The sequence below is a fragment of the Prionailurus viverrinus genome, chromosome D4 (genome assembly GCF_022837055.1).
Source record: "Prionailurus viverrinus isolate Anna chromosome D4, UM_Priviv_1.0, whole genome shotgun sequence".
Lineage (NCBI taxonomy): Eukaryota > Metazoa > Chordata > Mammalia > Carnivora > Felidae > Prionailurus > Prionailurus viverrinus.
Genome location: NC_062573.1, coordinates 92667056 through 92735781, shown reverse-complemented (window position 1 = coordinate 92735781; position 68726 = coordinate 92667056). Strand labels below are relative to the sequence as shown.

The window sequence follows — 68726 nt, the reverse complement described above, 5'->3', positions numbered from 1 at the left end:
CCGTCACCCCCTCCGTGGCGCTGGGCTTATCTCGGCATCCCCTTGCTGTGCGCTCCGCGGGGACGGACGGGGTCTGCCTTGCTCTGTTGCTCAGTGCCTGGCACGCAGCTGGCGTCTCCTAAATAGTCCCTGATGAGGCAGAGGGGAGCCCCCGAGGCCAGAAGTGCAGGGAAAGGGGCTTCCTGGGGCCCCACAGCCTGAGTCTCACAGCCTGTCCCTGGGAGAGGTGGGAACCCACCGGAGGACGTGAGGCGTCGGGGGGCATTAGCTCATACGGGGTCTCCTCCCGTCCCCAGGGGCAGGGGGAGCTCTTCCAACGGGAATACGCCCAGCGTTGACTGTCCGAGTTTCGGCAAAAATAACAAAAATCCCTTAACTATCTCGTCTTCCGACGGCCGCTCTCCTGACAGTTTTGAAATGCGCTTGGACAGGAGCGCCGGGGCCCTTCCCGGGGCCGAGAACGTCAGGAGCTGACGGATCGAAATGAAAAACCGCCCAAGAAGAGGGCCCCGACTGAGAAATTCTCCCGATAAGCATTTCAATGCGTCCCCAAATTGATTTCAGATACCAAGATCCCTGATAAAGTGGAAATTTACAGTCTCACTGCTAAAATTCCTTCTCTATCATCGACTCAACAGATGGTGTTTCTTCGGGCTACCTTTAATAGCCCTAGAAATTAAATTAGTGAAAAATGGAGAGCTTCCATAATATTAAAAGTCAACTGTGGCTTCAGGAACCCGGTGAATTTCCACCCACAGAAGCAATCCTGTATGAAAAGAAGTTGGAAATGAGTTTCTGCTGTAAAATGGAATTGCTGATCTGTCCCCCACTCGGCCCCTTGGGCCAAACCCGGGGGCCGGGACGCATCAGGCGGGTCCCCTCCATGAGACGAGAGGCCGCGTGAGCCAGAGGGTGACCCAGTGACCCCTAGCGTGCACGTGGGGCCGCTCACGCCCCGCTGCAGGCAGAGGAAAGGGTCATCAACGGTCCTGCGGCCACACGGTGCGTCGGGCACACACAGACTGGGACGGCTCAGCGAGGTCCCCAGCGTGGGAGACCAGGGCAGCGGCTCAGGCTCCGTCCGTGCCCGACTGTCCCCACGTCACAAGTCGGGAGGGACACACCCAGACCCAAGCCTGTGTTTCTCGGGCCCCAGACTCAGGTGCCTTTGCCCAGGGGTGGTGACCAGGGCCTCTTCCGGCTGGAGGCCGACGTCGGCCTCCGCCAAGCAGGGGCCGGGGGTCCCTGGCCTCTTTCCTCTCTCCCCCCGCTGCCACTTTGGACACGGAAACCTCACCCGACACCACCATCCACTCTCTGACGTCTTGCCACACGGTCACGCCAAGCCACCCGCTGCTCGGAAACCCCTCCCCTGAAGCACGTGCCCACTGGCCATCACCGGGAGCCACGCAGACCCCACAGCGACCAAGTCTCAGCCCAGGCCTCCCTGGAGCGGAGTCTCAGAAGTGTTTCAAGCCGTGTTGACCGTGAATTAGCACGCGCCCTTGCCGTGGCTTCAGCATGGCCGCACTGCCTGCGCGTCAGGGCTCGGTCTGAGAGCCGCGGGAACGGAGAGTGCGTCCTCGTTCCCTGTCACGCGGACTCGGACCCACCACATTCTCCTTCCTGTTTCGTTTGTGGCTGGCGTGCCAGTTCCGGGGGGCTCCTGCTTAGGGCCTTCCAGCTAATTCAGCTCTGAAACCGGGCCGGGAGACCCCCCCGCAGCCGCAGCCCCTCCCTGGGGGGCTCGCTTCCCGCCCGAGAAGCCCAGGTCCACGGTCACACACACAGGGAGTGGGGAGCCCGGGACGGGAAGAGGTACGACTTGCCACGCGCAGAGGCTTCCGCCGACGCCGCCTTTGGGGAGAGACGACGCCCCGGACCCCTTCTGGCGGGGGCACCCGTCTGCTGGCACCTTTGGCCCCAGGGCGGGGCCACCTGAGCTGTGCTCCCCGCTGGCCTCCCCTTGACCTGCTGGCCTCGGTGGCACAGAGCCCAGGTTCTGCCGCGCGTCCCTGCGACCTGCAGGGATGGCAGCCGGTCCCCGAGGCCCCCACGTGGAGACCCCAACCCCCAACCCCACGAGGGGTCTCGCCGGCCCCGGGGCGTAGGAGCCCCTTCTGCTCGCCAAGGGTGGGGACAGCTGCTCTCGGCCTCCGGGCACAGAAGGGGGGCTTCTGGGGTCACGGTGACACCGCACTCACGCGCTGAGACCCGGGAAGAGACTGGGGGGAGTTGAACTCGGAACAGCTTATTTCTGGAACTCCCTCCCAAGCCGCTTCTAAATGCCACCTGTTTCTTCCAAGGGCTCCTGCCACCAAGCAGCGTGGAGCAGACACACAGCCGCAAGCTGAGATCTTCCCTCGCCCACCTCCCTGACACTCCCCGGTGGAAGCTGGCTCCTCTCCCAGAACATTTTCATGCATTTCTGCGGGAATAATGAGGACAGGTACATTCTTCATCTGGACGAGCTGTCTCCTTACCTCTCCACCAGCAGAAGGTGCCGGAGCGCCCCTGTTCCCTGGCGTGCTCACGCCACACAGACACCCCCCGCGGCCGGGGTGCCCTTGGAGGTCAGGGACCAGACGACTTCCGGTCAGGCTCTCCGGCCCCCAGGCCCCCCGCCGTGGAGCCGCCTGGGCTCACGACGGCCCGCCAGCCGCTCTCAGCTGCCTCTTCTCCGAGAGCACTGCTCCGGTCCCCAGGCACCAGACAGGGTAGGGCCTGTGGTGGGAACCTGCATCCGGTGTCCTGAGGGTGTGATCGCCGGCACGCCCAGCTTCTCACAGTCCAGTCCCCTGGTCTACAAAATGCGAAACAAAATAGCTCCCAGGTCGCAGGACCGTCGTGCTGATGAGTGGGATCGTGTGTGGGAGGCCCTTTCAGAACTTGGGGTGCATCTGAGCCCGGGAGAGGAGCTCGGGGTTCTCTCGGCTTTGCTTTTCCATGTGTTGGCTCTGTCCCTGGGCTGGCTGCCTCATGGTCACAGTATGGCTGCCAGGAGCCACCCCTTGTCCTCATGCCGCCTCCTTCTGGGAAGCACATGACGTCCTACAATGGTCAAACGTGAGTTCTGAAGGTCATCCTGATGGGCCAGGTCTGTTATCAGGAGGAGGGGGTCACGCCAGCTCAAGCCCTTGGGCCACCCCAGTCCTCGCGTGGGGGCCGCACGCTGCGTGGAGGGGGCGGGAGGAACAGGGAGAGGTTCCTTCCTCTCGAGCTCCTCTCCGGCCCTCTGTTGTTCTTGGCCACGCCACGTCCCACCGATGATCCAGGCTTGATTCCTGAGCCACCTTCATGACCCTGGTTCTCTGTCCTCTCCTCTTTCCAGCCCACGGCCGAGGAGGTGAGCACGTGGCCCAAACCCGGTGTGGGGCTGGGAGCCTCCCCTCGGACCAAGGGCCACAGCCTTCCCCAGAGAGCAGGCTCCCGGCGACTTTTCTCCTTGGCAGCTAAGACGGCTTCTCCCCAAAGCAACAGAAGTATTCTTGCACCTCTCTTTGTCCACGATGAACAGGGAGGGGCCCTCATGGCCACCGCTCGCCTTTCCCTTTGTCCCCAAACGTTTGCTAGGGGGCCGTCGCGCGGGTGATGGTAATTCTTGGCTGAGAGCGAATCTGATTCTTCTGAAAGCTCCCCCCTCCCCCCCCCCCCCCCCCCCGGCACCAACACGTGCAAATAACGCCACTGAGTAGCCCGATGAGACCGGGGGAGTGCGGGGCATCCTCCCTCCCTCCCTGCCCGGGGTCTGGGTTCGCTGCCGCGGCCTCGGGCCCCGGGGAGGCGATGCCACGCGAGGATTACTGTGGGGACCTCCCCCGTGCCTCCATCAGCAACAGTCACATGGCCCTGTCGCCCCGATCTATCTGATCTGTAGTCCTTGCGCGGGTGGACGGGTGGGGGCGGTGGAGGGGCTCCCAGTCAGCAAGTCACACCTGTGTGAGGCGGGGGGTCTAAGAGCCACCTGGCCGGCCCAGACCCAGACAGCAGGGGGCTCAGGGGCACCGCGGGATGGAGGACCGGGTTATCACCTTCGGAAAATCCGGCCGCTGAAGCCAGGCCGTCACCCAGAGCCGCTCTTTCCGAACTTACGGGCACACGCAAATTCCCTGGTTGCCCTTCCGATGGCCCGCGGGCCACCCGCCAAGCAGCAGGGACGCAGGGCCTCATCTGGAAAATGGCGACGGTCCCGTCACACCCATTCACGACGAGAATGCAGGTGAAAGCCCGCCCGCCCCTGCGCCTCCGCGGTAACAGTAAGAAGGAACCGGGTCCCGGCAGGCCGGGCTGGAGGACGAGGGGCCGACCGTGAACAGCCACACGGGAACCCAGCCCCTCTGGGGCCGCTCTGCCCGGGCACAGTGCCTCGGTTTCTTCCCCAGCAAGAGGGCATCACCCCCCTCTCGGGCTGCGCACACTGAGACTCGGGGCCTTGGGCGGGGCCCGCGTCCTCTGGCCGCCCGGCCTCTCCATCCCGAGCGCTTCTGCACCCCGGGAAGGGGCCCTCGCTCCCCAGGAAGGTGCGGATTTGTCTGGGGACATCGAGTGTCCCGTGTGGTCGGATCACGTGAGGCTGGAGGCGGGTGGGGTGGCTTTGTCTGGATAAGTAGGTTCTACTTGGAACAAGAAGAGCCCTGGGGCCCCTGACGGAGGCACCGTCAGGCCCACCCTGGCTCAGGGGGCGCCTCTGAGCCGGATCCCTTATCCAACCACCTCTTGGGTGAACCGTCGTGCGTTCATGCATTCGGTATGCTTCCACCGGTGTCCCGAGGGTCAGCCCGGCAGCAGGAGACTGCGGTCAGCTGTGATAGAACTGGTGAGGCCCCCGCCCCTGTTCCTGTCAGAAGAGACAGCCTGTCACCAAGCGGCCAGCGTGACCCAGCGTGGCTCGAGGACAACCTGGACCGGGCGGGAGAAGGGTGGGTCCTCCCTGAGGAGTGGATCTAGCCACGCGGGTTCTGGCTGCCCGTGCTGTGCGCAGAGGGGCAGCACGTGCAAAGGCCCTGAGGTGGAGGCCGGCAGGACGGGTGTGAGGAAAAGAGAAGAAGGGCAGAGCGCCGGGGAAACACGCGGGCTCCGGCCGACTCCCGAGTGGGTTTCCCGGAAAGACGCAAGGGCTGCCCCGGGGGTCTCTTTGAGGACCAGGGGTTTGATCGCTAGGCCCCACGCCCACGTGCTCCCGGGAGCAGGGATCCTGCCTCCTGGCTCTCCCCAGGGCCCTGCACGCAGCCCAGCGCCTGGAGCACGGGGCGGGGGGGCGCCACGGAAGTCGCGTGGAAACGAGCAGGTCAGTGCGTCCCCCCGGTTGGGGGGTGAGCACTGGGAACAACCCGCCCTCCCAGCTGTGCCCGGGCTCCTGTGGCCAAAGGGAAAGGGCTTCCTCTGTCCGCGTGGCTGGCCTGTCCTGAGGAGAGGGGTGCGGGCCGGGTGCCCCTCTCCTTCCGCCGGATTCTGCCACGTGACCACGGTGGGCGTCATGACCTCGGCCTCTGCCTCTGGCCTCCATGGGCGGGCTCCATGGGCCTCACTCGGGGCCGGGTGACAGGGACTGTGCTAGCCTGGGCGTGAGGCACGACACCCCGACGTTCGGACGGAAACGCGCCAGGCCCCGGCAGAGGCTTGTGCCGGCCCCGCTGGCTGTCCCTGGGGCCCGCAAGCTCACCCTAGTGCCCAGGGGACACTGCTGCTCCCACAGAGGTGAGGTGCCGGCAGGAGGGACTGTCTGCTGGATCCTCACCCGCCCCACCCCACCCGTCTCTGGCATCCCACGGCTCTGGGGGTCTTTCACCGCAAGACCGTGCGATCGGTCAGACGCGGAGCCCCGGAGACGCGAACCGGTGCCCCGAATGCCGGCCCTCTCCGCCGCGGCCTTCCTGGGGTGCCCCCCTGCCCAATCCCACTGCGCGCCCCCCACCCCGAGTAGCCTCGGCCGAGCGGGTCTGGGAGCCCGGGCAGCAGGGCCATGCAGACCGGGTGCGGAGACGGGCGAGCCTCTGATGCGTCGTCAGACAAATGGGAGGCTCGGTCCCCCACCCCTCCCTCCTTCGCCCCCGAACAGATGAGCTGCCTCTCGGAGGTCTGCGGGAGATCCGTCTCCCTCTGAGCTGTGGGGCCGCCGCGCTCCCAGCACACGCATCCACCGTCAGCTACCTGCGCGCGGACACCCCCTCCTCCTAAATTTACGGGCGGCGCGTCCCTCCCGAGAAAACACACGTTAGTAACGATAAACACAGGCTCCGGCCTCGGAAACAAATGCCCCAAGGGTGGAGTTTAAAGCCGTGGCGGCGGAATCACGGGCGCGCTCTGCAGAGACAGAGCCGGCCCGGGTCCCTGCGCGGCTTCCCAGGCCCGGCTTCCGGGGCCTCTGCGGCCCCGTCAGCAGGGACGACGTGGCCCAGCCCAGTCCAGACCTCAGAGGACGAGGCGGGGGGAGCTGAGGAAGCAGGGGAGGAAGGGCGAGTGTCGCCGTCTGAGGGCGGGGGAGCCCTGTGTCCGCGGATGGGAGCCACGGCCTCAGCTCTCTGGCCAGGTGCCTGGAGCTAGAAGACAAACGAGCCCACCAGGGTGTCGGAGGCCGTCCTCGGGCCCGGCACCCTCACCGACCAGAGCACCACTGGAAATACGCCCAGCAGAGGCTCCGTGGACAAAGGCCGTGTTCCCAGTTCATCTGGGGAAGGGCCCTCCGCTTTTTCCAGCCCCGCTCGCCCAGTGCGCTGGGGCGGGGTCCGTGGACTGGTCAGCGCTCTGGTTTGCCAAGGGGTTAGGGCTCTGAGAAACACTGACCCCCGTCAGACAGGGAGATCCCTGCGCAGAGAAGAAAAGCGACCTCACCCAGGCTGCCCTGAGCCGGGGCGGAGGGGGGGGGGGGCAGAGTCGGGGCCAGATTTCCACACAGCTTCCCGCCGGCCCTGCCACCCTGGTGTCGCTGCCCCTGAGCCGCTCGCACTCCCCCACGGCACGCGCCTGGCCTCCCCACGCCTCCCTAACTGTGGAGCAGCGGGAAGGCTCCAGTCTGGCCGAAATCCATCCACACCCAGCCCGGCCAGATCCTGGTGTGTGTTTGCAAAGCACTTTCTATCCGTCGTTCCCTCAGGAGGCCCCAAGACACTGCCCGGACGCAGATCCTGGGGAGGTTAAGAGCACCCCAGCTTGCCGGCAGGAACCCAGGCCTCGGCCGCCGCCCACTGGGCCCCTTCTCACCTCCCCAGGGCCCCCGGCTTCAGTCTCGCCTCTCCGCCCCGCACGCCGAGCCCTACGGCGATCTCCGAGGACCGTGTCGGCTAGACAAGGCAGAAAGCAGAGCCCGACGCGGGGCTCGAACTCACGCACCGTGAGATCATGACCTGAGCTGAAGTCAAGAGTCAGATGCTCAGCCGACTGAGCCACCCAGGCACCCTCTCTGTTTTTTATGTTAACGGTTGTCCCCACCCTTGGTCCTTGGCTCCACAGACTGGAAAGATGGCTGGCCCCAAGCGCCACCCTGTCACCACCTACCCTCCGTCTGGCCTGGGGGACTGAATTCGGGGCTTTCCTCCAGCGCAGCTGGCTGGTGAGAGCACGGTATGGTCCCTCCTTGGTCCCGGCCTTCCTTGTTCCCTGGTTACTGTGGATGTCGCCCCGGGGCCTGATCTCGATGGGGCCCTGCAGCCTGGGAGTGGCTGCCCCCAGGCCAGGGTGGAGGCTGCAGGCAGGACCAGAGCCAAGGACTCACATGCCTCTGGGAGCGGACATCCCCAAGAGCCACTATTTAACCATCAGATGACTCAAAAGGGTTCCTTTTTGTAAAGAGCTGTTTACACGGGCGCACCAGGACACGTGAGCAATCACGCCCCCTCCCTCACGCGACTCGGGCAGGGTGATAGCAGCGTGTCTTCCTGGGTGGTGTTGCTTCGGCTTCAGCTAGGTCTCTAAGTGATCTGAGCAATCAGGTAGTTTACCGAGAGTCATTTCCATGGAAACAAAAGAAAAACAAAGGGTAAGTAGTCCCAGCAAGGCCCGCACTCGTTCTCGGAGCGGAGAGAGCGTCCAGCTGAGAAGATTGCCGCAGGGCCACCGGCGGGAAGGCCGTCCACCTAGGAGCCGCAGCGGTGGCTGCCCGGACGTTCAGTCGCCCTGTCCCCTGCGGGAGCTGATGTGGCTTCAGCAGAGGAGCAGTTTGAGTTCCATCTGACTCCAAGGCAAACGGGCGGGAAGAACTTGGAAACGTCAGCTTTTGGGGGGTTCTAGCCACACGTTGGAGGAAAGTGGGAGAACTCCGGCTCTGGTCCGGGTGACGGGCAGAAGACAAAAGCCCAGGCGGCTGGCAGTCCTGGGCTCTGACGTCCGCAAAGGTTATCGCGCAAACACGGTCTTCCTCTCCAGCAAAGCTGAACACGGTCAAGGTTCATTTGTTCGCGCACCGAGTCTGGTTTTCAATAAAGTCGGCCTGATGATGGATGTAAGGAGCGTGTTGCTTAAGCGAGAAGAGTGACTGAACGTACAGGCTCTTTTACACCTGCTTTGCCGGAACTTTCCACGAGGAATCTCAGACTGCACTTCGAAAAGCCTCCAGGGGCCGGGAAGCCAGGTCAAGGATCCGTCCAGTTGCGCCCCGTTCCAGGAAGATAGATTCTTCCCAGTCTCAGGGAAATACATAAATTGTCATGAGGAATGACAACACTAAGAGTTTCTGAATTCTGGAGGGATCAGGTAGGGAGAGGAAGATAAATGTTTCAACCTCTGCCGACGACTCACTTTGCCAGATGGCTGTGAGTTACAGGCGGCCGCAGAGAGAGAGGAGAGGAGGAAACCGCGTCCTTCAGACCTGGAGTCAAAGCGCAGAGGAACCAGCAATGTTTAAATGAATCCCCTTCTAGGGGCGCCTGGGTGGCTCAGTCGGTTCAGCGTCCGACCTCGGCTCGGGTCATGATCTCACGGCTCGTGGGTTCGAGCCCCGCGTCGGGCTCTGTGCCGACGGCTCGGAGCCTGGAGCCTGCTTCGGATTCTGGGTCTCCCTCTCTCTCTGCCCCTCCCATGCTCGTGCTCTGTCTCTGTCTCAAAAATAAGTAAAAACTTTTAAAAAATTAAAAAAAATAATAAATGAATCCCTTTCTCAAAAAACAGTAGGCTCCATTTTTGACCTGGAAGTTCCTAAAAAATCAGGGGAACCACCTGCATCGGGGTCCCCTGGGGAAGCCGTTGAAAGGGGTCCCTGGGCGCTTGGGGGCTTCTCTGACCTTTGCAGGAAAGGGGCCGCTCGACCGCTCGTCTTCCGCACCGAGGGTACACAGCCCAGCTCAGAACTGGCTGGACAAGATGAGAAGTTCACAGCCAGAGACAAGCCTCGTGTGCATTCTGTCCATCTTCTCTCCCGGGGCCAGCGTGGCTGGCCCCTTGGCCTCGGGGGAAGCCCCTCCCGTCAGCCCCCACGTGCCTGGGGGTGTGTGCGTGTGCGTGTGAACGCGCCAGACGACACGCCAGCCCTTCCCCCGGCCCTCTGCGCACACGCAGGCTGCGGAAGGTGAGCTGGACCCAGGTCATGTTTTATTGAGCAGTTAACAGTGTCGTCCTTGAGCTGGAATCTCTTCCATCCCTCGTCTCCTGGGAGCCACGCAACAGCCCGGTGGGCAGGGTCCTCACCTTGTGGAGGGGATGAGGCTCAGGCTGCTGAGGAGGCTTGTTGCATCCCAGACGGTAGGTGAAGGGGTGACGGGACCCCAAGATGTCTTCCCTTCCCTACATCCCTACGGTAGGGGTGCTGGCCGTGGTGCTGACACCCTCCTGCATGGCGGGCTCAAGCTCTCCACCGTCTGAACTTGACGTCTGCAAATCTTCTACTTTCAATAGTCCCTCTGTTAAGGATGGCACAGGCCTCGAAGGTGAGCCACACAGTCGGGCGCCACAGAGCCCAGAGGGAGTCCTGGGTTTCTCCCACGTGAATCCCTCCCCGCGCTCTGGCTGGCCCCACCTAGCAATAGGCGCTCAGCGGGCACAGTACCGTGAGGTCGGAATCACTGTGGCAAATGTCATGCAGAAGTGGGGAGGGTCAGAGGAAACGGTGATTCCAACGCTGGATGGCAAACGCAGCTGTGACGAGCGGGCTTTTGGTGGAAGGGGAGGGGAGACCAAGAAGTCGGGCAGGGGTGCGGGAAGGTGAGGGGCCCGCGGGCTGGGGGGCCCCAGACTCTGAGGGGTCTACCTGATCATAGCATTGCTCGTGCCACAGCCACAACATCCAGCCCCGGGTGCACACCCCGTGCAAACGCATCTAGTTTACAGAATAGCTACCCCTGTGGGCTGGAGCCTGGACCCCCGCCCCCAGGCTGTGTCTGGGCCGCTCTGTTACTTCCAAGGCCAGCTTCTCTGAGCCACGGACAGGAGCAGGGGCCTGACGTGCCCAGATCCGAGTCTGGAGGGGGAAGTGGAGGAGGGCTGGTGTGGCAGGAGAGGCGATGGGGGACCGTGGGGCAGCACCAAGGACTTGGAGAGGCAAGTCCTGACGAATAGAGTCCATTGTGGAGGAGGGGGGGCGGAGGGAGGAGCCCAGGCCCTGGAGCTCCTCCCTCCAGGGCACAGGAAGGGGATTCTGCTCTGAGCTGCAACCCCGGGAGGGTGTCGTCTGAGCCATGCTGGGGGCTGCTGGCATGGGTGTGGTCCCATGTCAAGACATGCCCCCCCACGCAGATGGAGAGCATTTGGGGGGCTCTGCCTTCTAAACACATGAAGCGTCTAACTTTTATGCATGGCCTGGTTTATTTATTTTTAAAATTGTTTTAATGTTTATTCATTTTTTGAGAGAAAGAGACAGAGTATGAGCGGGGGAGGGGCAGAGAGAGAGGGGGACACAGAATCGGAAGCGGGCTCCAGGCTCCGAGCCGTCAGCACAGAGCCCCATGCGGGACTCGAACCCACGAACCGCGAGACCGTGACCTGAGCCGAAGTCGGACGCCTCACCGACTGAGCCCCCCAGGAGCCCCTGCATGGCCTGATTTATTAATTTAACAAACACCGAGCGCTGGGCCAGCACTCAGTCCCTGCGCTTAGTCCTGGGAGGGGGGCACAGGTGGTGTCGGGGCGTGTTCTAGGGAGGACACCTTGGTTGCTGGAGGGGGTCTTGAACGCCGGTGCCACCTGGCTTGATGTCATGAGTGTGGTTCGCCACGTGGCTGTGGCTCTCCACCTCTCAGCTGCTGGCGGGAAGGCACTTCCGGGGTTCCCCCCCCCCCCACCACGTGACCACTTCCGACCAATGAGCTCTGAGCCGAAGGGGGTGTGACGTTCGATCTCTGGGGCAGGTGCGGGGCTTCCGCCTCCAGGACCAGCACTGCCCACGGGGCTTCCCAGCGGCCTGCACCATGAGTGGGCCGACCCGTGGGGTCCCTGTGTGTAAGCGACACCTACCCCTTTGTTGTTTTAAGCCCCTGCGGCCTTGCAGACCCGTCCTGACTGACTGGGGCGCTGAGACGTAATTCCAAATGAGACTGCAGATGGAGATGTGTATCTCCCCGAGCACATCTCTGGGAATCCGATTCGGGGATCCGAGACCTGTCGCCTGCGGGAAGGATGAGAAGGGGCCAGGGGTGCTGGTGGAGGCAGGGGCTCTTCCTCCCAGGGGAGGGTGGGGCCAGTGAGGGGCTGTGATGGGGCCTCTCGACAAGAGCTCCAAGTCGGGGACCCAGGGATGAAACTAAAGGGCAAAGTCCAAGCGGCCAGAAAGGGGAGCGTGTTCGTTCTGAACACCTGCGGTTCGGGAGACTGGCAAACCTTCCCTAGATGGCACCCCGAGGGTGGGCAACCAGGAGTGAGTGGGCAACATAGGGGTGAGACGGGGCAGGAGGACACCCACCTGGGCAGCCCTCACTCTGGGGCGGAGGACACAATGGATGCCCCATCGAGCTCACCAATGTCAATCCTACTTGGAACAAGACACTCCTGTTTCTGCACTGAGGCTGTGTCTTTGGGCCACATCTGAACATCAGAGGTCTGGGAGTCAAGGAGGCCTCCCTGGAAGAAGAGACGCGTAAGTCAGTAGCCAGCCTCGGTTCAGTGAAGGGGGGGCAGTGGGGGAGGGGGGTGGGGGAGCAGGTCTGGCGTCAGGGGCTCGGCCCGGGACCCTGGCCCGCTCTGGGTGACGGGCCCGGCCCATCCTCTGGGACTGGGGGCCTTGGGAACCAGAGGAGGGGGTCGGGCACGGCCCTGCCTCGCGGCCCCAGGTGTCCCAGGCTCCCAGCAGGTACGTGGGCGCAGCTGGCCGCGGAGGGCGGGGTGCACAGGGGCTCCGCTCGTAAACAGAGCCCGCTGCCCCTTCCCCGCCCCCCTCCCCCGCTGCGAGAGGGGATGGTGTCTGTTCCCCATTAATCTTGGTGAGAAAGCGCCGTGGGCTGCTGTAATGAAACCCGTGCGTCTGGTTGCCATGGCACTCCTGCCCGTGTCGGTGCCCATCAGCCGGCAGAAGTGGGTCACACGTTCACCTCCTCCTCGTGTTTGAACTTCTGTAAAATAGTGATGAGTCAGACCCAAGCGTGCGCCCCGCCCGCCGCTGTGAACTCGCCCCCTCGGCCGCTTCCTGAGCTGCCTTAACGAGCTGCCAGCCTGACGAGGGGCTGGTGCCCACCCACAAGTCACATCTGGTGCCAACGCGCCTCTGTGCTCCCAGACCGGCCGCGGAGGCCTGGGCACCTGCCACGCACCGTCGTGCAGGCCCCTCGGGGAGCCTGAGCTTCGCGCTCTCACGCGGACCAAGGGGCCTGTGGACGCGGCCGGTGGGGGCGGTTCGGTCCAGTCTCCACCCTGGGTTTCTATTTGTCTGGGGCCAGGGGGCCCGGCAGGGTCTCCTGCTGGCCGCCTATACCCTGCCTGGGATTCCTCGGAGCAGAAGACAGGCATTTACAGTGTCCACCCACTCCGGGCACAGAGGATGACGAGATAGACGGACAGGGCGCTGCCTTGGGAAGGAGGAAGGTGAGGTGAAGCTTTTGCAGGTGCGGAGATGCTGGAAGATGGGAAGGACAAGGGACACACTCTAGTGGAGTGGACGGTGGCCCCCAAAAGATATGCCTACTCAGAGTCTGTCACTATGACCTTCCTTGGGAAGAGTCTTTGTAGACATAATTAAGTTAAGGATCATGAGATGAGATCATCCTAGTTTAGGTGGGAACAAAATCCAAGGGCAGACGTCCTTAGCAGAGAAGGAGAGAGGACGCCAAGTGAGACCAGAGTGACACTCAGGGACTCTGCCTCAAGCCGAGGGCCACTGGGGTCCCTGGGAGCTGGGATGGGCGGGAGGGACCCTCCCCCGGAGCAGCGCCAGACCCTGGGGGAGCTCGGAGCCAACCTCGGCGGGAGCCAGAGCCTGCAGCCTCCGTCCGCTGATGGGCCACCGAGGCTGGGTGGTGGGGTGGCGGGGGGGGGGGGGGGGGGACCTGGGGGCATCTGCTCAGGCCCAGAAGGCGGAGGTGGTTCCCGTGAAGGCGGAAGGACCTGCGAGCTGTCGCGGGCTGAGTGAACGGACACCTCTTACCGTTGGCCGGATATCGGGGGAGGGACCGCGGGGCCTACGGCTCGTCCTGGGGCTCCCGTCTGAGCCGCGGGGGGAATGTGGTGACGTGTGGTGAACGGGACGGCGCGGGGGCTTTGGAGGTGACGGGGACACGCTGGGCGGACATGTCCGCCAGACGTCCGCGTGCAGATGCCGGTGGGCGAGTCTAGAGTAAGGAGGAGAGGCCGGGGCTGGACGGGCCGCTGAGCGCTTGGCACGCCCCTGCCTGGAAGGGCCCGGCTGGGAGCGGGTGCTCAGCGGATGCCGGCCAGCGTGCGTCCGGACTCTCTGCCCGGCCAGCGGGGCTGCAGGAAGGGCCGGAGGGGGCCGGGGCAGCCCTGGGGCGGAAGAGGGGGGCCTTCTCCAGGGAGGCTCCAGAGAGGACGGAGGACGGAAGGCTCAGAGCAGAGGCCTCCCCTGCCCGCCGTCCTCACTCAGCCCCTCTGGGCCCCGCTCGGAGTCTGGGAACCTGGTGTGGAAGAACCACGCCGCCACCCGTCCAGGCCTTGGCAACCCCCCTCCCCCGGAGACAGGGAGTGACATCAGCCTGGGGCCAAACTCACCCGCGCCGCTCGGCCGGAGGCCCCAGTGCGGCTGTCCCCTGCTGGTGCTGACTGCCCCTCACCCTGCTCCCCAGACCTTGGGAGCTAGGAGGACTGGGGCCTCTCGTGTTCTGACCTTGGGAAGCCAGGAGGGCGGTGAGGAGACGCGGGCTCTGACAGCCTTGTTCTCGAGAAACATGAGATTTCGCTTCCGAAGCCACACGTGGCACTGGCCTCGGGGCTCCTGGCTCCGGGCAGGGCTGGTGGGGATCCTGAGGGACGCGGTCCAGGGTCAACCGTCTCCCGTGGTCATGTTCCCCGGGCCGGCTCACCTGTGCCCACCGGGCAGGGGGGAGGGGCACGTGTTCCCCCTCCTCCCTGGGCTGTGGGTCTCCCTGGGATCCTTCTCCATCACCCAGACAGGACCCCTGCCCTGGGCTGCACGACGCGGCTTTTGCAGGGGCTTGGGCACGGCTTCCGTGGGGCAGGAGACACGCACCACACATGCTGGAAGATTCCCGAGGGGCATCTGAGGCACACCAGATGGCCCAGGTGCTCCAGTTTTCAGGGGAGAAAATATTTCCCCGCATCCCTTGCGTGACAGTAGTTGTGTGACCAATGGGATAAGCAGAAGTGTCATGTGACAGCTCTGGGGACGGTCCCCAAATGGCAGTTGGGTGATCACCCTGTGACCTGCTTTTTCTTTGTCCTCTCCTTCCTCCTGATGCCTGGGACAGAGATGTGAGGGCCTGAGCTCGGGCCGCCATCTTGGGCCATGAAGACAAAGGGGAGGCAGAATGGAGGCCAAAAAAGTCTGGGTCCGGGAAGCTGAACTGGCAAACCATCCCTGCTCGGCAAACCACCCGTGGCTTGGCCAAGTCTAACGGAACAGAGAGAGTGTCACTGTGAATGTGACACTCATCTGAGACCTGGGATGAGGAGGCCACTCCCAGCAGAAGGAACGGCCCTTGCCAAGGCCTGTTTGTGAGGGCAGGACGTCGGGGCCCACAGTGGTTGGGACGCACTTAGGGGGCCATGAGGCTGGGAGCTTGTCAGGGGCAGACGGCAGGGGCTGGGAGTCAGTGTCCCGTCCTGGTGGTCCCACCTGCCGGCTCCCTGCCCACCCGTCCTCGGGAAAGGGTTCCGGACCGGTCCTCTGCACCTGTCTGTGATGTCAGCAGGGGTCCTGGGACCAGTCCCCCCTCCCCAAACTGGATGAGGGCCTCTGTCCCCTGGCGAGGACCTCCCCTGAACCTCATTGCTGGCCAGGCCCGGGGGAGTCCGGGGTCCCGAGTCCACAGCCTCTCAGAGTCTCAGAGGGAGTCAGCCCCTCCCGACACCCCCCGCCCGGTCGGTGTGGAGAAGTCCCCGTGGCTTACAATCAGCCTCCACACCTGCTTTTGCTGAGGGTGGTGGCTCAGGGAGCACCTTCCAGGCACACGGGCCTCCCCAGGGTCCCCCCCAGGCACACGGGCGTCTCCTCCCAGAGGAGGGGCGGCGGAGAGGGAGGGAGGACCTCCGGCCCCGGGCTCGCTCCCTCTGTGTGCCCCCGACACCGTGCGGAGGAGGAAGGCCGAGGGGTGAAGCCTGGAAGACGGGCGGGTGCGGGGGACAGAGGACCCAGCGTCACGGCCCCATCCTGCGTGTGAACGGTTGAATGGGGCGCACGTCCCCCCGGACGTGGGCTCCTTGGGGGCCGGCGTGGCCGGGCCCACCCCCCCGTACCAGCGTGTCCCAGGATGGGCGCCTGCAAATGTCTGCAAAGCGAGCCACTCGAAGTTTGCTCAGACCCGGGCTCCAATCGTTCCCACCTGCCCCCCGCGCAACCGGCCTCCCCCATGAATTCGCTCCCTCGGCACCTTTAGCAGCCGGCCGCCGGCCCCTGGCCACCGGATGCTGGGCCGTGCCGTCCCCCCGCACGTGTCTTGGCTGCCAGACCGTAAGCTGTGAGGGCAGAGCTCGCTCGGGCTCTGCCCCAGCAGGGGAGCCAGTGCTGGTAAGAAAAGAAGGTGGGGTCCATACCCGGAAGTCCCGCCCCTCCCTCCAGCAGCCCACCCGGCAGGCCTCAAGGTGCAGACACCCGGCTTTTCTCCGGATCCTGCTCTCCCTCTGGGGGGGCGAGGCCAGCTGCTCCCCGGGGTCCTCGTCCCGTGCCCTGGCGTCCCCGTGCCGCAGGAGGGGGGACCTGGGCCCTCTGTGAGCTGAGCAGGTTTTTTCCACTGCCTCCTCTGTTCCCTGACACGAACTTAATTAGCTCTCTGTTTTCCAAACAGGCGACGTGACTCAGCACTTTCACACGCAAGGTCTAAATTTGTCCCTAACCCCCAGGTGTCTCTTAGCTCAGTCCTTCCGTCAAGTTCCGTCACAGGGTTAGAGCCCACGGTGGAGGGTGATTTCCAGCAGCTTCCTGGGAGGACCGGGTGGGGTCCCGCCACACAGCCCTTCTCCTGACCGCCCGCCCCCCCTGCAGAGGGGCGGGCCACAGCCACAGATGGCCCAGGTTCCTTCCCGGGGTTTGTCCTTCCTCCTGGGGGGAGGGGGCTCGATCCCTCGGAGTTGCTGGAAGTTAAAACACAAGGTCACCATCCGCTCTTGCTCTGCAGGCATTTCCGGAAAGCGTGCAGACCTTTGCTCCAGCTGCTTGGGGTGAAGGGCGCGGTAGAGGGGGGTAGGGCTTCACCAAAGAGCAGCCAAGGGACCCAGGCTAGGGAACCCCCCCCAACTCCCTTCCCCTTCTCCTCAATCCTCCCTTGCCTTCCCCACCCTGCCCTCCCCCTCTCCCCTTCCCCTCCCCTTCCCTCTGCCCCCCTTTCCCCTTCCCACCCCCCTCTCTCTGCCCTCCCCCTCCCCCTCTGCCTCCCTCAGTGCCAGGCTTTGCTTGTGCTGGGGGATGGGGGGCACGGTGGTTAGGGGTCAGTCGTGGCCCTCCCCTCCTCAGATATTGGCAGGAGGCGGTGACCTGGTGGGGGCGGGGAGGAGCTGTGTCTACCCACCCCCTGCCCCTCCCCCTCCCCCTGGGACACATCAGTGAACTCCCTCCTTCCCCCACTTGGTCTTTTAGGGCGATGTGACGAGGTTTTTCGGGACGGTCAGGGACACCCCAGCAGCCAGACCCAAGCCCAGTGCCCTCCCCAGCACACCTGCTCCCCTCCCACTTGTAGGGGGCCCGGCAGGAGAGAGCCCCTTCCCGGGGGCCCGCCTACGTGTTTCGGAGCTGGCCGCATTTCCGTGCGCGTGGACAGAACCCGCTGTCACCCACACAGTCCGCCCCCCTGCAAGCTCCCTGAGACCCCCAGGCCCAAGGGGCAGGGGGAGGGCCCCCGTGTTGCTTCCTGGGGCTCCTGCTCTAAGGAGCCACACAGGCCTGCCGGCACACCGTGAGTCCGGGCAGCGAGGCGCAGGGGTGGGGCGTGCGCGAGGAAGCTCTTGGCCAATCCCTCCCTCCCCTGCCCTTCCCGGGGTCCCCACGCCCTGCTTCAGGCCCCTCTTGCTTCTTTAAAGCAGCGTCTTCCCCGCCCTGACCCCGCCTCCCTCAGGTAAGGACCCCTAAAGGCCAGCGGGTCACCCCTCCTCCTCCAGAACCATCGATGGCTCATGTCGGTCTTCAGCATCTGCCAACCCCTCCTGACGTGTGAGGTCACAGTTCACAGGCTCTGGGGTCAGGACGTGGACGTCGTGGGGGCTGCTACTCCGTCTTCCGCCCCTTTCCCTCCATTCCTGTGTGCATCTGTCCCCGTCCCCCCTGCTCCGGCTGTGCCTGAGAGAGCAGCAGCCCTGGGGCCCCGGACAAACCGGCCGGCTGCGGCTGCCAGGGGGCCTGGTCCTCGGGAAGCCGCGGCCGCGCAGGCGGGGTGCACAGCGCTCTTCCATGAGTGGCTGCGACACGCAATTAGGGATGTGGAATGCGTCGCATGCTAACGTGCATGATTGCTCTCCGCTTCTCGGGCCGTCATTAAGCAGCTAAATAATGTGGCCAGATGCTCGGAAACGGGCTGCCAGTGTCAGCACCGCCCCGCCAGAGGCCGCTGAAGCAAGCAGTCGGCCGGTGACGGACGAGCAGAGGGTCCCTCGCTTCCTGCCCGGACCGGGGGCCCCTCCTGCGGGTTCTCGGGCTCTTCCCACGGCACGAGCGGGAGCAGCCGCCGCACCCCCCGCCTCCCCGGGATCTTCGGCCGGGGGCCCTGACTGGCCACCCGGGTCTGAGCCGCGGCACGCCTCCTGTGGCCCGGTGTGACTGCCCGAGAAAACACGTTGGCTGTTTTCTGGAGAAACGGAAGTGGGGCCCCGCTCGCTTGGGCCGCTCGCTGCCACGGGGCGCCTGGCGGAGCCCCCTCCCGCCCTGTCGGTCCAGCCGGGCCCAGCGGGGAGACCCTAGTTCTGGCTCTGCCTTCACCTTCCCTCGTGTGACCTTCAGGAGCCACACAGTTTCCATTCTCTGCGTGGAAACTGACGTGGTGACCTCAGGCAGCTGCCTTCGCAGCCAGGCCTCCTCCGCTCTGCCTCCGTCTTCTCCAGCACCGCCAGCGTGGCCTGCTCCCCGCTCAGAGCCCTCCGTGGCTGCCTGCTGCCACTCCGGGTCCCGCCGCCTCACGCCCGGGATGGGGGCCTGAATCGCCCCCCGATGGCTCTCCTGCCAACGGGTGACCGGAGTCCCCGGCCGTGGCATGGTGGCCACGGGAGGGGCACAGCCAGCGCCCAAGGAGGTCTTGTCCCGCCGGCAGGCGGCGTCCGTCACGGATCTGGCCCCTCCGTGAGCTGGCTTTGTCCTGAAAAGGGCCCACGTGCCTTCTGGAAGGACCTCACTTACCGATCCACCCACGTTGTGTGCACGATTGGAGCCAGTCACCCGGCTGGCCCCGTCCTTGACGGATGGATGAAGGGGTGAAAGGGACGGCCCACGAGGCTGCAGGATCAGGGTGAGAGGTACCCGCAACATAAACGCAGCACGGCCTCGCCCAGTCCCCGCAGCCCTGCCAACCTGGGTGAGCCTCTCCTCTGGGGACCAAGGCCATGTGCTCAGGGAGGTTGAGTCACCTGCCCGGGATCACCCAGCGCTGCACCTCCAGCCTCCGTGAAGCTGTGGCCCGAGAGGTCCCCGGAGGTATGCTTTTTATTCTCACCGCTTTGGCAAGATCTGGTCCCCTTCACCGGCTTCCTGGCTCCCCGGCCTCCGGGAAACGACCTCCCCCAGCCTCTCCTGCGCGCAGATGGGGGTCACAGACCGACTCTGGCCTTGGGAATGCAGAAGCGGCGTGAGCCACGCGTGGCACCCGCTCAACATTCCTTTCGGCAAAGAGCTCGGGGCTCAGGGCGGACCGAGCCCTCCGGATCCTCGCGGATGCCCCCGGAAGCCCCTGGGTCCCTGCGCACCGCCTGGAAGGAGAGGAGGGAACCTGGCGCTGGCTCGCTGCTGCTCAACCAACGTGTCAGAGAGAACACGGCCCGTCCATCAGACCGCGGGCCAGAGACCCTGTGGGTACTCGGGAGGGTCTCTCTCTTAATCTGTGCGGAGCGCCCAGCGTGCCCGCGAGTGGAAGCATCCGGGACTGAGCTCGGGAGGGCCAGCACCAGGCCCCGAAGCTTCTCCCCCGGAGAAGCGAGGGTCCTCCCTGGAGGGGAGGGGAGGCTCAGGGCGACACGTGGCCGCCACCCTGCGCCTTGGCAGGCGCCTTTAGGGAACCCGGGCCCCCCAGGGCCGTGTCCTGTGCCCTCTGGCAGCCTCAGGGACATGTTGGCTGACTCCCGTCCCAGTTTCAAGGGAGACCGTTTTACAGCAGAAAGGGAGACCGAGGCTCGTCTGAGACTCCTCTCCCTGATTTAGAAAGTCAGCGGTTCCAGCAGCGCGCGGTGGCCGGTGTTTTACGAGGCCCTTTTACGCGCACAACGCATTTTACGACCTAAGAAAGCGACCGGGCAGCGCATGCTTTTCCCTGCGCAGGAAATCGACACGCCCAGCATCTCCAATCAATAAAATCACATTTTGCTGACTTTGAGATGTCATCCCGGGGGTGCGCTCGGGCTGCGGGAGCCGGGGGGGGGGGGGGGCGTGTGGAGCCGGATGCTGGTGTGCGGAAAACCCATCTGGCCCGCTGCACAAGCAGATGGCCCCGGGCGGGCGGGGCGGTGCCCTGGAGGTGCCGGGTGGATGGCCCAGGGCCCGTCAACGAGGCCCAGCGGGCGGAGGCTGCAGGGAGACTCAGGCTCGCACCCCATGGGGGCTGGGGACAGAACAGAGGTCGCTAGATCCGGCCCTGCCTTCACGCAGCAGGCACCCCGCTGGTGATTTTCCTCCCCTCCGCTTGCATATCGCCAGTGGTGGGGAGCTCACCACCCAGGGAAAGTTCTTTCTGCATCTGCTGAAAACCCCTCCCTGGACCCGCCCCCTTGGAGGCTCCACCTGTTAAGATTGGACCCTTCTCATCCAGAAGGGAGGTGGCCAGCCCCAGAGAGCCCGGCTTGGCAGGCCATCGCTCCCAGCTGCCTCCTTAAGCTCTGAGACCTAGGTGCCCTCGCGTTGCTCCTGGCCTCAGCCCCACGCCTCCCTCCTCCCTCCTGCTCGGACGGCTGGTCCCCCCGGGGCTGGGACCTGGCCCCCCGCAGCCGCCCGGTGGGGGGCTCTTTCTCCAAGTGGTCCAACCCCGTCGTCTCCCCGCTCTGTGAAGCCCCAGCTCGTCTCCTGCGGAACCTGCCGGCAGCATTCTGTGCACGGTCCTGCCCCAGCGGCCGCTCAGCCCCTTGGCTCCATTGGCCTGCTTGCCCCCCCACCGGGGCCACCCTGGCAGTGGGTCATGCCCTTGACCTGGTCACCCCGGGGTATCTCCTCCTCCCAAATCCTGGCTCCAGCCTCCCTCCCTCCAGCCTCCAGGGTTGTAAATCCTCAGACGGGGCCGTGCTCTCATGACAGATGGCCACCCTGCCTGACCTGCACGGCGTCTATGGCCCTTCCCGGTCACCCGGCTCCCACTCGCTCCCACGCGCTCCCTGTGCCGTGAGAAGTGACCTTCTCACTGCGGTCGACAGGCCCGGCCCCCGAGCGGTTGACCCATCGATCTGTTGCTCTGTGTGCTTGTGGCCACCCAGGGCCTTTGACTCCCAGCACTGCCTTGAAACCCGAGACCCTACGCCCCCTCTCCCAAGTCCCCCCTTACCTGATGCTGACCTCCCTCGCTGCACTGAGAACACAGGGGTGAACGGAAAGGGGCCGCCGTCCCCCCGGGACCCCCACCGCGCGTCTGCCGAAGCTCTACTGCTCCCAGGACTGGGGCGTCCGGACCCACCACAGGCCCCTGTTTCCGTGAGTCCCTTTCTACTAGCCCCGGGGGTTTGCGTCCTGCAACTGCCCGCCCGGCCCTCTGACGGCCCCCCTGCGGCCCGGCGTCCCCACCTGCGCAGACCTGCCCTCGGCCCCGGGCCCCTCCCCGGCTGCCCCCCTCTTTCCCAGCTTCTCAAAGGGGCTACGGCGCCGGGCACCCCAACTTCTCCGGCGACCCTCCCCTCCTCCCGTCTGCGCCCCTGTCCTTCCTCCCTCCGGCTCCAGCCACACCTGCTGGCTGGCTCTTCCTCCCACACGCCACGCGCGCGTCCGTCCCGGGGACTCCGATCCCCGTGGACGGTGCCTCCCGGGAGAGGCACCTTCTCTCCCATCCCTCTCCACCCCTGCTGCCAGCGGCCGTGGGCGCTCTGATTTCTAGCCGCCCCCTCCGCCTCCACCCCCAACATGGTAGGCCTGCGGAGGAGAGCCTGCCTTCACCACCGCATCCCCGGTGCCCAAAGCACCACCCGGCACATAGTAGGTGCTCCGGAGATTCTGGATGGGTGAACCGATGAACGGTTGTTTGGTTAACCGAGCTCAGAAGCAGATGGTTACGTCCCACACCGACCAATGCGTCAAAGCAGCCCCAGAAACGGAGGGTCCCTCTGGCCATTTACAAGGCCCTGAGCTCACCCCCCTCTGTGCAGACACCCGCGTTTATGGGTCTCTGTGTTCCCCACGGCTGCAGGGCCCTCCATACAGCAGGCGCCTGTGCGGGGAACCCCAGAACACCAGGCTTGAAGAGCCTTAGCTCCTTGGGCATCGAGGTCCGGTAGCTCAGAGGGGGAGGCAAGTAGGGAGAGCCATGGCCCCGCCCAGCCAACCTGGCAGGTCAGCCCGACCCGTGGCTGCAGCACCGGGGACACACCTGCCTCTCACTTCTCATGCTGTGTGCCCACCAGGAGTCCCGGAGGGAGGCTCCTGGGCACGATGTCACAGGTGACCTTGGCGAGCAAGGTCATGGTCCACGTCCCCAGGGCTGCCAGCCCCAGTGCCCCTGCTGTCAGGGAAAATTCTAGACCAGGCCAAGTAGCCCCGGGGCCACGTCCCGCCGTCAGGGAAAATTCTAGACCCCTGAAGCTTTTGCCTGGTTTATCTGTTATCCGATGGTCTTAACGTCCACACAGCAGCTCTGGTCCCACTTTCCCACAGGGGATGCCCCGTCTCGGGGCAAACAAGTCTCACAGAGAAGCCTAAACGAGCAGCGTGTTTGGAGATGGTCTGAGCGAGCCCCAGACCCAGAGCCAGCGGAGCCCAGATTGGGATGATTTCACCATGAGGGGGATCGCACGGCTCCGCGGAGGCGTCTGTCCCGCTGGCTTGAGCGATCGCCTTGAGGCGCGTCCGTGACACCCGTGGTTGGGGCCAGTCCAGGTGGGTGGAGGCCGCGGCTCAGGGACACTGTCTGGGGCCAGGGTGGGGACGCATGCGAGGGGCGCACGTGGAGACGAGGCCACGAGATGCCCTTCCCTGGCAATCTGCCGCAGGCCCGTGCTGTGTGCCGGCCCAGGTGTGCGGCCCGGGGCCCCGGCGGTGGCCGAGCCCCAGGGCCCTCTGCCCCCCACCCCAGGAGCTCACGTGATAAAGCAGCAGAGGTCAGCAAACATCACGGAAGAGGCCGCGGAACAGCGCGAGTGAGCCTGTCTGCAGAAACGCAATTTACGGGCACGGTTCTCGAAACAGCTGGCTGCACCTCATCAAATAATGTTTCTGTAACTCAGAGCTAATTGGTTTTCGCCGTCAACCTTACGCATTCTTTGGAGTAGGATCTATTTTCTGACTCTCTGTATCTGTACCCGTCGCCTCATTTCCTCATTTCATTTCGGCTGCTCTGAATAATTCACACACAGCAAACTGCTTCTAGCTCCTTCCGCCGAGACATGGGAGGGGGAGGCTGCGCTGTCAGGCGGGCGGGCAGCCTCCCCTGATGTGGGGCCTGGGCGATTTCGAGCTACAGCAGGGGCACCGACGGTGTGACCTCCACGGCCCCAAAGGCACTGGGGCTCTCGGGCCCTTCTCGTCTTTCTTGCGTCGCACCCGACTCGGGTTTGAGCAGCAGGGAGGAAGTGTGCAGAGGCCAGAACGGGGCGGGGGGGGGAGAGGGGACAAGAACCAGAGCCAGGCCAGGTCCTGCGCCCCACGGGGACGGCGTGCCGGAGGGCGCGAACAACCTCGCCTCCGCGCACAGCGGGCGCCTCCGAGGACGTCTGGAAAGGTTTGCTCCATTGGAACGGAGAACTGACCGCGGCTGGAGTTTCCTTTGCCTTTCGAAGGCCCGTGCCCAGCTTGAACCAGCCTTCCTCCTCGATGCTCTGGTGGGACTACATGTCCAGGTCACGCAGGGGCAGAGCTGGGCCCTGGGGACACCCAGAGACTCGCACGCAGGTGATGGACGTGCCCCTGCAGGTGGGGTTCACCTTCAGGTGGAGAGAAAGTCTGCTCTGTGAGCCTCCGGGGCAAACGTGCCGGGCAGAGGGCACAAAGGTCCTGCCATGCCACGCCGGAGACGAGCAGACCCGACGTTCGCGGTCTCCCCGAGACCGTGTGGCCCTGTGGCTCCAAGAGGGGGCTTGTCACTGTGGCGATCCGTCCGTGGTCGGAGAGGCTGCTCCCTGAGTGCAGCAAGGTGGTGGGCACGGCCAACCCGTCCCCAAGGCCGCCGGAGGTCACCGACTGCTCCGGCCTGGGCTTCCCGGCCCCTGCGATGGGATGGCCGCCGAGACGAAATGTGGGATGAACTCGAAGGGCTCTCCTGGCACCCAGCACGCCGTGCTCCGGAGTCAGGGGCACCGACCGACCACTAGCCGGGCCCCAGCATCTCCATCCCGAAGCCCCAGCCTCCATGCTGTGCAAGGGTGGGCTCGGGGGGTCCTCACCGCGGTGCCTGTGGAAGCCGCAGCCCTGGAGGGTCAGTTGAGGGGCCCCCGGGGCCCCGCCGGCCAGCCCTGGAGCAGGGGTCTGACCAGGTGACGCTGGCCTCCAGCGGGCAGCACCCCCTCCCAGTGCTAGATGCCTACGTGTCCCTATGGCTTCCTTTGCAAAACGCCCTGACAGCCCGTGCTGGGGGCCAGAGAAGGCGGGGGTCTCAGAACAGGGTGTTTCTTACCAGAAAAATCTCTCAGATTACATTAAGCCTGTACCTACGGAATCATTCCTGGCTCGAAGAGGCTGCCTGATTTTTTCTTTTTACTGCCCTTCTATGGGCAAAATTAGCTGCTGGTTTTGCAACAGAGAACTGGGGGCTGGCGAACGCCTTCTGGAACGGTCTCATCTCCTTGGCCAGAAGGAGAGCCCCTAGGCACCCGGGGGTCACGCGTGCACAGACAGCCTTCCGGAGGCCGGACTCAAGGAAGCACATCCTGTCCGTCCTCAGTCATTTCTCTCTTTCCTCTTTTTAAAAACTTTTAAAATATGTTTATTTATTTTTGAGAGACAGAGACAAATATAAGCAGGGCAGGAGCACAGAGAGAGCGAGACACAGAATCCGAGGCAGGCTCCAGGCTCCGAGCTGTCCGCGCAGAGCCCGACGCGGGGCTCGAACTCACAGACCGCGAGATCATGACCTGAGCCGAGGTCAGACGCGTAACTGACTGAGTCCCCTGGGCGCCCCCGTCCTCAGCCATTTCTGAAGCCCCTGGTTGCGAGGGCCGGGCCTGGAGCCTTGGAGCCGTAGTAAAAAACTTTAATTGAATGTCTCCTTTCTGGGCCCTTCCTGGGCGAGCATCGGCCCCTCCGCTCACCTGGTGCAGCTGCTGTTTTTCTTTATTATGGCCTGCCACAGCCGATTTAACAGGACAACGGGCGCCGGCCTAAGCCAGACAGGCAGCCGGGAGCTGACAGCCGAGACTGTCCCGCTAATTAAAGGAGGCGGCAGGGCCGGGCCTGGGAGCGCTGGGGGTGGGGGGTGAGGGGGGGAGGGCAGGGGCACCTCCTCCTCGCCCGTGCCGAGGGCCAGCGATGTCCTTGTAGCAGAAGCTGTTGGAGGGAGGCAGAGGGGACGTCCCCCCGGGACGACACAGAATCCGATAAGCAGAAATGAAACAATGAGAGTGTGGGGGAGCGACATCGCTCTCGGAGACCTGATTTTCAAGCCGGTAGCGGGGGGAGATCAATCAGGAGACTACTGGGGTTTTTTTTTTTTTTTTCACGGCGTCAGCCCCCTGCCAGGCCTGACTCGGGGAGGGAGGAAGGTGGCCCGGGGTCGGGGTCGGGATCGGGGCGCCGGCAGCCGAAAAGTCTGGCCGTTAGGGGACGGCTATATGACACGGCACCAACGTCTCCAGGCACAGCTGTGCCTTCAGCAGAGGCGCATCCCGGGTCAGCCTCCGACCAGCGGTGCTGACAGGTTCAGGCGTCAGCTGGGCTCCCCGGGGCTCACTGTCTTCACCTGCTTCGTGAGGACAGCGGTGCCTTGGAGGCGAGGCAAGGGATCCCCTGCCAGGACACAAGCTTCCCGGAGCAGGAAAGGGAGGCCGGAGGGCCGGAGAGCCCCTGGCCTGGAGGTCACGTGGGGCCTGGCTGCAGCGCACCCCCTCCCGGGAAGCGGAGAGCGAGGGATCGCGCCCTGAAGTCGTTGCCGACGACCGGTGCCCCGGCCAGCTGGGCAGGGGTGCCGTGGGGCCGTGGCCGCCTCCTGAGAACGGGGACCGGGTGCCAGCGTCACGTGGGACGCTCTCCAGCACCCCTCCCACGCGGCCCGCGTCAGGCCAGGGAGCTCAGGCCCCGAAGGGTGGTGGAGGCAAGGTGGAGCCCCTCCGTGGATGCGTGGATGCGTGGATGCGATGGCGCAGGGCTGGGGCGGGCCGGGAGTCTGGGAAGGCGGGGCCGGTGGACGAAGTCCTTTGGGCGGAGTCTCCCTTGGAAGGGGGCCGGGCGAGTGACCGCCCCCGTTTCGTCATGGCGGAGACGGGTCCCGGGCGCTAGCCTGCAGGGGCTTGGAATTAACCAGTGTGCGCGTGTGTGCGCGCGTGTGTGCATACGCGTGCTTTGCACACCCATACGTGCACACGTGTGTGGAGGCGCGTGTGCTGGGGCGGCAGGACAACGGGCACCCAGAGGGAGGTCCTGCTCCCCTACTTGCCAGCCGCCCCCCTCCGCCCCGGACAGACCCCTGTCCCTTCCCTCCCGCCGCCACCCTGCAGCAAAGTGACTCAACAGCCCCGGGGCCGGAGGACCAGGCGCACCGTTCTGGCACCTTCCGCTGCCTGCTGGGTGATGAACAAGCTTCCGGTGACTCACACATGCTGGGCGTGCCAAGGGGCAAGCCGAGGGCGGGGAGCGTGGCGCGCAGGGCCCGGCGGCCCCGGGTTCAGGGCCAGCCTGCCACTCGGCAGCGGGTTCCGGCCACTCCTTGCTCTCCGGGGTCGGCGTCTGCAAAACGCACGTGGTGCGGCACCACGCGGGAGGGGGGTTTCCCAAGGATCCCTCAGAAGGCAGGACCTCACCGCGCTCTTAGAGTCCTGGCAAAATGTCTGGACTTAAGCACTTCGTGTCACCTCTGCGCGATGGGACGTCACACGGCAGCGCAAAGCAGCGGGGCACAGTTCCGTGCTCCCAATGTCGCCTTCAGGAGAAGTTGCTCCACGAGGACAGCAAGGGGGCAGGGGAATGTAGAGGCGGGGCGCCTTTCGTATGAGAAGAGTGGGTGTGGGTGAGGCCTCTCCTTGTTATTGGCTCCGAAGGACTCCCTGTCCTCACAGCCTGTGAAAACAATCTCTAACAGTAGATTTATTAAAATGAAATTACAGGAGACCCTTCTGGAAACAACTTATTCAGGAAATGGAGATTGTTCTCTCCAGACGGTCTCCTCAGTACTGCAGGTCTGGGCCACCAAGGGAGGGACACCTGACCCGATGGTGAGTGGATCTGCCGTGGCCCCTTCACACCGCCAGGCCCAACGCGCTCAGCATCGGATGGACCGTCGGGCTCCCGGCTCCTCAGGCCCCGGAAAGCCCCCTCCGGTGCACCCGGGGAATCCAGCCTCCCGCCCTGTGGCACCCAAGTTCCCACGGCCACTTCCTCCTGGCCTTGATTCTTTCAGTGAAAGTTGCCACGTCTCTCGGAGCCACGCCAGCTAGGGGGCTGAGCAAGGATCCGACCCACATCCCCCTCCGGCCTCTGGGGGGGGGTTCACTTCCCCCCGAGGAACCGCTCGGCGTCCAAACCTCGGCTCAGCCCCGCCCCAGCATCCACTCAGCCTCTCCGGGGACCTGTAAGAGCCTGGAACATTCAGATGCCTCCCTTCGTGGGCAGTTGGAAGGTCTGCTGCCCCAAGCAGACGACTGGGCCTCTTGGAGCCCGAGGCCCCCGATCTGGAGACAGGGAGCGTCACCTCATCTCCAGGGTGCGTGTGAGGTCAGAGGGGCACGTGGGGGCGGGGCGGGTGCCAACGTCAGCTTCCAATGTGGTCTGTGCTCGAGTTCCCCTTGGAACCTCCAACGAGAATGCAGCTGAACGTTCCAGTAAAGGACCACCATCCACCCCCGTCTCGTGTGCTCAGTGATCTGCAATCATCCCTGCCCTTCATTTCTGACCCTGCTCACGGATGTGACCCGGCGTCTGCATGGCGCCCCCGTGCTTCCCAAGAGCCAGAGATGACCTCTGCCCCCGCAGCCACGACCCCCTTCCAGCTGGCTTGCGAGAGAGTGGGCGTCCTCCCCCCCAACCTGGTCTACAGGATCCCGTGGGTCTATGGGAGCCACAGAAGATTCCACGGACAGGGGCGTGGGGTCAACCATCACGGACTTCGGAAGTGGGAAAGCCCCGGGCCCAGCCGCACTCAGAACTGGGTGTCTCCTGCCGTGGCCTCGAGTTCCCCCAAAGAGCCGTGGGTTTTGATTCCATGCCAGACTTTTAATAAAGAAAATTCATCCACAGATGTCCTGCCATCAGCCAATATATTCAGTTATTGGAATCTGGGAGATTTAGTGGCTGGCCGGTTGTTTTATTTGCTCTCTGGATGGAACCATTTTTCTTGTGTATTTAATATCCCGGAGGAATATTTTCCCTAGCAAATACTCAGTCGGAGACAGCAAATCCATTCTGGACCTCTCGGGTCATTATTTTGTTCCTGGCACTCAGAACAGGTATTTGTACACTTGCCGGCCCCTCTGTCATTAGGGGACAGTCCCAAGAAGCTGGCCCATAATTGCAGCTGTAATTACGGAACAGCCCCTGCCCGATGTGCTTGGATGGGCTCCTGTCACACCAGGAACGGGCAGGGGCCTTGGAGGCTGAGTTACCGCTTGACCGAAACTTGGGGCTCTTACGAGAATGACCGGCTCCCACCCGTCACGGGGACGAGTTTGGATGCCTCACTCCCAGAAGACCTGTGAAAACGTGAAAGTGTGACCCTGCCTCCCCCTTTGACCAGCTTTCCCTGCAAGCTCGTCCTGCGTCCTGCAGTGGTGTGACAGCCGTCTTGCTCGTGGGGACGAGGATCTGATTAAGGAGCTGGCATCCCTCTGCCCGCCCCTCCTCTCCTGGTGTCGCCGGTCAGGGCCTCTCTGAGCTCCCTGGCAGAGGGACGCTGGGGTTCCGGCAGCAACAAGAAAGCAGGAAAAGGATTTGGGGTGGGGGGTGTGGCCGGGCCCCCCTCCGCATCGACAGGCACCTGTGAGTTGGCCTGGGCTCCTCGGATGCGCAAGGTTCTCTGTCCCTCACTGCGTCCAGAGACGTCTCCTTGGAGGAGACCCCGGGGCGGGGTGAGGTGGGGTCCCGTGGTGCAGCCCCACATTCAGATTCACCCCAGGGGGCGTGGAGCCCCAGGCTGGCTCTCAGGCTTTTGGTGGCGGTGGGGGGGGGGGGGGGGATGGGGCTTAGAGACCCGTGGAGAGCGTGTGTCCTCCGGGGAGAGGACCGCCCAGACTCTGGAATACGTCACAAGGGGCCGGAGTCTCCGTCCCTTCCAAAGCCTCAGGAATGACAAAGGGAACAGTATCTCCTACTATCTTTATTGTTCCTTAGATAACTGGACAGTACAAAGTTCTCCTCATTTCTACTTAAAACCTGTACGTCCCGCGTTCTGTTACCCTCAGGAACGTTCCTTTCCCGCTGGAAACGGAGATGCCCCAGACAAGCCCTCGCCACCCATGGTTACATTACTGAGTAATTTAACAAGAGGAGTAGAATACCTTCGATTACTATCAACATGAACTTGATTACCTCTTTCTAAGGGTGAACACTGAGTATTTTTTTTTTTTTTTTCTTTTTGGAAACAAAAACCATCCACTTATTAACCCAAACTACGGCACGGCATTTACAACGTTCACAGCATCAACTGAACACACAGAGCTACCGCCTCAAGGAAAGGACAGACGGACGCGGCACGATATATCTACGGGGGACACGAGCTCAAACAAGTGGGCGCTGCGGCCATCCGCTCCACGCGGGTCCGTGGGGACGCCGAGCCTCAGCTCAGCTAAGACAGGACACGCGGTGGAGAGACGGCAGCCGTCACGGATGAGTTACACTGGCCTACGTCGGCCCCTGCGGACGCCCCGCGCGGCCCGGGGCGGGGGTGGGGGGGAGCCCTGGTCGGGACACGGCGGTCACGTCCACCGGAGCTGGGCACGATCTAGGGGGGGATGTCCATGCGACCTGACGGTGGTTGTTCTCGGCCGAGAGCCGGCCAACAGTCATCGCCTTGCTTCTGTGTGAGATTGTTTGACCGGAAAGGGGGCCGGGCGGGGGCGGCGCTTGGGGGTGGGGGTGGGGGGTCAGGGAGCCCTGGACTGCAGTTCCAGCTGCAAAGACGGGGGTCTCTTCCCAAGGGTGTCGCCCTCTTGCTTGGACCAGAAGTGCACGGAGAGAACGCTGCTGCTGATCGTTTCGAAGTCAGTGTATTATTAGCATCGTGAGCTTATCTTGACAGCTGCTTCGCAGAGACTTCCACGCGGGTGAGGACACGGACCCTCGGCCTCCGGGCGGGCGCGACTACAACTCATCGGACCGGATGACGTGGAACAGGGTGACGTTGTAGAGGATCTGGTGGCCGTTGTTCCAGGCGTACAGGGCGCGGTCCTTGGGGTTGTAATCCAACATGGAGATGTGGGAGTACTTGTTCTGGAAGGGGATGTCGATGTACTCGTAGGTGGAGGCGTTGGTCTGGTACGCGTAGTGGACCTTGGTGCCCCCCGAGTAGCCGTTGGTGACGTAGAGGGTCCCGCAGATGATGAAGGCCTCGCCGGCGCTGCGCTTGGGGTAGCTCGTGTTCCAGGTCTGTAGCACCTGCAGGGACACGGGGTCCAGCTTGCTGATCACGATGTTGCCGGCGTTCTGGTTGGTGGCGTAGACGGCCCACAGCCCGTTCTCGTCCACCATGAGGTCGATGTCCGAGTGGCCGCCCCAGGCGTAGTGGTACATGTTGTTGTACCCGGCGTAGTCCAGGCTGCGCGTCTTGAGGATGGCCTCCGTCTTCAGGTCGAACCTGATGACGATGTGGCTTTGGAACTTGTTGAAGTAGATGGAGCCATTGTAGACCACCTGCCCCGTGCCGGACCAGGGGTGCGGGAGGCGGTGCGACGTGAAATTGTCCGTGGTCATGAAGTCGGCCATGGACTTGTACTCGCGGACGAAGCGGTTGTTGTGGTAGCCGTCCATGTACCAAACCTGCGGAGAGGGCACACCCGTCAGCCGCTGGGGGTGGGGTGGGGGGAGGGCTCTTCCCTCGGGGAACCCCCTCCCCCCCCGCCCCCCCAGACTCCGGGCTCAATCTACCGGGCATCGGGCTGGCACCGAGAGGACCAGGGAGGCCAGACGGGGTCCCGTCAGGTCCCCCCTCCGAGCCCGCAGGGCGCGTGTCCAAGGGACCAGGGCTGCTCCCCGCCTGGAGAGGAGGGTCCGGTTCAGAGAAGGGCGGGGGGAGCACACCCTGCAGAGGGGGCTTGGGGGCCGCCGGCCCCGAAATGGAGCCCTCTGCTCGGGCTGTGTCCACTGCTCCCTCCCCAGCCGGGTACACAGCAGGTGCTCACACTCACGGGGGGAAGGAAGGGACTCCATCAGGGTACGGACCCCCAAGCCAGCGAGACGGCGCCGGATGAGAACGCCCGCAGCCGCCAGCGGCTCCTGTGGCGTGGGGGCCCATCGCCAAGGGCGCCACGGAGGGCCAGCCCCCGCGAGCCAGGGGCCGCCGAACACGGGACCTCTCGCCCCTCCAGGCCGTCGCGGCTGCCCTGCCTGCCGGGCAGGAAGGCACCGATTTGGCGTTTGGGGCGCCGCGCGTGGGATCTCTCTGTCACACCCGACGCGGGGGATTTTTCTCCAGGAAGAATGTGGGCTTCGCGCAGGGCCCCCGGTGTCACAAGCCACCACGATAACAAACCCAACCGTGGCCCGCATTTGGGGCCACAGTGGAAAAGATTTCAGATTATCGCTTAAATGCCAGTTGACTCGAAAACGGTCTAGACTTTGTACAAAACGCTTTAGTCATTTTCCACCAATACGGGAGCAAATTAGAAAGCGATGCAGTTAGTCAGAGGAAAATCTGCCGGGCTAATGCCATTCCCAGTGCATCTGTCTGGCAATGAGACAGCTGCTTTATCCATCAAGGGCTCTGCCGGCTGCAGGAGAGATTAGGGTGTGGGGCTTTCAGACATGGCATTACACACGCGTTAAAAAATTTACAAAAAATCATAACCTCGCTCCTGAGGCATCCATTCGGATGCTTAGAGGCAGGTGTGCTTTCTGTTTTTAATGAGATAAACACACACACACACACACACACACACACACACACACCAAAAAACCCGGGTCTCGTCCGGAGGCTTTTATTACCCTTAGCCCCCCCGCAGGCCAGCCCACGGTGATGTGGGTCTGGGATCAGAACGGGCAAGTGCCGTGAATCAAGGGGTTTCGGAGGCCGTGACTGCGCGGCCGAGGGGTGGCCCTCCTGCCTCCGCCTGGCTCTCTCCTGAGACGGGGAGCTCACTACTGATTCCAAGATCAGGCTCCAATGACACCCCCCAAACCCTCTCCTGACCCGTGCCTGCAGGAACTGCCTCTCTCCCTCTCTGAATGAGCACAGACATCTCCTCCCCCACGAGTGGGCCTGTGACCCTAGAGACCCCCAGGGTCCGGTGCCTCCTTGCCGTGGGCAGAGATGGGTGAACGGGCATCGAATTGCTCAGGATTTGTAAACTGCCTTTTCTTTCCGGAAATTAGCAAATTGGATGCAGGGCACCATGCTTTTGGAAAATGCAATTTAGGCTGGGAGGGAACATCAGCACAAGGGGCTAAATGTTGAACCACAAAGAGACAAGACACTCTATGCAGAAAGAGGCACACGATCACAGCCCCACGGGCCCCGAGAGGAGGGGTCCCTGCCTTCACAGAGGGCACCTCTCCTCACTCTCCTCTCCCGACCGGAATGCCTTTTCCCTCCTTTCCACGTCCCCAGGCTCACACGGAATCCCGACTCTCCGGCCTCGTCCTGAACCCCCACAGCTGAGCCCCGGGGCACGCCCACTCCCCAGAAAGATCACACCGGACTCCAGGGACGCAGTCAGGCACGCGTGTTGGTTAAAGCTTCCGGGTGAGGTCGGACCCTCCGGCTTGGAGCCCCCGCTGCTTTGCCGTGGACCTGACCCTGCCTGGCTCCTCCCGGGACTCTCAGCCTGGGCTCCTCGCCTCCCGGCCCCACCACTCCCACGCGACTGGTTTCCGCCGTGGCCCCAGCACCACGATTTTTAAGACCCATCTCTGGATTAGACAAACCAAGTGGAAAACCATTACCCCAGCTACACAGGGCGAGTGTGGGGCCAGACCGTCTCCCCGTGTCCCCTCCCGAGCAGCCCAGGGCCCGGCCCAGAGCAGATACGCAGGGGGGTCCCCTTGACAGACCGACTGTTCGAGAGTTCTTGCTCCCAGCCCAGGTCCAAGGCCAAGGCTCCCGCAAGGCTGAGCTTCTGGAACGTGTGGGGCGGCCGCGAAAGGGTGGCCCAGGCCCCAGCTCCCGGCTGGAGGCCAGACCCTACCAGATGTTTGGGCACTTGGCATTCACAGCCGGGTGGGGGCGGGAGACCTTTTTCATCTCTGGGCACTTGTGCTTCCCGGAAGGACTCCTTTTCCGTCTGAGACCCAAGGCCGGCCACCCAGGTAAAGGCCCAGGTCAGCACCGCCGTGTCTAGAAGCCGGGCACAGGTCTGTCTTCACACACGTGGGACTCTGTGGCCGGGACTGGCCCCCTGCCGCTTCTGGTTCTCACGCCCACCCGAGTGCCGAGAGGGCTGTTACCCCCATTCAGACAGAAAGCTGAGGCCAGAGGGGTCTGGTGGGTCTGCCAGGGGGCAGAAGCTGTGCCCACACCAGGTGGCCAGGCCCCGGGCTCCCAGCCAGGAGGGGCTCTGCCCCGGGGATGGGGGTGCCCCTGACATCTGGGGGGTAGAGGCCAGGGGGCTGTGGACCACCCTCCTCCGTACAGAGTGATGCTGTCCCCAGAGTCAGCCGGCAGGGCCGACGAGCCACGGGGGTGCTGGCCCGGCCCAGAACCGGGCATTATGCCCGCAGGGCGCAAGGTCTTGCCCTGGAGCCCGGAAATGCCCCTGGCTGAAGACCACCGAAACCCTCCCTTCCCCTCCTAGGAAGAGGGCCGCACACCTGTGTGCTGCATGGCAAGCGGGTGTGGGCGACACCCAGGCTCGAGGTTTCTTTTGCTCCCGCTTAGGAGCCCAAGCAGACACGTCTTTCCCCGGGCGAGGCCGGATGCAGAAACACACCCACCTTGACCTTCGTAGGTGCCAGTGATCTTGAGGAAGGGCCCCGTGGACGACCAGTCCTCCCGGAGAGATCGTCCCAGATACAGGCGCGGACCCTCGGTCTCTGCCTGGCCTCAGTTTCCCCTTCACAGAATGCGGCACGGATGACGTGACCCCGAGTGCTCTCCATTGGCCTCCTACGTCAGAGGCTCAGAGGCGGCCGTGGCCACAGCAGGCTGCTTCAGAGCGCATCTCACGATGGAACCAGTGGCCTGTGCCCCCGTGCCCTCAGTTATGCCATCAGCTCCCTGCTGGCTCCGGGGCCTGATGCCGAGTGAACCCCCAGACCATCACTCTCCCCAGCTTCCGGCTGCCTCTGCACCTGCCAGGCCAAGTCCCTGGCTCCCGGGGACTGAGAGATGCTCCCACCGCGATGCCCTCTCCCCCCACTGATCAAGCTCACCGCCCAGAGGCCGTTTCCTACGCTCCCCCGGAACCCCCCGGGGCAGGGAGCTCTCAATTTTGTAGTGGGGTGAATGGTGGCCCCCCCAAAGATTATGTCCACATTCAGGAACCTCTAAATGTGACCTTATTTGGAAAAGAGAGTTTTGCAGACATCGTTAAGGATCTCCAGGTGAGGGCCTCTGGGTTAGGGTGGGCCCTAAGTCCCATGACTGCTGTCCTAAGAAAACAGACGTAGACACAGAGGGACTGACGCCTGGGACATCCACGGCAGAAGCCAGCCAATAGGAAGGAAGGTGTCCTGGACTCCAGAAGGTTGGTCCACAGAGTGGGCAACAGGTCTCAGAATCAGGGCAAGGGGTCTCCTGGGGGTGGGGGGGCGGACACAGCCGGGCATCAGGGTTAAGAGCTTCTGGAGTCCCGGTGCCACCACAAGCGTGTGGGCCCGTCACGGCCGAGAGAAGGCAGCATCTGGACACAGTGGAAGGACACCAGAGCCCAGCACAGCACCTGGCACACAGCTGGTGCTTAATAAAGGAGTCAAGGAAGGACACAAAGGCGCCCTGAGCTAACCTTGTTCTAACACCTCAGCGCAAGGGCATCGGGAAGCAGCAGGCTGTGGCTTCTACTCTGCGGCCCCCCGTGGGTCGCCCCCCACCGCCGCCAAGGACCCCCGCGCAACTTCCCCGCCCCCGGCCTCTGGCCGCGTGCCTCTCGCTATGCCTGCCCCCGACACTGAACCAGATTCCTGTTTCCCTTTGGAGCAGGTTACTGGTCTCCCGCGTGCGTGGGACACCCGGGACGGGAACACGAAACAGATCACACGAAACAGCACTCTTCCACATCAACGGCAGGGCCCGGGGACGCGTCGCGCAGCCGGCTGGGAGCTGGCGGTGGCCGTGCTAAGCGCGCGGCTCCGAACAGCCCCAACCACACGGGGGCCGGGCTCTGAGCTGCCGAATGCCCAGCGCCCAGCGGCCCCCACCAGCCAGCCCCGGCTCCTCCCTTCCCCTTGCTGGCGGCTCCCCGCGAAGCCTCCTCCCGCCGTCCCTCTCTGGCACGCTCTGTCCGTCACCAGGGCCTCCTCTCCTGGAGGACGATTGAGTCATCGAGCAGAAAATAGATGTCTAATTATCAAGAGCATGCATCAGCCCTCAACAGCCCCGCACACCTCCATCCTCCCTGTTCGGGGCGGGCAAACAGCTGGGCCTCCAGGAGCCCCGACACGTGGTATCTCTGGGAAGAGAGATCCTCTGCCCGGTGCTGTTTACAACAAAGGAAAGCGACATCAAAACGGGGGCCAGAGGCACGTCTGCAGCGTCAGACGCGGGCTCAGTGCCCCCGACTCGGGTTCATTCTCCGCAGCGACCGAGGTCACTGGTTCTGGCTCCAGGCTCCCCAAGGGCCTGTCTGGGTGTGTGTGTGTGTGTGTGTGTGTGTAGGGGGCGGGGAGGTGGGCTGCAGGCAGGAGGTGGGGAGAGCGTGGTCTGGGGAGACTCAGCCTGCTGCACATGTTTGTTAATAAACCTACGGACCAGCCTTTCCTGAGACCTCAGGCAAGAGACTGGCCCCGGGTTTTCTCATCAAACGGCAGACGTAAGGGTGGTCTCCACACTGGCGGGTGGCTGGAGGGTCGCAGGAGGCCCGACCGGGGCAGGCATGCGTGTCGAGGCCCAGCCGCTACCCTCCCTTGTGTTGACGGACCTGCGCGCACGCCTGAGTGCGGAGCGGTGCCGGCACGGAGAGCGGTGCTCCCTCGGGGCCCTGCCTGCGCGCCTCGCTTTTGTTTCCCGAGTGCCGCCCCAGAGCAGAGCTGGGGTTCGCCACGAGGGATGTGGACCAGAAAACCGATCCGGATAACAACCGGCCAATCAAACCGTCAGAAAACTTGCCAACGCCAGCTGACCGTCCGGACTCTGGAAACAGAACGGAAACGCCCCGCAGACCCGTGTCTGCACGCATGTCCCGGGTTTGCAGTCAGTCCCTGGCCGGCCCCCCCAGAGTCCTCCGCAGCAGGGGCTGGAGAACGCCAGGAAGGCGCCCCAGGCGGGGGGGGGGAGGGGGGGCAGACAAGTCTCAGGCTCCCAGAGAGCCCACAGTCACTGTCCCCCCCCCCCCCCCACCTTCCCCAGGAGGAAGTGTGCCAGAAGTCCCAAATACAAGAGATGACGCCTCGTGCTTCCCGGCAGGCGTGCGAGTGGGGGAGGGGAGCTGGGGGATCAGGAGTCTCCGGGAGAGAAGGCCACCCACCCCTTCCCATTAGAGTCGCCCAGACAAGGCCCTTAGAAGGTCTCGGATTTCTAACCCCCCGCCCCCCCCCCCCCAATCCTGCCTGAAGGAAGAGGTGAGACTTTTTATGAAAGTGATCAGTTTCCAAATGTCCCGCGACCCCCTGAAAACAAGGGGGAGGGAGGGCAGGAACCGCCCCGGAGTCTGGCCTGTTCACGCGGGGCCGGGGCGCATGGCCGCGGGACAGCGACAGCGTGGCCCAGACTCTGTCCTTCTTCCCCTGGGAACCCCGGGCGAGTCTTCCCCCCCCCCGGTGGAGGCTCTAAGGGCCACCGTCACAGCTCTGTGCGGGCGTCCCTGCGCTCAGCCAGCCAGCCCTCGCACCCACACCCCAAAGGGGCTCGAACACCACAACCTAGGCCCTGTGTTTCTCTCCTTTTCTGCGTTTTTACCCAGGGGAAAAGTATAGGAAAAAAAGAACACAGCCTCTTCCCTAAATCAAAAAGGAACACGAGTTTCCATCAGCCTTGAAAGGAATAACAAATGAAATACAAATGAGATGTCATTAAAGTAAGGAAGGCCAAACACTTCTCCTGGAGCAGACATGGGGCTGGAAACGTCTGGGGCGGCTGCAGCCACGGAGCAGGACTCCAAGCACCCCTGCCCCCTCCCTCTCCTCCCCCGCCCCTCCCCCTGTCCCCTTCCTCTGCCCCTTCCTCCCTGCCCATCACCCCCCTCCCCAGCCAGAGAGACAGAGTCGAGCCTCGGAGGCTACGCACGGATCCACCTGCTCTGACAGTCACCGCAATCCGTCTCAGGGTCTCATAGAGTGACCCATCCCTGTGGTCTGGGGCTCTGGGTTAGCACAGGGACCTCAGCGAGGGACCCGGGCCCCTCTGCAAAGCCGCCTGGGCCCGGGAACACACCCCCAGGGGCCCCAAGCTGTGCTCAAGCCACAACCGCTGGAGTGGTTTTCTGGGTAGGTGGGCACCCAGGCATCGGAGCGAGGGCCAGACACACGGGGGACGGAGACAGGCTCGCCTGGCCCACGAGGGCACTCTTGTCCAAACAACCTCACACCCAGGCCCGACGGAGGGGGCGGGGGGGGGCACTTACCCTGTTATCCCCTTCTGGGGCCAGAGGGTCTGTCATCCAGGACCCGAACCTCGAGCCAGAGGTCTTGATGGTCACGGGGTCACTGATGCCCGTCAGCTTGCCACAAGCTGGAAGACAGTGCACAGTGCAGAAGGGTGAGTCCCCCGGCCCGACCCCAGCCTCCCACCGCAGGAGGACGCGGGTCCCCTCCGCCCCTCTCGGTCTCACGGCTGCCCTTGTTTTCTTGGGCAATGGGCTCAGCCACAGCTCCAGCCCATAACGCGGCCGGAGAGATGGCAGGGTGCATCCGAAGGCCCCGTGCTGCGGGGTCACCCAGGGCTCCCTGCAAGGTGCCGCCTGGGCCCCGAGGCGCCTCTCTGGGAGGAGCCCGCTGCTCTGCGCCCCTCCGTCAGTCAGAACCAGACTAGGGGAGTGGCCAGCTCCTCCTCTGCCGGACAGCCTGCGAGCCTCTCCCGCAGAGGGAGAAGCTCCCTTCTGCCTGGGGGGAGCCCTGCAGCCTGAGAGCGGGGACCCTGGAGGCATTGATGGAGCAGGGCAGAGGGACAGAGGGGCCCTCGGATGTGGCCTGAGGGCCGGGACGGACTCAGGGCCACACAGCCACTCGGCACCGCTGAGGCTGGGACCCAGCACCCTTCCCACAGTCCCACGGGCCTCCCAGGCTGCACCTGTCGGCCCAGCAAAGACTCCACTCTCAGGCGCACACCAGCCTGTGTGCACAGCCACTCAGGCCTTCCAGAATCCTGGCCACAGGGCGCTCCTGACCCATAGGAGCCTATCAGCACGCGGACATGCGGTCCGCAAGGTCCCAAGAAGATCCGGGAGTTTTCGGAAGATTGTCAGTGACTTAACCCGGGGACACAGTTTAGCCAGGATAATCCGGCAAAGCGGACGGCAGGCCAGGCCTGAGAGACTAGTCTCTCTCTACGAACTTTAAAGCGGGGTGAGTATATACATTAGCATCATCGCACAAGACTGCCGAGACAGACCCCTGACGTCGCGGCCCGGTGCCTGGCGGGAGCACGGAGGCCGTGGCGGGGTAGGTAAGAGCCACCAGCAGGCAGGAGCGGGGCTGGCTTCGCCTCCGAATTCCCCTCGGTGGTGCCGCCCTGCTCCCGGCTGCTGCCTTGAGCCCACACCTATTTTTACCCGCCTATCCCTTCCCCTTCTCCAGATTTCCTGTCTGTTCCGCCTTCAGGAGCAATCGTGTGCTCTCCCACGTAAGTACTGTCCCCTCACAGACCGAGCTTCCGGGCAGCAGTCACGGCTCGCAGGCCGCAGGCGGGCCAGGTCTCCGAGAATCACAGCAAGCTTGCCGGGCCCCGTCCCCCCTCTGGGAGGAGAGAGGGTGGACGAGGGGACTGGACGGCCGTCCAAGGTTAGCCAGCGTCTACAGGGACCAGAAGTAAGAAAAAGTGGGCGGGTTCTCGGAAATCTCAGGAGAGCCCGTACCAACTTTTCACCTAACGCGCCTCTTGAGGATTCGGGGTGGGGTTCCCTAAGTGTTTGGTCTGGAGGAGGGGGAACGTGGGAGAAGCAGGACCCGAGGCTGGTGTCCCCCTCTGCCCGGTAGGGTTCCTGTGACCTGGGGGCTCTGGGCTGCCAGGAGACAGCAGCTTCTCTGAACTGGGTGGGAATCCGGAGATGCTGACCAGGGACCCCTCCAGCCTCCCCACCGCTGAGCCAGGGGACAGCGGTCCTGCCTGGAAGGAGGAGTCCAAAGGGGCCATCGCCCCCAAGGATGTCATGGCTTGGGGAACCCAGCGGGCCTGCGGGTTTCTATCCAATCGCACACCGAAGTTCCGGCCAAGTCTGTGCAGCCATACCCGCCCCCCCCTCCCCGTGCTGGACGATGACTGCCCGAAGGAGAACAGATGTCTGTCCCCCACGCCATACTCAGAAGGCAAAGAGCGGGCCAACGCCGCAGCTCGGCTCAGATGCCGGGCCCTTCCTGCCTCCACACCTTTGCTGGGGCTGTTCCCTCCACCTGGAATGCACCCCCCCGCCCCGGCTCCCCCCGCCCTCCCACCGGTCCTCTGTGGCTTGGCCCAAACCCACGCCTCTTCCCGAGACCTCTGCCTTCTGAACTCTGCCCACCTGGTCCCCACTGACTCATGCTCACGACCACACAGTTCCTGGGGCCGTGGACCCGAGCGGCAGGTCTTACCGCCCCAGGCAATAAGCCCGTTGCACTCACGCTCTTTCTGCAAGGCCCAGCCCGGGGAGCTGTCCGTGAACGAGTGAGTGAGTGAGTGAGTGATCGCTCAGCTCAGGTACTTAGAGGTGAAATTACTCCTCTCGGAAAATCCTCATGAGGCTACTGCTTCGCTACGTGCCCAGCACAGGGGACAGCAAGGGAGCGAGGGTCACCCTCCCCGGAGTGAGGCACAGACCTTCTTCCTTTTCCACGAACTCAGAGGGGAGCAGTGGAGACTGAAGGGGCTGACCAGGGGGGAGAGTCCAGGAGGGCAGCTGATGTGAATCAGTGCTCAGTGGGGGCAGCAGCCACGATCATGGCTGTGAACTCAGACTACGGCTGTGGAGAAGACGGGGTTCGTCCCCAGTAGAGTCGGGGTCACGGCTGCCCTGAACCGCTGCATCACCTCCTGCCCACCGTGAGCCTCCTGGCCTGGGCTGCGGAGCAGGGAAGCAGGGCCTATGGGGCTGGAGGCAGCCAGCCCTGCTTGAGTCAGGGAGTTATTTTTGGTTCTCTGTCCAGACGGGTTCTGCCATGACCTCGGGAGCTGACATGATCTCAGAGAGCCCCGTGGCAGGGCCTCACGGAAGAGTCTTGGCACATTCAGTTCAGGAAGGTAGGTGTCCCTTTCTGTCACGAGGGCTCAGGATGTGCGTAAGGCGGGGAGGAGGCTCGGGAAGCGCCCCTGCGCAGGTGCAGCTTGGAGGGGGCGGAGTTGCTGGGCCCGCACGGCCGCCCTCGAGAGCCCAGGACGGGTCTCAGGAGGGAGGATGCCCGCAGAGCCGGGAGCCCGGACGAGGCAGTGTCCTGCAGACGAAGTCATTCGCCTCTTGCCATATTCCTAGAAGGAACTCGCTTCTGACAACAACCTGGACGGTCTCCACGAGGAGCCTTGAGCGGGTCCGGGGCGACACGCCCGCCAAAGAGAGACCAGACCGTGGGGTCGACGGCCCCGCGGCAGGCAGGCCGGGCCCCCCGGGCTTTTGGTCTCCCTTGCTCCCAGCTTTCAACCCTCAAGGACTGGGAACAGTTCGCAAAGCTGGGAGCTTGGGCAGACCCGTGTCCTTGCAGGGAGAGCAGCCTGAGGACAGAGCTCAGGCTGCACACAGCCCTGGAGCCTGGGAGGGGCACCCGGAGAGGGCCGCTCACCCCGCCTCCGCTCACGGGCAGGGCAGGGCAGGCGTCAGGAGACCTCTCACCAGGCATAATCCTGAGCGCTTCCTGGGAGGACTCCAGAAGGCGACGCCGGCCCTGCCAGGATCCCACCCAGGCCAAGACGTGAGGAGGGCCTCGGATGCGGGTCTGCTTCCTCCCCGCCACCCCCTCGGGGTCTCCTGCAGGCAGAGGCACCCACACTCAGCTCTCAAGCCTCGACGGGACGCAGCACCCTTGGGCCAGCAGCTCGCTCACCGGCCCCTGCAGGCCCCTGGGAGCAGGTCAGGGCCGATCCCTCTGCCTCCCTGAACCCGCCACACCTCCAGGGCCAGAGCACAGGAGGGAGGCTTCAGGCTTGCCTCCTCCAGGAGAGCGAGCCTAGGAAACAGTGCCGAGGCAAAGCGCCGTGCCCGACACCCAAAACTGGCAAAAACGTCTACAGTCTGATGGCTAGCCACGTGCACGCTGGGCTGGTGGGGTCGGTGATGCCCCGGGGCTTCACTCAGATGTGTTCTCCGTAGGACAAGAAAATCCCCCCCACCCCGCCACCCCAGACTGTAGTGCTCTGGGTGTCTGGCTACTTCTTTCCCACCCAGGATGGTATGATGCGGGAAGCCCTAAAATCAGCTGTCCCTCCCCCCATTCTTAAAGACAGGAAAACTGAGGCCTGAAGCTAGCAGGCAAACGACACGCTCAGGATGCGTTGATGTACGAACAACATTTTGCACTGGATCCCGAGCCTCTGGCTCGGCTGGTGTAGCTGCTGGGTCACCTGACTCCGCAGGCTCCCCCCAGGGAGGCAGTGAAGTTTCACGCCCCAGCTCGGGGGACAGGGCCGCTGGGCCACCGTGGTGCTCGCTGATCTGGGAACCAGGGGAGCTGCAGGGGTGTGGCCGGAAGTGCCCCCCCCCCCCCCCCCCCCCCCCGCAGAGGAATGCCCAGAGACACTGAGCCCCCCTCCAGTTTTAGAAAAGGAGTTTCAGAGTCGTTTTTCTCTGGCTGGGCCATCGGGAAAAACATACAATCCCCTTGAGAGAGAAATCTTTACCAACAGACACAAAACAAATGGAACCTTGTTTGTTTGTTTTTCCCTGTGTACGTTTTGGGGTCAGGGATTACCAGCATCGTGGACCTAAAGAGAAGGCGGCCACAGGGAGAACCCTGATTAGAGGCGCTGCACCGTCACACGGGGAAGGTAACGAGGTGCCGTTTGGCAAGCCAAGGACCAAGAGACAGACTGGAGACCAAGGCACCAAGGTGCCGGGGCGGGGCGGGGCGGGGGGGGGGCGGCCGGGGAGCTGCGGGAGCCCCAGCCACCAGCCCCCACGGAGCCACCAGCCCCCACGGAGCGGGAGGCGGGCTCTGTGCTTCGTGCTCACCGGAAGCTCCAAGCAAGCAAACGGGCCGCTAAGATGGGGCCCGTTTGCAAGGCGGAAATAAAGACCAAAGCAGCAGCCGCAGGACGGGAGTGTGGTCCTTAAGTTACTGAGCCTAAGTGACAGCCCAGGGAGACGGGACAGCCACTGCTCACTGTATCGTCCACTGTTTACCCACCCCCACACCTGCTCACCCACCTGTCCGTTCATCTATCGACTGACAGACTGTCTGCCCGCCTACCTCCCTACCTACTCACCTATCCTCTGCTCTCTGCCTGTCCACCTAGTTATCTATCACCTACCTCCTAACTGGCTGCCTACCTATCACCTACTACCTCCCACCCTCCCTCCCTCCCTCCCTGCCCGCTTGCCTACCTGTCACCCCCTACTCTGCCAGATGCAGTGTGCAGCCATGATGGGAACGGTGTCCCTGGACTTCCACCGTGACCCCAGGGCACGGGGACTCCTACACCCTCACCGTACAGATAAAACAGGTGCAGTGCCTTGGGAGAGTCACCCGGCCACAGAGCAGCACTTAACTACTTTACCGCACTGCCGGCCCCAGACCGAGGGTTCTCCCGCTTTGGCGTTGTTTACCTGAATCGCCCGGGTGCTGGTTAGATGCAGATCCCTGGGCCCCACCTGCAGACTCGGATTCAGTGGGTCTATCTACAAGTCAAGGTGTTTCTGAACAAAGAAACGCAGAGGCGAGACCACACGGCTGCACTCCCGACACGTAGAGAATGCGGTCCCCGGGACTGGTCCTCTCTCTTCGCTCCCAAATCAACCATTTTGGCAGCCCCAGGGGAACCACGTGAAAGCCCCAAGGTTCACAGTTGCAAGGAAAATTCACGCAGCTTCTAAAAATAGGCCAAGTGTCTTTAGGGGGTGGCATCCCCCTCGGAGAGGCCTGCGGCTTCTCTGCCTTGGTAACTTTCCACTCTGAATTTCCGTTTTGCTCCCTGACCCCTGACTCGGAAAGCATGGAGGTTTCATCGCCATTTCTCACTGGTATACACAGTCTATATCCCAGCGAGGGAAAACATAGTCAATGAGCCCTCTCCCACCCCCAGAGTCCTCAGAGGCTGGGACAGACCTCTCAGTGGGGTGTTGGCAGGGTGTGGCCAGAGGGAGGCGATGGTCAGCGTGGGGTAATTGTGGCTAGAAACCCAAACCTGTGCCCAATGGTAAGAACCACACAGCCCATCGTCTTAAACATAGCCCCATCACTGTGAACATTCGAACATCCCCACGGACCCCTGCAGTGTCAGAACAGGTCCTGGGTCCCCCTGCCCCCGACACTGGGGTGCGGTGAACCGCGTCACTGGAAAAACGCAGCAGACGATCCCTCATGTGACATGGCGTAAGTGCCCACGGTAAACCAGATTAAACTCCCAACGCCTCTCGCTGTCCCCTCTGGGGCTGAGGTATGTAACAAGCGTCTGCCTTTGCTGAGGTGCCTAGAACGGCATTTGAGATAATCTGGATGTTCGGACCGGCTCAAACGGGTGCGGGGGGGGGGGGGGCGGGGAGGGGGCCCTGCCGACTCCTTCCTCGCTCTCTGGACATTCCCTTTCACCTCACAGCACTAGGGACTTTAAAAAGTATTTGTGACCTTTGGGACGTTGTAAGTTCATAAAGAGGCATTTGGGGTGTGTTTTTGTGTGTGGGGGGAGAGGGAACAAAAAGGGAATCAAGTTAGAATATCAGATAAAAAACCTAAGGGAAGCTTCTTCATAAATCAAAATGACCCTCCATCATGCTAAGAAGTACACGGCAGGGACACGAACCACCTTGGTGTCAAAAAACAGTAGGTGAGAAGGGCCAGCGAGTCTCGGTAAGAAAACCCAAGAATTAATTGGAAAGACTGAAATGTGCTAGGAGAGCGGACCCAGACGCTAACGAGCCACGACTTGTGGAAGCAATCCACGGGAGAGTTGACAAGGCGAGCGGGTATTCGATCCCAAGAACCTGAAGGGGTTCCCCCAGCGGCGGGGGTGCTTCAACGAATAGGACAACGGGGTGGAGGGGCCGGTGGGCTCAGAGGAGCTGCTCTATCCAGGCTGTTAGGAGGGACTTGTGCCTTTACTCCCCGTCAACGGCAAGTCCTCTACCGTGGTGTGACTGGAGTTTCTCTTCTCTTTTATTCAAACTACGCCTGATGCGTTCTCTCGGGAGTTTCCTCAGCCCCTGTCCCCAACCCGGAGAGAATCTGAGGTGTATGTTTCCAGCCCTATCGAACTCGTGTCCTAAACTCACCCGGGACACACGCGCGCGCACACACACACGCACACACTCATACACATCCTTCAGATGGTGCGTGGCATCTGATGCCTTCTCCAGATGTGCGACTCCACGGGGTCTGTGAGCTGGCCTTCTCTGCACAGGGTGGGACAGTGCCCTAGCCTGAGTGCCGCCTACCGGGGAGCCTAGGCGGGAGCCCTGCCCGGGGCCTCTCTGGAGCCAGGCGGGCGCTGTCCGCTTCAGCACCACTCCCTAAGCCTGTGTGGGAGCGGAGGTGGGCGGAGCAGAGCCGCGCCCCCGCAGGGTTCTGGTCCTACCTAGTTTTTGCATGCATGCACGGAGCCTTTCTTCAAGATTGGACACTCTGCTCTGCAGTTCATCGTAGTCATAGGCGCCAATCTCCTCTTGCAGCTCGTTAAGCACTGACGTCAGGTTCTGGACCTCCTCTTTAAACTGCAATACCAATTTGGCATCGGCCTTGTACTCCTCCAACACAGGTATCAAAGGCCTAAGTTCATCCATTTTCGCTTTTATCGCCTGCAAGGTCAAAATAAGCTGGGTTCAGTGCTCTGCGTGCAAAAACTTGCCACACCCTGCCTTGGCCTGGCTTCTCTCCCCGGGTGAGGGAGGGTGTGCACCTTCCTGCTTTCTTTATAGGTTTATGTATTCTGGTCCAAACGGGGTAGAAAAGCATATTAAACAGTCTCCGGAACACCAACATATTTGGGAAAGTCTTTATTGTCAGTTTAGAATGCAACATCTTAAGGTTACATGCTTTTAGTCACACACACAAAGTTTCTTTTTTTTTTTTTTTTCTTTTTCAAAAAATGCATTGACAAGGGTTCAAACTATCCATGAAATGCATCTACAGTCACATGCAAAAGAGGATCCTGGTTGTATTCAAGGTTCCTTAGTGATATGGTGCTAAGTATTGGAAAATAATAGCAAAAATGCATGGTGCCCAAGCTCTCTGACCCTCTTTCATGGTTACATGGGAGTGGACTGCCTCTTCAGTCAGTGCAGCATTGAAAAAACGCTTTTAAGTTAGCCCTGCAAGCAAGAAAATGAAATACTGTTGAAGAGCTGCCTCACTAGCTTGCCTTAAACAGACAGCCATTAATAGACAAATATTTTCATGGTCACTTAAAAAAAAAAAAAATCACACTGCAATGCTAGATTTCGTCCAAACCAACTGCCTTAACAGTTACAGAGCTTCCCTCGCAATCCCTGTTGAAATTCTCAGTGCAATTAAAGCATGGTCAAAGGCAAGGGGCTGCTTCTCCTCCCCCGGGGCCATATTGCCCCCAATTTTGGAACCGGGAGGGGGATACCCGGGTGCACAGTACCAGCACCGCGCGGCTAGCCCTCGGCGGCTAAAGGCACCCTCGTCTTTAGGGGAATCCGAGTCTACCACGGAGAAGGGAATGAATGCTGCCCTTTCAGGGAGAGACACAAACTCTTTTTGGTCAAGCAGGTCAAAATCTCTCTCTGAGACAATTCGCAGTGACGTGTCAGGAGCAAGGACAACGTGTTCACCTGCCTCCGACGTGAGCAATCGCTTCATTTCTCCTCAACAGGCTCAGGCCTGCTATCGATTTATTTATAATATAGATTTATGACTTCGTTAGCCTGCCATTTTGCCTGTGTAATGTATCGCTCTTAAAAGCGGATTAGTTCTTGCTTCATGCAGGGAGCACATCAAAGGAAAACATTAGCATAAAAAGAACAGGAAGACAGAGCATCAGCAATTTCTAGTCAAGCAGGGTTGTGTAATTTGACCTGTTCGTTTATATCTGGGCTAGATTGCTAATTAACATGCATGTATACCTTAATTGAGGTGCGTATAATTTTTCAATTTGAACATTTTGAAGCTGACTAAGGTAGAAATGTATATATACATATTTCTACATATGTATATATAATTTTAGGGCCAACTCTGGCTTTAATGTCCAGAGTTACCCGGGGGGGGGGGGGGGCGGGGGAGAAACACTTACCAGGAAGTGAGAAAGATGTTGGTGTCTCTCTCCTTCTTCCCTGCAAATCTACAGTGTGCCTTGTCATAGCTAAATTAGGTCAGATGTGAAAAATTGCCCTGAGTGATCCCTGCTCAGAAACGGCTCTAATCAATGAGGCTAATCCTTGGCTAATGTGATTTACCTGCCGCAGCTTGAGAATGACAACGACCAATCATGTCCCTTCCCGGCTAATCTGTGACCTGGCTCGAGAAGCCAGGTCTGGGGATCCCCCCGCAGCCCCCCCCCCCCCCCCCCCCCCCCGCCTCGGAAGCTCACGGGGGGTCTGAAAGCCATTCCTCAACCCGCCCCTTTCAAGGTGTCATTCGCCAAACCAGGGCGGGGACAGGCTGCCTGTCTATTTCTAAGGACAGCGGCCCCCTTGCAAAGGGCGATTCTCGCCGGGCTCCTCCCGGGCTCCCGGTTTCTATTTCCAGAGGGAAGGGGCGAAGCCTGAAGGGAAACCAAGCCCGGTCTCGGAGGAGGAGGGACACACTTACCTTGAACTGCCTGGCCAGGTGCTGCCTGTGGCTCTCCTCCACCTGTCTGAACTTGGACTCCAGCCCCTTCATCTGGTTCTCCATCTTTTCCACGTACTGTAAGTCTCTCTGAGTCCGCCTGTCCAGGACCTCTATGGACTGAGACATGTTCTGCACCTGTCAAAAAGGGCAACAGGTTCAAGGAAGGAGCCGTAGCAGGTGCCCGCCCATCGTGTTTGCCTTCTAATGCACGACGGCGACCTTTTCCACACGGCCAACACACAGGGAACCAGAAGCGGCCCACACATCATTTACTAGCTAATCACCAACACTGGGGAGTGTTATGACCAAGGACTCCCCAAACAGAGCAAATTGCTTTGGTAAACATTTCGCCTGCCACGTTCCGGAATGCTGCTCCTTGCAGCCAGGGCTGCCAATCAGGGGTTCGGGAGCGTCAGGTCCTCCCTGGTCACGGCTCCAGGCACATGGCTCTGGGTGGCTCTTTTTCTTCCCTGTGTCAGGGATTGTGTTTAAGTCTCTCTACTCTGCAGGATGAAACCAGTTAGGCAGGCACGCATACCAAGAAAGACGAATAGTGCCTTTGGGCTGCCCCCACCCCAGGGAGAGCCTCTCTCTCCTCCTAAATCTCCCAGCCGTCCTGTTGCCAAGGCTGATGGCAGGAGCGTGGAACCAAGGAACAAGAGAACTGTTCTCCCTGCCTCTCTATCAACCCCTTTCCCCATCCTGCACACCATCCATCACGCCCCGCGATATCACAGGTAGATGACTGCTCTGCAAACATGTACATTCCGAACATACAGTCAGGAATCGATCACCCAGCAAATGAATAATCACTGTTTTACATCTTTGCAGGCAGATCAGAATTGAGTCGAGCCTCAAGATGGAACTTTAATATTCAACAGGATTCCAGGGAGCTTAAAGGAAAACAGTTTCAGTGCAGCCACCTGCCGAAGCGTTTTATTTTCGGGAAAGTGGCTCGTGCTCCTGGGCACAGGCATTTGGGGCGGTGGGGAGGCAGAACGGAGCTCAGGGTTGCTGCAGCGGTGTTTGGGTCATTTTCCCCAGAGTCCAATCCAATTACGAGGGAGGACGACACCTTTACAACCGCGAACTTTCAGCTCTGATACTCCACTGCCTTTGAAAACTCTCTCCCTTTTAGAAACTGAATCATTTGGGTATGACACGTAGCCGGACTTGGCCAGTGAAAAGCTGGTAGTGGTTCGGTTTCTGTGCCTCCTGTGCATCCTCCACCCCCACAAATAAAATAAAATAAAATAAAATAAAAGAGCACATCTAAAAGACTTCTCAGTGGGAGAAAAATTGATATTACTCATTGCAGCACTCTGAAATGCCTGGAATTTTTTGGTTAGTTATTTAAAAGTAACACACAAACTCAGTTTCAAAATTCACGTTTGTAAAATACAACACGTGGGTGACTCTGACTCTCTCTGATCCTTTCTCTTTAGACGTTTTACGGGGACCTGGAATATATTTGTTCTCTTACCTTCTCTCTCCCTGCCCTCCTCGCGCTGAATAACCAGCTGTCTCACCTCCTCACATTGAGTGACTACGGCACTCCCTTTGAGAAGAGTCGTGAGTTTTGGTTACCTTAAAGCCCAGCCCGAACACCACCTCCTCCGGGGAGGCTTCCAGGATGCGCCAAGCCAGGAGTGGCTGCACACTGCTTGGAAACAGCACTACCTTGTTGGCGCCATGCCTGCAGGGCAGCAACCCACTCATCTGCTTCAACAGCCGGGGGGTGGGAGGGGGCTGGGCCTCACTCACTCCTGTAACCACAGCATGAGGCCCACACATCATAACGTGGGGAGTGTCCCCCCAGCAGCCACAATGCTGGGAGCAGGAACACAAATGGCGCCTCTGGTCCAGACCCCTCTCCCCTCCTCTCCTGGGACATCCTATTCCCCAGGAGCAAGGGCCTCCGTGGGCAGAGCAGAAGCCACTGGGTCCGCCGGCTCCAGTCTCGAACCGCCAGCAGGGGGGCCACACGCTGCACAACGGGCTTTTCATTTGCCAGGGAAGGAAGGCTTGTAACCAGTTTTAAATAAGATCAAATTTAAGATTTAGAAAACAAAATTTAAGGATGCCAAGCTACCCAGCTGCCTTAACACAAAACGCGACTCTCCCGCTGCCTCTTCCACCTCGAGGGAGGGTGGACCCTCCTCTCTGGCGGGTCACAAAGCGGGAGGGCACAACCACTCCCAGGTGAGCCAGAAGACCGGCCCGGGGCCACCCACCCTCTCTGCCCCTGGATGTGCCCCTGAGAAGCAGACCTACGAGCTCAAGGTCACGCAGCTGCTAAATGACACCGACCCCCCCCCCCCCATGCTCTGCCCAGCGTGGGAGCAGGAGCTGGGAAAGCGGGGGAGGGGCAGCGACAAGCAACAGACACTCCCGGCCTCCAGGGATTAACGAACCACTAATTATTTACTGAAAGTCTTCAGTGTTCCAGGCAGTGGGCTAAGCCCATCACGTCACTACTCCGTTCAAACTCGATGAAACCCCGGTTGGCGAACACTATTTCCGGTCCCACTTTCTGCATAAGGCTCAGAGAGGTCGAGCAGACTGTCTGCCGCCACACGGCGGCCAGCCACGATTCAAGGCCTGGGCGGACTCCAAAACCCACGCTGCCAAATTCAGGGCAGGTGGCTTCCTCGAGGGGAACAGAAACAGAGCCCCCGGCCCCCCCACTGCAGGCCTTTTCCACTCTGTGGGTTTCCGGGGCCCCTCATCCCCCCCCCCGCCCCCGGCCCCGTGTCAGAACCGGGCTAGCTAGCGGTCAGGCACTGCCTGCTGCCGCCAGGCCCCTCCCAAGGGCTCCGGGCCAGTGACAGTCAGAGCCCCGGGCGTGCGGCCCACGCCTCCACCGCGGGAAGCCCCCCGGGTGGGTTCACGTGAAGCCAGGCCGGGGAGACACAGAACTAGACGCGAGGTGACCGGCTGGGACCCTGGCCCCACCGACGGCACGCACCACCAGACCCGCACAGCTCGGTGCACGCTCCCCACGGCAAGAGAAGTGGGGGGCGGCGACCGGAGGGAGGCCCCACGACGAGAACGCTGAAGCCCCCTCGCTTACAACAAAAGCTGCTGCCCTCTGAAAACACGGTGCCCACCGGGGTATAAAATAGGGCCTTAAATCGTTAAGCCGTGGCGCGGTGGCGTCTGTGGGCAGAAAAGAGGGCTCCCAGGCCGGCGCTCCACCGGCTCTGAGAGCTTTCTGGAATCCAGAAAGCACCTCCCCCAAGAGCTGGGAGTTCTTCCTCACGGGCCCTCAGCCCCGCCCCCCAGCCCGAGCGCCCCCCCCAGCCCCGCCCCTCAGCCCGGACCCCCCCCCCCCACGCCCTGCCCCCAGACAGGGCCCCCCCACCCCAGCCCAGCCCTCCGCCCGACCCCCCCTGCCCCGCCCCCCTCGGCCCATCTCGGCCCCGCCCCATCCCCGCCCCCCAGCCCAGCCTCAGCTGTCCCAGAGGCCCCTTCGAGCTCCACCTCCTGCCTCTGCAATTCTGAATAATTAAAGGCCCAATTAGGCTTTGGTCTAGTTTGGTGTTAATGAACGTTTGTGGAATCTGCTAAATGCGTTTTACGTTAATTCTTTGCAAGTGATGTACTGGGTGGGCTAGAGATGAGAACAGAGACCACACTGTCCTTAAAGGGGAGCGGGAGCCACAGCCCGGGGCTGCCCAGAGCCTCGCCTCCCTTCTTCCTCCCCACGAGCAGAGCTGGGAGCGCCCCCCCCCCCCAATCGCTCACCGCCCCCTTCCCTCCACACTTCGGGAAACTGAGGCCAAACTGGGACCTGCCTGGCCTGTGGTCCTGTGAGGGGTGGTGGTTGGGCGGGGCCCAAACGAAAAGGTCCTGACCTAGCACCACAAGGCAGTCCCCCTGCCAGCGCCCTGACCTGCCCCAAGACCCTCACGGCTCGGCCGGCGCCTCCCCTCGTGTCCTCAAAAACGGCCAACGTACAGTTTTACTGGCGTGTGTGATGTGTACGTGGGATGTCCACAGGGTATGTGTGGTGTGTGGGGGGGTGTGTAGGTGGCCCTGTGCATGGCGTGTGCGTGTGCCTGTGCGTGTTGTGTCCATGTGTGTCCGTGGGTGGTGTGTGTGCGTGCACAGCTCTGGGAGGGGGCGGAGGACGCCAGGCGGGGGCACCGCTCCGCGGTTTGAGTGCCGGCCCCCCCCTCCCCCCCAGAGCCAGCTGCTTGGCTCGGGACAGGTGGTCCACCCTCTGACTTCCACTCTTGAAAACGGGGTGAAAAATCTCACCAAGTTTACATGATCCTCGTGGAGATCATTTGCAACGATGGCTTCCGAGTGTGTATTTGAGCCACACGGTGCCGTTCGCAGTGGGTGCAAAGGTGAGGACCCAGTGCGCGCACGTGGCTCCTCAGGGGAGCCTGCAGCGACCGGCGGGGTCTACTCGTCTCCTCCTGGGCCATCCTTGGGGGTTCTGCACCCATCCATTCACTCAGTCACGCGTTCACAAACATTCTGAGTGTGGACGTGCCACGAAAGAGGGAGGTCTCGAAGCAGGACAGACCCTGCAGGCTGGCCGAGCCTTGGTGCTGGTGTGGGCACGCACACACGCACGCGCGCACACACACGCACGCCCCACGCGGACTCACCTTCTCCAGCAGCTGCCTGAGCTGTTTCGTGCGGGCGTCCCGTGAACACATGGTCTGCTGGGGGGCGACCACTGTGCAGATACACCTGCCCTCGCTGTCTTGGGCAGAACTATAAACCTGCCAGCTCTCCTCGGGGTTGGTGGGCAACACCTGGAGGGGGGGGGTGGTGAGGGAGTGAGAGGGAGAGAGAGGTCAGACCATAAGGCAGTGCAGCAGGAAAGACACCCGGGGAGGACTGTCAGAGTCCAGCCTCCGGGAAAAAAGGGCAGAAACGGTCCAAAGACGCGTTCGTTCTGACCACGGGGAGGGAAAGGGGCCCCCGAGAACAAAGGGGCGATCTCCTATCGGGGTCCCCAGGGCCAGAAGGAAGTGAAACCGACACGACTCTTTTAATTCTTTTTTTTCCAATCCAGGGGATTTTTAAATTCCAGGAATGTTTGGAGTTCTGGCATCTGACCAAATTGATAGGTTAGGAGGACGGGAGGGAAGAGGCCGCAAGCCGGCGAGGAGCCAGGCAAGAAAGCAAGTGGCTGGTTCACTCGCAGCACGTAATTCGGAAAGAAGATCTCCTCCCCACAAGGCACGCAGGGGTGGCTGGCGCAGCCTCGCTCCGCCGTCCCTGACGCGAAGGGATGTGGCACCCGCGGCAGAACCCGGGATCCAGCCGCCCGTCAGCCCAGAGCGGCAACGCCCCGAGCCCAGAGCCGCAACGCCCCGAGCCCCGACCGTCCCCGGCACCCCGGCAGAGGCCGCCGGAGGAAGCGCCAGGCTTCCGACCCGGCTGCCACACGCGGTCCTTCAGTGGATGTCACCAAGTTTCTGGCGGCATGGCGTTCACACCCAGCCTCGGTCCCGGGGTATGCCCAAGGACCCACCAAGGAACCGGAGCCGTGTGTGGCCGGTGTCACCTTGCCGCCCGGCTCGGGTCCCGAGCGCCAGGGGCACAGGGTGGACGCTGCTGTGGGAAAACACTCCCTGAGCACAGACCCTCCCCGGCAGCCTGCCCGGGCGCCTCAGGTCACCTCCCTGCTATTTTTAGCCTGGCCCGGGAGGAGAACCTATAGTAGTGGATACATTTGTTTCATTCATTGCCAACCCCAGAGGCTCAGGACCCAGACCCGGGAGCAAAGTCATTATGAGAGCACTGGAAGGAAGCGCTTGAAACGGCAGGTGAACGTGACAAGGGTCTCAGGAGGGGCTCACACGGAGACCTGTGCCCAGGGCAGCAAAAACCAGGTGGGAGAGGAGCCTCCTGCCCGCCCCCCTTCATTCCCCACCAGGAGGGGCCCGCCTGGGGTCCTTCCTTCCTCCGTTCCCCTCCCCTCAGGGCTGCTTCCCTATCGGCCTGCCTCCCAGTGGCTCCAGCCAACATCCGACTCAGGCCTGCCCACAGGCGCCCCGGCCACTCGCCACCCGCCCCCTCCCCCCCCCCCCCCCAAGGCCTTGATGAGGGAGGAAAAGCCACCTGGGAGGCAAGGCAGAGGGGCAGAGGGGACAGGAGGGGCCAGCTCCACAGGCAGTGCCCCCCAGGGCCACTGCACCCTCCCTGGCCACCACGGCCGGGACCGTCAGGGACGTGGCTTGGGGACTCGCAGCCGCCAGCTCCCCCAACGGCCGCTGGCCCACTCCGGCAGTCCGTCTGGCTTTGACAAAGTAGGGCGGGCTCCGCTCTAGCCCTGGCTGGACCAGCCCTGACAGGGCGGAGCACCGCGTCCCCACCCCTTACTTGCTGAGTGACCTTGGACAAGTCCCCAAGTCCCCTGCCTCAGTTTCCTGACCTTGTCCGCGAGGGACTTAATATCAGTCGATGCGGACTCCAGGCCTCCGAGTCCCTGAGGCCCCCTGCCCCGAGAGGAAACCCCGGCAAAGGAAGGAGGCGCGCCCCTGGGGGACCGGGGCGGGGTGCGGGCCGGCGGGGCAAGCGCGGGGGGCACGGTCACCCCCGTCGGCGGTAGCGTGGGGGGGAGCCGCCGCCGGGGACCCCTGCCCGTGCCCTTGGCCCCGCGCCCCCGCGCCCCCGCTCGGCGCCGCCCAGCCAGGGGTCGGGGTCGGAGGGAGCGGGCGGGAGGGCCCGCGGGGTGGCGGCGGGGACTTACGCCGGTGCTGCGGTCGAGCGTCCCGCCGCTGGCCGCCGAGAGCTTGGTGGTGTTGAGGCCCACCAGCGAGGGCAGCGTCTGGGACATCCAGTTGGTGATCATGGCCATGGTGCTCAGCACAACCCCGATCTTGAGCAGCGGCACCGACATCGCGCCTCGAGTCGCCTCCTGCGCCCGCGCGCGCCGGCGCCGGCTCCGCGCCCCCGGGCAGCCTTCAGGCGGCGGGCACCGCGGCGGGCAGGGGCGCCCGGCCGAGTCCCCGCGCCCCTTCGGCCCGCCGCCGCCGCCCGCCCGCCGCCGCCGCCCCGCGCGCCCCGGCCATGGCTGCGCCGCCCCGGGCGCCGGGGACGGTGGCCGCTGCCCGCTGCCCGGTGTCCGCGGTGCCGCCGCCCCTCCGCGCTCCGCGCCTCGCCGCCGGCTCGGGCTCCGGCTCCGGCTCGGGCTCTGAGCGCCGCGCGGGCTGCGCGCGGGGGCCGCGGCCGGGAGGCGGGGACACGGACGGGCGGCGGCCGACGCAATCTGCCCAGGAAATGGGTGGATTTTTCCTCTCCGCTCCGGCTCCCCGCCGCCCCCTGGCTGCTGGCAGCGAGGCCTGCAAACCCCAGTCGCCAAGGGGTTGAGATGGGTGTTCAGGGAGGAGAGCCGACCACCGCCCCCAAGTCCTAAAATCGCGGCGGCCTTAGCGTCCAGACTGGTGGCGCTGCTGCTCCCTCCCGGCGGCCGGACGGACTGAGCGAGGCCTGGGCACCCCTTTGGGACCCCCGCTGGCCACCCCGTCGCGCGCTCAGCCCTCGCCCTCGCTGCCCTGGACCTACTTGGGGGGTGGAGGCTCCACGCTCCCCGCCAACCCTGCCGCCCCCGCACTGGAGCCCAGCCGGGAAGGGGTCTCCAGCCCCAGCGCCGGGAGGGGAGGGGCGAGGAAAAGGGTGGAAAGGGGAGGGCTTTCTGGAATCCCGGGGGATGGGGGATGGGGGGTGGGAGGTGGGGCAGGCGCTCTAAGGCCTCTGGGAGGAAAGGAGCCTCCTGGCAGGTGCAGCACCCACCAGTGTGGGCCCCTGGGTTGGGGTGGGAGGGGTCCGAGGGCAGGGCAGGAGCTGCCTTTAGGTTTGGGCTCAGGCATCGGGGCAGGAGAGCTGAAGGTGCCCGGCCCATGAGGAGTGTGGAGCTGGGCGGGGCCTTGGGGTGTGTGGTTGGGGGCAAGAGAGGAGCCCGAGTCCTGGGGCCCAAGTGGAGGGTCAGGGCAGCCTGGCCTAAGTCCCCAGCCCTCCGCGGCATCACGGCAGGACACGCGCACGTCTCCGAGGCACGGGGCTGACTGGGTCGAACACCTGAACGCGGCTTTAGCATTTGCAGGAGCCTTTAGGGGATGGAGGGTCCGTCCGTCCTCAGTCCCTCCCACTAAGCGCCCCCGGAAGTTTGGGAAGCATTCCCCAGATCACTCACCACACTCTTTTCTGCCTGGGTGAAAATAAATCTCCCTTCCCGGACGGGGATTGGAAGGATCCGGCCTTCCCGGGGCCATCGGAGACGGACACCACCTTCCCAGGGCGTCTGTCTCTGTTCCATCCCCTTCGGGAGAGGGGACGATGACAGCCAGGATGGTCCTGTGTGAGACCCCACTGAAGGGTTTCCTGATTTGTTTTCCCCAGGGGCACCAGGGAGTGCAGGTGGCCGGTTCCAACTGTTGGGGAAGGGCGCCACCTCCCAGTGTGAGCGGGTACTGCAGGCTCCGCGGCCAGCCCGCCCGTGCAGGTCACACCAGGCCACACGCGCAAGCCGGTGCCAGAGGCAGCATTCACGCGACTACCGGAGCTCAGCTTCCTTCCCCTGCCAGCGCGTGACCAGCAGATTCAGGGCCACGAGCTACGCTGGCCCAGATCACTCGCGCTCAAATCCCACTGCGGGCAGTGGCCGCTTCCTTGGCGGAAAGAATCTCCAGTCGAGCCCAACCCAGTCTACGGAACTCTCGGGCCGTGCATCTAGAAGCGGCAAGGGCTTGGGTACAGCCTGCCGTGCAGCCCGGGACAGGAGCGACGCCAACACGGGAGCCGATTCCTGGACACTCGCCATGGCCGGGCACCGAGCGTGAATGAAAACTCTCTTATTATTAGTGGCGAACACGCCGCTGCCAGAGAGAGGCGTCTCGGACGAGCCGCTCAGCACAGAGAACGCAGACTCAGGGCAGGCGGCCTGGGTTTGAGCCCTGGCTCTGCCACCAGCTGTGAGACCCCGGCCGAGGGGTTGGGCCTGCTGTGCCTCAGTTTGCCCATCTGGGAAACGGGCTCGCTAATGGTAACAGTAACCTCTCTCTCCGGGGTACCGTGAAGACGGAGCGCGTTAGTGCGGGAGCGGGTTTGGCGCCCGGTAACGGTGCCTTTCCCAGTCACCCCCGCTTGGCAGGAGACAGCACGCACTCGGGAGGCCCCCTCCGCTGAGTGACCAGGGCTCAAGTGCATGGCAGGGCTGGGACTCGTGCCCCCGGGGACCCCTGCCGCCCCTCGTGACAGCTGCTGCTGTTGATATGGACGCACAAGTGCTCAGAAGGTATTGCTTGACAGGAAAGTAATCCCCCCCAACCAGAGCCCCATTCGAGGAGGATGAGGGTCCAGATGGGCAGATAGAAAGAATTAAAAAAGGAAACAAAGGAAGTTTGAAGGGCACCACGTCTGTCGGGCTCCTCAACTGAGAAACCCAAGACCAGGTAGTTTGCGACGACGGGGCCGACGCTGCTCCGGGGAACTCGGGAGGCGGGAGGACCCCGGGACCCACGAGCTGCTTTGGCTCCACCCGCCCGGGACCCCCTCAGACCCTCGACCCTCCTCGACCCTCCGCGCACGGGCACTGGGGGCCGGCCTGGGGACGTGAGCCCTGCAGCCATGCCGGGGAGCTGGGAGCGTTTGTGGCGTCCCCTGAGGCGTGGCTGGGAGGCCGTCTTTGTAAACATCGGGCTCTGGGTGACTCCCACGGGGTTTGCCAACTGTGGACGGTGCCTCGGAAGTGCTACAGCTGCCTGGGAGCCGAGCCGACCCTGGAGGTCAGAGAATTTGAGTGGAACTTGGGGCGACAGCTGGCTCGCACCCAGCCTGACGCCTGTCAGTCCCTCCTCACCACCTCTGCATCCCTTTCAGTGTTTATAAAGGCGCAAACAGAGGCACCATTCACATCCCTCCCTCCCAGAGGGCGTGTGTAGACAGAACAGGGGTGTGTGGTGGGTATAGCCCTGCTCCTGACCCACAGTGAGCCTGCACCCCTGCCGCCCTGCCCTGCACCCCTGCCGCCCTGTCCTGCACGATTGAAGCCCTGCCCTGCCCTACACCCCATGCCCTGCCCTACAGCCCTGTTGCCCTGCACCCCTATGCCCTACCCTGCACCCCTTCCACCCTGCCCTGCACCCCTGCCTCCCTGCCCTGCACCCCTGCTGCCATGCCCTGCACCCCTGCTGCTCTGCCCTGCCTGCACCCCACGCCCTGCCCTGCACCCCTTCCACCCTGCCCTGCACCCCTGCCGCCCTGCCCTGCACCCCATGCCCTGCCCTGCACCGCTGCTCTGACAAGCTGGGGGTTGGAGGTAAGTCACTTCTGACTCCTCTAATCCCAAACCAAAGTCCTCTCCAGGGACTGGAATCCATGACTCAGTAGGAGAGACTCTTGCTTTTAATGCATTTGAAAGGGTCATCCGAGAAGCCTTGAGCAAGTGTAATTTGATTTGGGAGGCCACACAGTACTTCCGAAAGCAAACTGTGCATTGTTGAAGAATGAGGCATTTGGATTAAAGGATCCTTGGCGTCGGCCAACCCCAAATGTTCCTGAGGAGGAATTTAAATCCCAATTTCCACACGGCTTCCCTGGAAGCAAGGGCTCACTTACGCTCACCACTCTCAATAGCCACCGTAACACTAACTGAGCAGGTGCTGTGCCCCAGACGCCCTCACGCCAGCTGCATCATGTCCCTTGATCCTCGCGGCCGCCCATGGGCGATGCTCTTGCCGCGTCAGGCTCGGGAAGACGGCAAGACCGTCAAGGTCATGTGGGGAGCCGGCCGTTTCCAGGACCGAGCTCAGAAACGTGGCACACCTCTGCCTGTCAGACGTCACGGGGTCCGTCTGCTCCGGCCGCTATGACAAAACACTGCCGGCTGGCAGCTTATGACGGCAGGCATTTGCCGCTCGTGGTATGGTCCAGCCCTGGGAGGTCCTGCCTCCCGGCTTGTGGCCCGCGAGGAGGCACGACGTCGGAGCATCTCCGTTCTACAGACAGAGCACAGGTCCCCAGAGTAGGGACTCGCTCAGGTCTGGGCCTTGGCAAAGGGACAGCCCCAAAGAGCAGAGTTTGGATGCCCTTTTGCTGTGGAAAAGCATGCGCATTTTCCCAGGGCGCCTGGGTGCCTCAGTTAAGTGGTGGACTCCTGGTTTTGGCTCAGGTCATGATCTCACGGTTCGTGGGATCGAGCCCCCGTGTCGGGCTCTGCACAGCGAGGAGCCTGCTTGGGATTCTCTTTCCCTCTGTCTCTCTCTCTCTGCCCTTCCCCAGCTTCACTTGCTCTAGCTCAAAATAAATAAACATTAAAAAAAAAATTTTTTTTTTAAATGTTTATTTACTCTCAAGAAACAGAGACAGTGCATGAGCAGGGGAGGGGCAGAGAGAGAGGGAGACACAGAATCGGAAGCGGGCTCCAGGCTGGGAGCTGTCGGCATAGAGCCCGACGCGGGGCTTGAACTCACCGACCGTGAGATCACGACCTGAGCCGAAGTCGGACGCTCAACCGACGGAGCCCCCCAGGCGCCCCAATAGATAAAGTCTTTTGAAGAAGCATGCATATTTTTCTGAAGCTATCCGCACATAGCCGGGGTGGAGGAGAGAGGGAGGGCAGACGGAAATGGGAGAGGGTTAGGGGGCCACGTGGGGCTACTCTGCTCCCTCACCCTGTGTGCGCCCTTTCCATCACTCTCCTGCTGGGGAAGAACATTTCTGCAACAGCGAAAGGTCTGGTCTGGAGCCGGGCACCTTGGGACGTTTGTTAGCCCGGCTGCAGAGCAGAGAGCCGACCCATCTTGCTGCGAAGCCTCCTCCTGGGTCCCTTCCTTCCGCCGTCCATGCATGCGGGCTTGAGGTCCTGCGGATCTGGGACTCACGGTGTCTATTCCAACCCCCCGGGAAAGAGCAGCCACTTCCCCATGGGACAGTGCTCTGTGACCCGCAGCTGTCACCAGGGCCGCTTCTTCCCTCAGCCACGACACCCCCTTCTAGCCCCCAGTCCCGATTCTTTGTCCTTCAGAGAGCTGACCTCCCATGGCCCCTCCCCGCGGCCCCCCACACCCTCTGCTCCTCCTCCGGAAAGTTCCATGCTGCTTTCATAAACGTTGCCTCAGACTGACTTGCATCCAGACCGGGAGGCCACGGCCATGTGTCCTCTCAGTTGCCCAGCGGAAATGGGGTCCGCTTCTGGGAGTGGCGCTTTGGAGGCCCTGGACGGGATGGCCTGTAGGCACGTTGCCCTCTGAGCTGAGCACGTGGATTTTGGGGGCCCCCCAGACATTACCGCTTCCTATCGCCCATTAAGGGAAGTGACCATAACCGACTGAGGAGAGCAGTCTGGTTTCTGCTGAATTTAAGTCATTGATCCGGACACGGGTTCACGGATTCCAACATGGCTCAGAAGGCCAGGTCTGCAGGACCAGGGTGCTGCCCGACGCCCCTCCCTCCCAGAGCACACGCTCCGCCCCCAGCCCCGCCTCCAAGAGATTAGGACTCCGCCTCAGAAACCTTCCCAGCCAGCTCTACCAAAGGGAGGTGTCGTGTCTGGAGAAATCGAGTACCTGGATGCCACATCCCCACTCGCTCGAGTCTGACTCTGCCCCTAGGCAGGGAGCGGGAACTTTCCTGCACCTGGCGGGGCCGGCGCTCGGGGACTCACGTCTGAGAGCCGCGGATTGTTTCTGAAAGCCTGCCTCTGTTTCTTCTCCGGGACCTTGTTCGCTGTCAGATTTAGCACCAACACCCTGGGGTGCTGAGTCCACTACTGATAATATTTATAAATATACCTCTGCTTCCTCTCCGACCCTCAGACACCCAAACCATCACTGAGAGCCAGAGGGAGTAACTTCGTGTCCTTCCGGAACCACCCATGAGAGCCATTTTGCACACTGGAGGAGTCTCTGCCGTGAAGTCCAAGCTCCCGGAGGGCATCGCGCCCGCTCCCTAAACCCCTAAACCCGCAGGACCGGAGCGAGACGCTCTCTGTGAGCGCCACGCCCCGCGCATCTGAATGGGGACGGAGCCAGGAGATGCGCCTCGGTGCGGCCACCCACTCTCCTCCTGGCCGCCAGATTGTAGATGTCGTTAAACTGCACACAAGGAGCACACAGGCCAAACCCCTGTGGCCAGGATCAGAGCAAGCGGGTTGGAAAGCTCGCGTCTTCCAACACTGCCCGAGAGCTAAGACGGCAGCTTCACCCCAGTCACTTGGCAGGTGTCCCAGGATGGAACCTGAGCACAGAGGAAGGGGGAGCTGCGTTTGCCAGAAGCCCCCGAGCGGGGCCTGGTCCCTCCTCCCCAGTACTGTCTGAATCACACCCAGAGCCGCACGGAGCTGAGTGTGTGTGTGTGTGTGTGTGTGTGTGTGTGTGTGTCCCTGCCCGCTTCCTGGGCTCAGCCGTCAAGCAGACGTAGAGCTCCCTCCCGGACCCCCATTTTGTCCCTGAGAGCGTGCACTCTCCAACGCCCGGTGGGTGGACACGGGGACTTGTTCGAGGCCACCCGCCCTTCGCGGTGGGAAGGGCTCTGCAAGGTCAGGGTCATGCCAGACGCTCCCGTGCCCTGCTGTCCCCACTTCTAGAAGCCGAGCTGGCAGGTGGGAGCAGGCAGCGCACGGGGCCCCGCCGCGGGAGACGCGGGAGACGACGGGCTGCCCAGGGGCGCTCCGCGAAGCTCGGGGGGTCTGGCGCCTCGGCCCCAGGCGCCTCCCTGCTGGCTGCTCAGTGGCACCGAGCCTCCCCTCCGTGGTTCATGTGTTCACTCCGTCTTAACAGAAACACGAGAAACAGAGCTCGGGTGTCTCAGGCGTCAGATGGACCTGGGAGCACACGAAGGGGTCTGTCACTTACACGCTGGGCCGCCAGACGGGCCGCGTCATCTCCCCCAGCCTCGGTTCCCTAATTCTGAGGGCGGGGATACGGCACGGTCTGCTGGCCTCACCGCCTCCTGCTCCAGGCGACGCTCCTGGTGGGCAGCGTGGCGCAGGAACCCCCCTTGCTGGTGTCAGCCCCTGTTCCTCATGTGTGTGTGGGGGGTCGCCTGAGAGGTGAAGGGATGGGTGTTTTCGGGTCCCACCTGCTGCCCCCTCCCTCAGCCCCAGTGGGAGCCGCACTGGCCAGCGGAAGTGGCCCTGCCGTGGCAAGGACCCTCAGGCTGCCGGTTTCGGGGTACGCAGGGCGTCCTCGGTGCTTTTTTCCACCGCTGAAAATCGGTTCCTGTCCCTGTCAGCCCGGCTCACGGTTGCCATATGCGTCTAATTCAGTTTAGCTTGTAATTAGTTTTGTATTACTTTACACGGTGATGTTAATACTGATTACAGGGCCTGATAACTTTAGTAATACATACAACCCAAGGCAGAAAATTACCTTTCTTTTTATCGGGGAAGGCTGAAGTCAGCGCGGGGAGGAGCACATTGCTTTCGGACTTGAAGCAGCCGTCAGCGAGGATGATCTACGGCTTGATGCCCCCCCGCCCCGGGTGTCATGGCGCCCTCCTGCCCGGAAGGCGGCCACTTGGGAATCCGGAGGGCTCCTCTCCGGTGGCCTACCAACCCGCCGGCAGCCTTACATGCCGTGTGTCGTGAACTGACCGGTTTGGGAGGAGACCCCGGTGCTCCTGAACCCCCACCCCGCCTCCGCTCGCACTCCAGCGTCCAGGGCACCCGTGGGGGAGTCCAGGTGAGTGGGGTCATCGGCCCAAGGTTAGTCTAGAGCAGGCCACACAATGGGGCTGTTGCAGTCTAGTTACATCGGCTCAGGGAGCGGGCTGCGTTTTCTACAGTGGGACCGGCGGGATCTCAGGAGGAGAGAACGGATTTGAAGTGATGGGTCCCGGTGGGATTCTGGGGGCTAACCCCCACACCAGCTGCTCTGTGACACCCGCCTCCGTCCACAGCACCCCCACCCCTCCCCAAAGGGGGCCGGGGTTTGCTCTCATCTGGGCTCCGGCTCCCGGCCCGGCCGTGCCAGCCACAGCGGCGGCAGGCCACAAGGGCACTCTGCTCACTGTTCACGGCCGGAAGGCCGTCACGGGTGTGCGCGTGGGGGGCTCGCGTCCTTAAGAAAGGCCAAGCCCGGCCCGGGGCTCGCGGTGACAACAGAAGCTCTGCGTCCCTGTTGCAACAAATCCTATTCCTCCGCACACCCTCCCTCCTGCCTCGGCCGGCCTCCGTGTAGCCCCTCCGCCCCCCTCCCCGCCTGCTCACGGCCGGACGCTCGAGCGGCCTCAGGACCGAGGCCGCCACCTTCCCCGACGCTCAGCCCCGCTCCGACCCCAGAGCCCTGGGCCCACACGGTCTCCTGCCCCTTGCACAGCCTCGGGTCCCACAAAGCCTGTCGGCCCAGACGCCAGACCACAGGGCTCGGACGCGTCCACACCCCGAGCCCGGGTCTGACTGCGCTAAACCTGACCAGCTGGCGTCCGAGAACAGCACGAGCCGGGGAGGGCGAGTCAGCGGCCGAGCAGGACAGGGTCTGTGTGAGGCCCCCTCTTCCAGAGTCATCCGGTTACGAAAAGGCGGACGTGCGGGCTGAGAGGTTAAGAGCTTCCCTCAAGGTCACCTCGATGGCGCCTGGTGGGGTCGGGGGACAAGCGCGGGCAGCTGGGGTCAAGGTCGTTGCTGCAGAGCCCCCGGCCATTTCACAGCTTCGTATGCAGGCAGCACGCTTCTATCGGTGGACCAGGTAGGCCTGAGCCCAGGAGGCCCCACAGCCTGACTCCCCCAAGAGGGAGGGGGCGGCTCCCCGGTGCCCCGCTGGGACACTCCCAAAATCCTTCCCAGGAAGCACGAAGCACCAGCCTTTCTTTGGAAATCACGGAATAAGGCCAAGAAAGGCCTGTCTGTCTGAGGACAAGCTTCACCTGGACCCACCGGCCTGGCACGTAGTAGGCCGTCCGTCACTGGTCGGCATTCGGTGGCGCGGCTCATCATCCGCGAGCTGTCGGGAAAACAGGTGGCTCGGCCACGCGCTCCTCTCCCCCGCCCGGCCGCGAGCACCCTTCAAGCAGCGTCCGCGAAGCGCGGGTACCAGCCCCACGTTCCTGACTCGCTCCCGCTTCCACGCGGGCTAACCCGCGAACGCAGCGGCCCTGGGGCCCTGCGGGCACGTCCCTGGAAAGGCCTCGAAGGGGGGTGTGTGTGGCCATGGGGGCCACTTACTGAAAGTGGGAGAGAAACGGAGGGGGGTGTCGGGGGGAGACAGACACCCCGCGGCTCAGCCGCCGGTGCTTGGCCCGCCCTCTGTTTGCTTATCTCAGCCACTGACGAGCGCACTTGGCTTTGCTCATGACACCTGGCTGCCTGGGGCTGGATTACTTTGGGATCAAGAGAGCAAGACTTCGGAGCGTGGTTGTGCCAGTAGTTCTCAGACTGACCGCAGCCCAGCCCTGGCCCACACCTGCTCCCCACTCCACTCCCCGCCTCACAGGTTACTGGTGGCCACTCTCTGACCCTTCACAGGCTGGGAACAACCGGGAGCGAGCTTACCTGGTTGAGCCTTTGTTCTAAGATCCCACGGGGATACGGGACGATCGGCCTCCCACAGGGGACTCTCTAACCTCCCAGGGAGGGAGGGGCCGGGCCTCCTGGCTGCACCAAGGGACACAGTCCCCTGAGACATCCCACAGCTCGGCCTCAGGCCTCAGAAAACATCAGCCCCCCCACTGGCTGGCCCAGGGGAGGGCGCGGTCGTGGGGCGCTGACCTGGGTCCTGAAGGGGACCCGGAAGCAGGAGGAGGAGGAGGCACGTGTGCATGCACAGGGCTTGGCTGACACCCCCCGGGGGCCGGAACCGGCAGCGTGGCCGGGCAGACGCCTTCGCCACCGAGACAGAGCTTCCAGCTGAAGTCGGACCGAAAGTTTCTTCCAAGAACAGGGGATCTTTACACAGACGTGAGGAGGAGACCTCTCGAGGAAAAAGCCTGCGTGGTCTGGGAATGGAGACTCGGGGTGCCTGGAAGTGAGGAGGCCGTTAAGGCTCGGAGGGCGCTGGGGGCAGCCACATCCAGGGCCACGGACAACCAGCATTCTCTCTCCCAAAACGTCTAAGTAAGGCGCATTCTACTCACTACCTGCCTGGCTCCTTGCTGCCCACGTGTGCTCCCGTCTGTGGAGTGTGAATGTGTGAGTGTGCACGTGCGTGCGCGTGTGCAACTGTCCATCCACGCTATACCAGCCCGGCCTCGGCCAGGCTCTCCCCACCGCCCAGGAAACTTCTCTCCCGGAGACCACGCGGCACCTCTCTAGGGGACCCGACCGCCCGATGGCACCGGGGCAGGGGTCTCTGAGGGCGGCTGGGACAGGACCCTCGCGACGCCGGGGTGGTGGCTGCGTCTCCCGGGCAGAGCCAGGGAGCCGGCAAGGGCCTCAAGGCAGAACAAGGGAACACTGTTCCAGAGCCTTCTCTTCCGTGATCCTCCTCTTGCCCTCTCTTCTCTCTTTGTTTCCTCTTTTCTCCTGAGATGGAGGGAGGTGGAGGGAGGGAGGGAGGGAGGGTCAGGGGCCGCTGGGGGCTTGCGGCAAGGTGCTGGCGGCCCCGTCCGCCCCCTGGACCCGCAGCTCCAAAGGGCCAGTGTCTCCAGCTCCTAGCGTGGCACGGCGGCACCATCGAAAGGGCATTTTAATGTCACCCCCGAGCAGCCTGGCTCCTGAAGCTGGCAGCGTCTTCCCAGCACCCCGCTGCCAAGGAGACACCCCCATTCCAGCGCTCCCAGACAGCCCTCTCCTCCTCCCAGACCTGCCATCTCCGAAACGGATTTTTAAGATGGAGAATACCAGCTAGAGACGGGCATTCTATTGATACGTTGCTCGGGGGCGGGGGGGGGGGGGGGGGGGTGGGGGGGTGGGTGGGGGTGGGCAAGCGAGCCCGCTTCAAACGCCCAGCGGTCCCCACACGCGCACACGGCCCTCGCTTGGCACTCACGCTTCACGCCGCGCATGTGGCCACAACCCCCCAAGCCTCCACACTGAGTGCACAATGCGCCCAGCCCTGCTCCCGCCGCCTGTCCTTCCCGGTCTGGCTTCGGAGACACAATTGCCACCCCCTGCTCGGGGGAGCCCCAAGGGCAGCATTACACCCAAAGGCAGAGACACAGGAGGCTCCAGAGTAGGGGGCTGGGGGGGGGGGTGGGACTCAGAGCTTCGGCTGGAAATGCCAGGAGCTCGGACACCCTGCTCTGTCTCCCCCGACCCGGGTGCCACCATGCCGCCCTCTGAACTTCTGGGGGCGGTGGGAGGCTGGGGGTCCTAGGAGAGAGGGGCACCCCCTCCTCCCGCGGCGCTGGGCCGGCGCTGGGGGTTCCGGGGGTGGGGGCGCACGGTGGCGGTCTCCGTCGGCCTGCACCCCTCCCTCCCAGCCGGGTGCGCGGCGCTCCGGCCCCCTCCCCACCCGGGGCGCGGAGCTGCGAGCCGCTCCCCGACTTGGCCGGCCCCGCGCTGGGCGGACGCCGCGCTCCCTCGCTCGCAAGGAGGAAAATGGCGTTGGACGCACGTACTTGAGTGAGTTCGGTGCCCATCAGGACGAGGAAGAGGAGGCTGAGGAGCTTCCGGGCCGGTTGCATGTCTGGCTGCCACCGCCGCCGTCCTGGCATATGCAGGAGCCCCGGTGCTGGCGCCGGCGCTGCGTGGACGCGGACGCGGACGCGCTCCCGGCTCTGCTGGCCCCGCGCCTTCAGCACCCGGAGCCTCCGCTCTGCATGGCGAGCGCGTCCTGCGCGCTGTCCCCGCTGTCCCCGGGCGGGCGGGGCGCGGCCCTCCGCGGCCCCTCCTCCCGCGCTCCCCCCCCCACCCCCCCTCCCCGCACGGGCGCGCCTGGGCGGGGGGTGCCAAAAGTTTGCGAGGAAGGCGGCCGGGTGGCGCAGAGGGACCCGCGCGCCACGCTCGCGCGCGGGAGTGGGGAGGGCGGCGGCGGCGGGGAAGCAGGCTGGGACAGGATGTGACATCAAAAAGGCGGGGGAAATTTAACTGGGACCGAAGAGTCCATCCTGGCTGGCGGCAGCTGCGGGAGGCCCCGGACCCCCTGGGGTTGGGATGGGAAAGGCAGAGTGGGGGTGGGGGGCCTGGCCTGGCCGCTGGGGGAGGATCTGCAGGCGGGCTTCACATCTCCCGGAGGGACAGAGATGGCAGCTGATGGCAGAGATGGGTGTCCTCAAAGGGATGGAACATGCCCTTGGGGGTCACCTTTTAATGAGACCCAGCAAGGCTCAGACCCAGGAAGGATGTCCCCGGGGGTGGGAGTGCGGGTTGGGGACAGAGCCTGCAAGCAGGGCGACCGGGGCTCAGGCCTGTCGGCCGGGGGTGATCAGTGTGGGGGTGCAAGGGGAACGGAACCTGTGCTGGGGCCCCTGTCCCATTGGGTGTGGGGGTGAGGACGCGTCCTTGTGTTCACGGTTGTGGGCGGGGCGGGGGAGTGGGGGCCACATTTTCCATTTAAACGCTCCCTTCTGGGGAGGAGAGTCCCCAGGCACCTGTTTTCTGGGAAGTGAAGGTGGCCACAGGAGTTTAGAGGCGTCTGTCTGGTCTCTGTCCCGTTGCTTAGTGGTCAGCCTTTTGGAAATAAACTCTGTGAAGGAGGCTCCAGGCCTGAGAATCCCAGAATACAGAGCGGCTGGGGGTGGTCCCGTCCGATCTTGCCACATCACAGAGGGGGACAGTGGTGGGGGGCAACTGATGTGTCACCCAGCAAGGTCCAGAGCAGGGGTGAGCAGGGACGAGCGGGGACTCCCCGTGCAGCCCCCTGACGGAGGAGGCACCCTGTGGGCACCGGCTCAGGAGCTGGGCTCCTGCACCTTGGGAAGAGAAGGTGGGGGAGGGGCTGTGCCCCCTGGGCCCTGGTGAGAGCTCCTGGGGTAGGTCTTCCGGCAGGGTGGGCCCGAGGACCCAGAGGAGGTGGCCCTGGGAGAAGATGCAAGGCGAGGTGAGGCCCTGGGGGTTCTTTGTTCTCTCCGCCCCTCTTGGGCTCTCATTGGCCTGAGAGTGAAAGCGAGCTGTTTGTGAGCCCCTGGCCCCTCCGCTCCCTGGAAGGCTGAGAGAGGCTGCGGGGGGGGGGGGGGGGGGGGTGGAGAGAAGGCTGCTCGGGGAGCTGGAGGGGCCGGTGTCTTGTCCTGGCCCTTCCAGGGGGTGGCTCTCCGAGCCTCAGTTTCCACTCCTATAGAATGGGAATGAAAGATGCTTGTACCAGGGCCTCCTAAGCGCAGTCAGTTAAGCGTCCGAATTCGGCTCGGGTCATGACCTCACGGTTCGTGGGCTCGAGCCCCGCGTCGGGCTCTGTGCTGACAGCTCGGAGCCTGGAGCCTGCTTCGGATTCTGTGTCTCCCTCTCTGTCTGCCTCTTGCCTGCTCATGCGCTTTCTCTCTCTCTCTCTCTCCCTCTCAAAAGTTAATAAACTTAAAAAAAAAAACCTTTTGTAAACTTGGAAGGACTAGGGGAGGCTCTGAGAGTTCACCCAGCACCCTCCGTGCCCTGGGCGTACTGCCTGAGCGTCCCCTTCAACCTCCGTGTCAATGCCCTGGGGCTGCTGCCGGTGTCCTCGTGTGCAGAAGAGGTCAGGGGCTCAGGCCACGGTCGCGGGTCAGGGATGTGAGCTCCAGTCCTGGGGCTTTTCTTCCTGTGGAACAGAGAGGCTAGGCTGTGTCAATTTCCTCAAGTAGACTGAGACCTAAGGTCTGACTTGAGCAGGAATTGTTTTTATTTTCAAAACTACACAACTCTAAGGGCCCAGCAAGTCCACCGTGGGGTGTGCTCAAAGGGATGGAAAGCTGAGTCTGGAACAGATATGTCTACACCCAAGCTCACCACGCCATTATGCACAATGGCCAAGAAATGGAAACAACTCAGCGACAGAGGGTGGATCAACAAGGTAGTATATTGGGTGCCGGCATATTAATCGGCTTTTCAGAGGGAGGGGGGAGCGCCTGGGTGGCTCAGTTGGTCCAGTGTCCAGTGTCCAACTCGGGTCATGATCCCGGGTCATGGGACCGACCCTGTGTCTGGCTCCGTGCTGAGCATGAAGTCTCCTTTAGCTTCTCTCTCTCTCTCTCTCTCTGCCTCTCAAACAAAAATTTAAAAAAAATTTTTTTTTCAACGTTTACTTATTTTTGGGACAGAGAGAGACAGAGCATGAACGGGGGAGAGGCAGAGAGAGAGGGGGAGACACAGAATCGGAAACAGGCTCTAGGCTCCGAGCCATCAGCCCAGAGCCCGACGCGGGGCTCGAACTCACGCGAGATCACTCGAGATCTCGCGAGATCGTGAACTCCCGGACCGCGAGATCGTGACCTGGCTGAAGTCGGACGCTTCACCGACTGCGCCACCCAGGCGCCCCTCAAACAAAAATTTTTAAAAGGGAGGGGATTCTGACCCGGGCTTGCGGGTGAGCCCAGAGGACAC

General features: G+C 62.9%; 1 protein-coding gene across 2 annotated transcripts; it reads right to left on the bottom strand.

Moving 5' to 3' along the window:
- Window positions 1–29302: 29302 nt before the first annotated feature.
- OLFM1 (olfactomedin 1) lies at window positions 29303–66014 on the bottom strand. Of its 2 annotated transcripts, none has more exons than XM_047831522.1 (6): window positions 65834–66014; window positions 51994–52143; window positions 47351–47506; window positions 45156–45375; window positions 37870–37976; window positions 29303–30979 (listed from the first exon to the last, which is right to left on the bottom strand). In XM_047831522.1, exons 1-6 carry the CDS (start codon window positions 65927–65929, stop codon window positions 30305–30307), a joined length of 1404 nt encoding a protein of 467 aa, XP_047687478.1. In that variant the 5' UTR covers window positions 65930–66014; the 3' UTR covers window positions 29303–30304. The 2 variants fall into 2 exon arrangements, with proteins under 2 accessions (XP_047687478.1, XP_047687475.1); XM_047831519.1 differs by lacking the exon at window positions 65834–66014 and adding an exon at window positions 54090–54331.
- Between the last annotated feature and the right edge of the window lie 2712 nt (window positions 66015–68726).

What these genes read in the sequence shown, in the direction of transcription:
- OLFM1 (XM_047831519.1), bottom strand. Translation starts at nt 54,239, where the DNA reads ATGTCGGTGCCGCTGCTCAAGATCGGGGTTGTGCTGAGCACCATGGCC. An exon ending in TGCATGCATGCAAAAACTAG is followed by an intron (nt 37,977 to 45,155) that starts GTAGGACCAGAA and finishes ACTGTCTTCCAG; the next exon opens with CTTGTGGCAAGCTGACGGGC. An exon ending in CCCCAGAAGGGGATAACAGG is followed by an intron (nt 30,980 to 37,869) that starts GTAAGTGCCCCC and finishes CCCTCTCCGCAG; the next exon opens with GTTTGGTACATGGACGGCTA.